General features: G+C 40.1%; 1 protein-coding gene across 5 annotated transcripts; it reads left to right on the plus strand.

Moving 5' to 3' along the window:
• Positions 1-3,171: 3,171 nt before the first annotated feature.
• Positions 3,172-52,335, plus strand: KCNJ16 (potassium inwardly rectifying channel subfamily J member 16). 5 transcript variants are annotated; one of them, XM_081938255.1, is made up of 4 exons: positions 3,186-3,216; positions 33,887-33,952; positions 36,746-36,816; positions 49,655-52,335. In XM_081938255.1, exon 4 carries the CDS (start codon positions 49,736-49,738, stop codon positions 51,020-51,022), a length of 1,287 nt encoding a protein of 428 aa, XP_081794381.1. In that variant the 5' UTR covers positions 3,186-3,216; positions 33,887-33,952; positions 36,746-36,816; positions 49,655-49,735; the 3' UTR covers positions 51,023-52,335. The 5 variants fall into 5 exon arrangements, with proteins under 5 accessions (XP_081794383.1, XP_081794381.1, XP_081794382.1 ...); XM_081938256.1 differs by lacking the exon at positions 36,746-36,816 and having other exon boundaries at positions 3,187-3,216; XM_081938257.1 differs by lacking the exons at positions 33,887-33,952; positions 36,746-36,816 and having other exon boundaries at positions 3,172-3,216.
• Positions 52,336-71,904: the final 19,569 nt, after the last annotated feature.

Here is a 71,904-nt window from a genome sequence, read left to right on the forward strand (position 1 = left end):
AGTTCTATTACTAAATTCAATCAGATTAAACATTACAGTATAAAATCCAAATATAATTCCATTATCACTTTCGGTCAGTTTATAATAATATGATTTTCTTGTTTATTTTTGTGATCTGAGTCTTCTTGCTATTGCCCCATCTCCCTCCACTGGCAGAGCTCAGGCCCCTCCCGTGTCCTGCGTGTCCGTTGTAGTGTCTCGTGTTTTTTCTAGGAGTGTTTTGTTTTTTTCCATAAAGGCCTGCGCCTCTATGGGTGAATTGATTCTGATTCTTGTCTCCTCCCAGAATATCAGCATACCTTCAGGCATCAACCATCTAAACCACACCCCTTTCTGGTATAATTTATTCGCTAATTGCGAATAATTCTTCCTTTTTTCTCTAATCTTCTTAGGGATCTGCTTCAGAATGGTTATCTCCCTATCATGGTATGTCAATGCTTGCCCCCTTTGTACACCCAGAATTTCATCTCTTGTGCTTTTTCTAAGAAATTTAATGTGAACCTCCCTGGGTACATTGTGTGTTCTAGCATAGGCTGAGTTCACTCTATAAACCAGGTCTATATACCACCCCATCTGTTGTTTTTCTTTGTGTGTGTAGTCAGCCAGGATGTTTATCTTGATGTCCCTTATGTTTTCCCCATCTTCTTCTATAACATTTTGAAATCTAAGGTAATAGGACATTCTCTCAAATTCTATTTTCATCTGTTGGGTGTCAAGATCTTTGTTCCCTTTCTGCACAGCTTCTACCCCCCCCCCTCACCTCCTCCACCCCCCCTTCCACAAGATTCAGTCTTTGTGAGTTCTTATATATTTGGGCTTGATTTTCTTTAATTTCATCTTTCATTTCCCTTAGCTGTTTCTTGATTTCCTCCTGGCCCTGTAAAATTTGTTGAAGCATTTGTTGAAAGTCCATCTCTGTAGTCTTGGGTTGCATCAGTTCTGTTATCTTTGACTGTGTGGCTGGACTGGATGTTGCAGATGTTGGAGCAGAAGTTGCAAAGCCAGGTTTTCCAGGAGATGGTCTTTTGGATGCCATCCTTTATAACATTAAAAGTTCAGTCCATATATAAGATAAACAGTTAGAAAAGAAGGGTAGCCAGGTGAGTTCCGGGAGCAGGAGAACCAGGCAGAAGAGAATCTCTCTAATAAGTCTGGCAATAGATAGAAAATTTCCCCTAGAAAGTTTAAAAAATACCAATCCACAAGAGATTCCTCTGGGAGACACGGAGACAAAGACCGGAAGCCTGAATTTTAAAGATGGAGTCAGGTTTCACAGTTCATAAAGACAACGGAAGTGTGCCATCTTGCCCTGCCGTTTTGGGCACAGAGGCATAACAAAGTTTTAAAAAGTTCCAAAAGTCCTCAAATCACAGTAATATGTAGAATTAAATTGAAAAGAAAATCATCTCAGCCTGGGTGAGGCTTCATTCGTTGGCTCTCCCCCCTCCTCCTTCCCCGGGGGCTGAGAGCAAAATTGTTCCTCGCTGCTTGTCCAAGGGGGGGGGAAACCCCCTCCCTCCAGCCGCGCCTCCAAAATGCTCCGAAAGTTATTTTAAAAAGCTGAATAATTCTTCGTGCAGATTAGGGAATGAAGAGAGAAGCAACCTCACCGCACTGCAGCTGCTTCCTTCTATTGTTGCATTCTCCAGTCGGCTTATAGCGAGGCGCGAGGCGCAGAAACGCGAAGCGCCCTCCGAGCTTGCTCCCCGGTGCCTTGGGCGCGCGAGAGACCTCCCGCCGGCCGCCGCCGCTGCAGGAGTCCTCCGCGATGCCGCCCCTCCGGCAGGACCCCTCTGCGGGGTGTCCTGTGCCCCCCAAGGAGTGGGGAAGCCCACCGGGGAGCCGGAGCAGGCAAGGAGCTGCCCGTCGCCGCCGCCGCCAGAACCGGAACCCGAGTTCATCCTTTTTGAAAGCCATTTTAAAGCCATTTTAAAGCCTATAAAGCCTCTGGAGCCTGAGGGGCGGAAACAGCCTCCCCCGCCCCCCTGGACGCCCTCCGGAGGCATCAGGGAAGGCTCCGGATGGTCCCTGAAGCCTTTGGAGTGCTCAAAACAATCCTCCGAGCAAACCGGAAGTGACTTCTGGTTTGCTCGGAGGGTCGTTTTGAGCGCTCCAAAGGCGTCAGGGAAGCCTCTTGAAGGTCTCTAATACCTTGGTTTTTTTCTTTTTTAACCAATTCCCATGGACATCCCTGACTCCACAAGACACTGAAGAGACAAATGATAATTTCTTTCCTCATCACAACCTTTCATTTGTGAAGGAATAATACTTTGTTGTTCCATACATGTTCAGTCGTCTTCGGACCATTTCTACAAAACAGGAAGGACAAAGGCCAAGCAAACCTATTTGCAACCTCACCTAATTTCACACTGGCCCTTCTTATGAAATCGAGTGATGTCTTCATCTGCTGCTGATAGAAAATTAAGTGAAAGGTGATGTTGCTTGAGCTCCCATTACTTGTCCCAGCTTCTGCCAACGTAGCAGTTTGAAAGCATGTAAAAATGCAAGTAGAAAAATAAGGACCACCTTGAGCGGGAAGATAACAGCATTCCATGCACCTTCGGTGTTTAGTCATGCTGGCCATATGACCACGGAAATATTTTCGGACAGCGCTGGCTCTTTGGCTTTGAAACGGAGATGATCACCACCCCCTAGAGTCGGGAACGACTAGCACATATGTTTTTACCTTTTTATTCAAGGCCCAATTCTCCTTAATAGCCCCTTATTGCTCTGGAAATTTCCACTCAAACTTAGGGTAAATAAAGGAACAGAAGACTGACAAAAAAGATAGGGTTTGAGGGTTTTTTCCCTAAATAAATATCTTTGTTTCTTAGCAACCATTCAATAGGTAATACCAAACCAGCCTTGACTGCAAATATTTGTATTCAGAATGGATTTTTAAAAATCTTCCTCCTCCTTGCTGTTGTTGCAATCCTAGCCTGAATGTCTCCTGTGACTTCTATGCAAGTTTCAGCACACCTTTGACGGGGTGGGCATAGCAGCAAGCGAATGGACTGCTTGTCACCTGATTCTTGAGATGCCAGCAACGAACTAAGCAGATTCCTGGAATGAGAATGCTGCTCCAAATTGGGGTAAATGTTTAACTGGGATTCGTGAATGTTGTGACTTTTGAATTGGTTTATTCTTAACTCAGTCTCCACTTCCTTTATGGTCACTTTCGTGATTGCGGGCATGAACGAGTGAAGGAAAAACACAGTAAGTAGCTCTATATTCCACATTGTTGAGACTATTACATTTATGAATTGGATGGGAGACCAGTGGGTTTTTTTTTTTCCTGCTGATATTCTGTATCAAAAACAGACACAACTAGGGGATCAATACAGTGTTAACATTATCCCAGGAGTAAGAAGAAGATAAATGGTTTAGCCAAAAAGGAATACAGAGGGAGAAATCACAGCTGCCTGACGTAAAACCTGAAGTTGTGAATTATTTAGCTTTCTTAGTCTCTGTGTTTTTTTAGCCAATTGGGCCCTATGTACAAAAGCAATTATAGGTTCAAAGTGTGCGGGGAAGAAAGAGAGTATCCCTGAAAAACTCAAGATTGATGGGAAAGAATGTGTTTCCCCCCACTAGAAATCAATATTCTCAGACTACCTCATTTGAGAACTATTGGAATATGAAATCCACATGGGTTTTAAAAGATTCATAATCAGGAGCGCACAGGAAATCTAATCTAATGAAAGAGAAGCAATCATATTGAATTTGATTTGATGCTAAAACAGGAGTTTTGAGAGAAGGGGGGAGGGATCTTAATGGCACCCTAACATTTTCCATATGTGTTCCTCTACACTATAGGTATTTTTCTGAGGACGAAAAATATTCCATTGCTTGTGAACTCTCTCATTCTTTGGGGAGGGGGGGGGGTTTGCTGTGAGTTGACCAATAAATACAGCCCCTTCAGGAAAGACATTCTCCTCAGCATTATGCTTATTTGGAGGATTGAAATCTGAGGAGAAATGGCCCAGAAGATAGGTATTCACAAAAAGGTCAGGGTAAAGGTCAATGATGATTAAGAACTCAAAAGGAAAACTCCACTGATAGCAATGATGGTTAGAAGTACAATAGAATTAATATGGAATTACCGTAGATAAGAATTGCTAGAGGATTTTTCACCTAGTATATGAATGGTGTCTTTGTGTATAGTGTCATTGGGTTGTATTTTTGCTCTGACATGATATTACTACATGCTTTCTGTAGTAGTATTTTTATTTGAGCAATTCTTTGAAGCATATAAGTATCTTATGTTCTACTTTCATTTAGTGAGGCCGACCCACAGGTTCTATTCAATGATATGACTAAGTCATAGGGTGACTTTGCAAGCACAAATGGCAAACAATGATTGAGAACAACATTTTTCACTTTTTAAGTACAGACCTCGCAGTCTTCAAGTGAAGGCTGATCTAAAGCTTTCAGCAGTTTTTCATGCTGGTTGGGCCTGTTGGGAGTCATGGTTCAGCAACAACTAGAAAGCCCATTATTGTTTCTCATTATCGCATTAAAATATATTTTTCAGGGATCTCCTTGATAACATGTTCAGAATAATGACCCTTCCCCAGGCAAAGTTCATTAGAGCAATAACAAAGCAGCGTCTGAGAATTTTCAGACAAAGATTGGCAGAACCCGTCTATCTTGACCCAAAGAAGGGTCAAGCTGAAGACGTTTCTTGGATGAGAAGTGGAACATCTTCAAGGAAAAATGAAGAAAATCCAGTTGCCTTTTGAAAAAAGCACCTTTTGGGCAACCAAGACCTGGATGACTGAGGATCTCCATAGACATTCTACCCTATCTTGACTTTTTTGGTTTCCTACCTTCCATAGAAGGCTTTCTGCAGTTACTTGCTTATCTAGGAATTCCAACTAGTCTGCCTCAAAACATCTGAATATTATTTAATCATCTTGGTTTCCTTTCACTGTGCATGCTCAGTTCTTGTAGCCTTCTTTGTTGGCCTCCTCATTGCCAGAACCCACAGACCATGTTCCTCATGTTGCACATTGCTGAACTGGTCAACTTCAGTGGAGGAGGAGCTAGGCATGGCCTGCTGCCGGTTATATCATCATTTGTGGTAGATGATGATGTAATCCCTTGTGCACCATGCAACACTTGGGTTTTGTGCATCAGAGTCTGCATCCACCCCCACCTTTTTCCACCCTGACAGATGGGATGCAGCTGGTCACGGTCAACGGACATTTCCTTGCCCTTGCTGGTCCTTCTGATCGAAATTTCTGAGAAATTTCCAAGGAAGGCTTTTTCAGGAGACCATTTGAATTAGGGATATTAAGAGGGAAGGATTTCTAGACAGGCTTCCTAGACAGATTACTAAGCAGCTTTCTATTGCGAAATGGCTTTTATCCTTAAATTGCTGTGCATGTCAGAATGAGACAAAGTATAATAAAAGAGTCAGATTTTCCCACTTAAACTCGTGGCTACCATAGTTATGGGAAGTTTGAAAAGCCATTGCTTCATCAAATAAGGGTAAGATTTCATTATTATTCGCTCTTGTTTGTCCTGTCCTAAATATTACTGGGGTGTTCTGACCTCAGCCTCCCAATAGCCTGAAGCAAACTCCTTGTCCTGACAAAAAAAAAAAACCTTTTATTAATTTACTGTGAATTCTGCTCATTCACATCCAGCGAAGCCTTTCTGTGATTTACTGTCACAGGCTTTATCTGGCGTAGAGAGCTGCCAGGCCAATATTTGCAAAACTTGGCAAGGAGTCTCAGAGAGTCACAAACCAATTAAGCGAACTAATTGTCTCCTGCAAACTCCACTCCCCTTTCGCTTCTCTTTTATTTCCTCTGGGAGGGGTCATTCAACGTCCATCTGTGGCCTTACTCCCAAGTCGACCCCTGTTCTTTAGCTGTTCCCTTTGTCTGGCAATTCTGCAAATGCACACACTGGGAACAGGCATCAGCTATTTGTCTGCTGATATCTGACTCTGAAGGTAGCTGATAACTGTCTGATGGCCCTGGCCCCATCTCTGCCTCTGACACAGAGTCCTCGTCAGAGCCTTCCCCAGACTCCAGGACTGGCTCATGTTCCTCCCCAAGCTCCTCTCTGTCCGAATCTGCTGCCAGCTCCGCTGGCCATTGGGAGCCACAACATGGGGAGGCAAGGAGAGAAGATCTTTGTAGGCTACGGCTCATTTTGGTGGTAATTAAAAAGATCCAATAATACTCAGAGACAGGTGGTAGACATGATTTTTGCAAAATAGGGCAGCTCCAGACGTCCATTCCTTTGGGGAGCTAGTCTGAAGCAAAGCATGATGGAGAAGGGATTATTTTCAGTGCTTTCAGTGCTTTTCTCCCTCCCTTTAAGTCTTTTTTTCTTCTCTGCTCAGATTTCTGGTCACAGCTTTCTTCGTGCCTGAGGCAGAAACATTTGGTGCGTTCTCATGAGCATTTCTGAGAGCAGGAATTCAATCTCAGCAAGGCTGAGTAAAACAGGTTTTATAACAGGAACAGAAGGGAGGGTCACTTAGAGGAAATACATTCTATGAATAGGCAAAGCTTACAACTTAGCCAACTGCATCCTACCAGAAGGGTAAAGGAAAACTATGCTCCATGCCCGTGTGTCTAAGAAAAAAAGCAGAATGGAGTGACCTCAGAGTAGCCATCCCTAACTTAGACAGAAAGTAGGCAGAGTGTTGGATAAAGAAAGGTACAGAGTAAATGCTTAACTTATGGTCTCTTATGGTCAGTTATGAGGTGATGAAATATCACCAACACCATTGAAACTGAAATACTAATATCACGATCCAAAAAAATTTATGAGCAGGGGTGTATAGAATTCTTTATTGGCCAAGTGTGATAGGACACATGAGGAATTTGTCTTTGGGGCATATGCTCTCAGTGTACATAAAAAGACAAGATACATTCATCAAGAATCATAAGGTGAAACACTTAATGATAGTCATAGGGTACAAATCAGCAATCAAATCATACTAGGAAACAATCAGTATAAATCGTAAGGATACAAGCAACAAAGTTACAGTCATAAGTGGGAGGAGATGGGTGATTGATGAGAAGATTAATAGTAATAGTAATGCAGACTTAGTAAATAGTTTGATAGTGTTGAAAGGAATTATTTGTTAAGCAGAGTGATGGTGTTTGGGAAAAAATGTTCTTGTGTCTAGTTGTTTTGGTGGGCAGAGCTCTATAGCATTATTTTGAGGGTAGGAGTTGAAACAATTTATGTCCAGGATGCGAGGGGTCTGTAAATATTTTTACAGCCCTCTTTTGACTCCTGCAGTATGCAGGTCCCCAATGGAAGACAGATCGGTAGCAACTGTTTTTTTCTGCAGTTCTGATTATCCTCTGAAGTTGGTGTCTGTCTTGTTGGGTTGCAGAACCAAACCAGACAGTTATAGAGGTGCAGATGACAGACTCAATAATTCCTCTGTAGAACTGTATCAGCAGCTTCTTGGGCAGTTTGAGCTTCCTGAGTTGGCAGAGAAAGAACGTTCTTTGTTGTGCTTTTTTATTTTAAAGAATTTTATTGATTTTTAAAAATTTACGGGAAAGGGTAAGTGGATATACAAAAAAAATTGGCAACTCCATTGTGCTAAAGGTAGAAATCTCTCCAATTCTCACAACTTTTACAGAAACGAAAAAACAAAAGATAAAAGATCAGACCTCATGAGGTCACTGTGCCTCAGATAGGCGGGTGTGAGTCCCTCTTTGTGAAGTGGGGCCTTGGAGTTCACATGGGCCTTTTTGTTACATACCTGTCTCCCTGCTATGTTTCATCGGCCCTGCCGGAGCTGCTGCATGTATTAGCTGGATTGGCGGTTGATTTCCCCAGGCTCATGGTCCTGGGGGATTTCAATCTGCCCTCCATTGGCGAGACATCCGAGTCAGCTCGAGAGTTCATGGCTTCCATGACAGCTATGGACCTAACTCAGTTAATTCAAGACCCCACCCATAATTGGGGACACATGCTCGACCTGATTTTTGTCTTTGGGCAGTGGATGAATGATCTAGATTTAGGGGATATTTCTATTCAACCCTTGTCATGGTCTGATCATTTCCTCATCAGGCTTGACTTCCATACCGCTACCCCTCGCCGCAGGGAGGAGGAACCGACTAGATGGTTCCGCCCCAGGCACCTGATGGACCCCAAAAGGTTCCTGATGGAGCTTGGGACTTTTCCTGAATCCCTTGCTCACAATTCGACCAAAGCCCTAGTGGGAGCCTGGGATAGGGCTGCCGCTGGGGCTTTGGATCGTGTTGTGCCTTTACGGCCTCTGACCCGGTGTCGATCCTGGATGGCTCCCTGGTTTACCGGGGAGCTCCGGGAGATGAAATGCCGGAAAAGATGCCTAGAGAGTGGCTGGAGGGCCAGCCGGTCCTAATCTGATCGAACACTAGTAAGAATTTATATTAAATCCTACTTAGTGGCGATAGAAGCGGCAAAACGGCAATATTTTTCCGCTCTTATCGCGTCTGCAGATAACCGCCAGCTGCCCTGTTTAGGGTGACCCGTTCCTTACTTAACCTTAACCTTAACCGCATCCTACCACATACGTCCCTGCGACCTATCCGCTCACACAGGGAGGGGCTCCTCCTGGTGCCGTCTGCTAGGCAATGCCAGCGGGCGACACCCAGGAGTAGATCCTTCTCTGTGATGGGCCCAACCCTCTGGAATGACCTCCCCCCAGATATTCGAACTACCACCGACCTCCGTTCCTTCCGGCAAAAGTTAAAGACTCACCTATTTCAATCAGCTGGCCTGGCACTTTCTTAGTTTTACCTCCCAGGGATTTATTTTATTTTAGGGTTTGGGGTTTTAATTGTGATGTTTTTAGGTATTTATTTCTTAGTACAGCCTATCTCCCCCTCCAAATGTATTTTAAATGTAGCTTAAATGTATTTAATTATTATGACTGGTTTTATTGTATTGACTGTACACCGCCCCGAGTCCCTTTTTGGGAGAGGGGCGGTCTAAAAATCTAAGAAATAAATAAATAAATAAAAGGAACTGGGGAAGACCCCTTGCAGGGTCGGGCTGAAGAATTTGTTCAGTATCTGCAGGATAAAATCGCTCAGATCCGGACAGGCTTGGACTCTGACTGGGTAGATTCAGGCGAGCCGACGGGGAGGAATCTTGAGGAGACTATCTGGGATGGGTTTGACCCTGTGACCCCCGAAGGCATGGACAGGATTATGGGGAGACTCAGTGCTGCCACTTGTGTGCTGGACCCGTGTCCCTCTTGGTTAGTTTCGGCTTCCCGGGAGGTGACATGAGGTTGGCTCCAGGCGATTACCAACACTTCATTGAGAGAGGGGTTCTTTCCCACCGCCTTGAAGGAGGCGGTGGTGAGGCCCCTTCTCAAGAAGCCTTCCCTGGACCCAGCTTCTTTAGCCAACTATCGTCCGGTCTCCAACCTTTGCTTTGTAGCGAAGGTTGTCGAGAGTGTGGTAGCACGTCAGCTTCCCCAGTACCTGGATGAAGCTGTCTACCTGGATCCGTTTCAGTCGGGTTTCAGGCCCGGGTACAGCACGGAGACGGCATTGGTCGCCTTGGTCAATGATCTCTGGCGGGCCCGGGACAGGGGCTGTTCCTCTGTCCTGGTCCTATTAGACCTCTCGGTGGCTTTCGATACCATCAACCATGGTATCCTACTGCGATGACTCGGGGGGTTGGGAGTGGGGGGCACCGTTTTACAGTGGTTCTGCTCCTACCTGTCGGATCGGTCGCAGTTTGTGTTGACTGGAGGGCGGAGATCGACCACCAGGCGCATCACTTGTGGGGTGCCCCAGGGGTCGGTTCTCTCACCCCTTCTGTTCAACATATACATGAAACCGCTGGGCAAGATCATAACTGTGGTTTGGGGGTACGGTATCATCAATATACTGATGATACCCCCTTTCTCGCCTGGACTACTGCAATGCTCTCTACATGGGGCTGCCCTTGAAGAGCACCCGAAGGCTTCAGCTGGTCCAGAATGCGGCCACGCGGGTTGTCATGGGGGTACCTAGGTGCTCCCATGTCACACCCCTTTTAGATGGCCTGCACTGGTTGCCGGTTGTTTTCCAGGTGCGATTCAAGGTATTAATTATGACCTTTAAAGCGCTCCATGGCTTAGGCCCAGGGTACCTGCGAGACCACCTACTGCCACCAGTAGCCTCCCACCATCCAGTACGATCCCACAGAGTTGGCCTCCTCAGGGTGCCGTCGGCCAAGCAGTGTCGGCTGGTGACCCCCAGGGGCAGAGCCTTCTCTGTGGGAGCGCCTTCCCTCTGGAATGAGCTGCCCCCGGAGCTTCGCATAATCCCTGACCTTCGGTCCTTCCGACGCACCCTAAAAAGTTGGCTTTTCCAGCAAGCCGAAGTGGCCTGTTAATGTTAATTTTAATTTATTTTAAATGTATTGTTTCTTTTAAAAAAAAATCGGTTTGGTCTTTTTGGAAATGGGTTTAATCTTTTTTTAACTTTTGTGATGTGTGTTTTTAATGTTGTACGCCGCCCTGAGTCCTTTTGGAGAAGGGTGGCATATAAATCCAAATAAACCTAAACCTAAAGATAAGCAGAAACAGCATCTTATTATACATTGTATCAACCATGTGTTCAATCATCTCTTTTGCCACTTTCTAATGTATCAACAATTACAATGATATTTCAAATACATTTATTTTTGTAACCTGTGTCTTTCCAATATTGTTCCCTCCACCCTGTCCCCAGGCGGAGCAGCGGTTCCTCCCTCCTTCATGTCTTGTATATTGTCACCTTTATCACTACATCTTATATTTTCGTCCTCTAGGAGGGCACTATGTTTTTTTAATGAAGGCCTCTGCCTCCACAACTGTATTAATTCTAATTCTGTTTCCCTCCCAGATGATCAACATTCCTTCTGGCAATAACTATCTAAACCAAACTCCTTTATTATATATTTTCTTTGATAAAGAAGAATACTTCCTCCTCTTATCTCTTATTTTTTTCAGAATTTGCTTAAGAATGGTAATTTCTTTGTCTTTATATTTTAGTGGTCCCCCCCTTTGGGCCCCTAGCACCTCATCCCTCGTAGGCTTCCTAAGAAATTTAACATGTACTTCCCTTGGAACGTTATGTGTTCTGGCATATGTTGAGTTAATCCTGTAAACCAGATCCATATCCCACCACAACTGTTCTTTATCTCTCTTAATATATTCTGCTAAAATTGTACTCATGATATCCTTAAGATCATCATCTTCTGTCTCCGGTAGGTTCTGGAATCTGAGAAAGAAGGACATTCTTTCAAGTTCTATCTTTACCATAAAATTTTCCAATTCTATATTCCCCTTCTGGACTGCCTTAACCTCCTCCCCCAGCCTGGCCACACTCTCCTCCAGCACACCAATTCTTTGTTTATATTCTATTGTTTGCTGCTGTACAGCTTTGAGCTGTTCTCTAAAATCTGCCACCTCTTTTTTCAACTCATTTTGTCCCTGCATAAGAGCCTGGAACATTTGTATAACAAATAAGTCTTTTGAACTCTCTCCAATCCCTTCTTGTTGTGAGAATGATGAAATTTTTGTCTGTTGAGTTGTAGGGCTGGATGTAGAAGATGTAGGTGCCGAAGCTGCCTTGCCTGAAGATGGTTTTCTGGGCCCCATTTGTCTGAGTTCAGAGATGACTGTAAATCTTTTGCAAAATAAATGGCATCTGTGAAGTGTGCAGCCGAGTGAGTCCGAGAAGACAGGCAAATCCTAAAGTGAAAGTTAATCCTCAGTCAGAATGCCAAGCCAAGAAGTCACAAGAAAAAAAATCAAATAATCGAAATCCAGAAAGACCACAAAACAGGAGAAGCTCCAGGAGTCCTTCAGGAGGGAATAGTAATATAAAGCCAGACTTTCTTCAAAGGTAGTTTCAAAAGGCAGACTTCATTTATAAATGGGAAGAAGACAGAAGCAGGCCATTTCACAGGGAACCAGGGAGCAGAACATCAAAAATTTCCATAAAGTTTTTGAAACAACTCAGCGATCGCCTCTTGCAATTGTAATATAAATCTTTTCACATAGTTAGTACAAGTGACTAATTCAACTTTTTTTCTCTCTCTCTCCATTCCGAGATTGAGAGATAGTCCAAATGCCGCTTTCCCTGAGGAGGGTGAAAAAACCCCCCTCCAATCTTCCAACTTCAAATAGATTGAATCCACAACTTACAAAAGGCTGCTGCTCATCAATTAAAAGGGGTTAGGGAGATTGGAGTGAATTTCTCACCTCCAGCACTTCAGCCGCTACTTCTAATTAGTTACTGCCTCCCGGAATCCATTCAGCGAAGGTGCTGCTATGCGCCCCCCATGCTCCCCGGCTCCTGAGGCGAAGCTGGACCCCCCCCCATGGCTGCCGCTGATCTGGGGGTTCCAGCAAGCTGCCCTATGGCAGGTGGTCCCTCCAAGACCGCCTGTGCTCCTAAAAGTGAAGCGAGCAGCGGATCAATGTCTGACGCCTTCGGAAACCGGAAGTGATCTCCCTTTGTTGTGCTTTTTTGATGACGTTTTTGATGTTAGGTGTCCATTTTAGGTCTTGAGATAGATAGATATGTAGAATGCATTGGGGTAACCCATACAAATGCTTGATCTTGGTACTTCTTTCTTTAAATTTCAATACTGTCTTTTTTCCTGTCAGTGACCTGGTTTAAGGCAACAGTTAAATCATGAATCCGTCTCCTGTAACCTCCAAATCTCATGTTATCCTCTTTGTAACCCCATGTCCCAGCCAATCATTTTTGGTTAGAAATAATAGTATTGAATCCTGATACTTTAAAAAAATAGAAAAAACAAAGAATTTCTTACATAGGTCCTAAGGTAAGCTTCATATACATGTAGTCCTCTACCTATGACCACAATTGAACCTAACTGTTGACAACTGTTAAGTGAGTTTTGCCCCATTTTACGACCTTTCTTGCCCCAGTTGTTAAGGGAATCACTGCAGTTGTCAAACTAGTAACACAGATGATAAGGAAATCTGGCTTCTCCATTGATTTTACTTACGGAAGTTTGCAAAAAGGGGATCACATGGGACCCTGTAACAGGCAAAAATTTGCCAATCATCTGAATTTTGATCACATGACCATGGGGATGCTGCAACCACCATAAGTGTGAAAAATAGTCTTAAGTCACCTTTTTTGTAACTTTGAACAATGACTAAATGAATGGTTGTAAGTTGAGGACTTCGTCTACTTAGTTAAATCACCCAGGAAACCCTAGGTGATACTTCAAGAGAAAAAACCTCCAGAAAATCTTGGCTTAGTTCACTTCACAGCATCTATCTTGAGCGGGTCGTGCTCTCTCCAGATGGGACATGTGATTGCTTCTATAGCTAATAGAATTTATCATTTTCAATAGGGGATGCATCTTGCCACTATAAAGGTGGACTACAGATGAAATGACTATGGGCTTAGCACTGTTTACAGTCAAAGAGTGGTTCAGTGGCTAAAACTCTGAGCTTGTCGATCAGAAGGTCGGCAGTTCGAATCCCCAGCGCCACATAATGGAGTGAGTCCTGTTACTTGTCCCAGCTTCTGCCAACCTAGTAATTTGAAAGCACATAAAAATGCAAGTAGAAAAATAGGAACCACCTTTGGTGGGAAGATAACAATATTCTGTGCGCTTTCGGCATTGAGTCATGATGGCCACATGACCACAGAGATGACTTTGGACAGCACTGGCTCTTCAGCTTTGAAATGGAGATGAGCAGTGCCTCCTAGAGTTGGGAATGATTAGCACATATGTACAAGGGGAACCTGTACCCTTACCTTTTACAGTCAGAGAACCCCAAACTTTGTAGTAAAAAACCAACAACAACACAGGAAGTTCAGTCTTTGGAAGAGCAATAACAGAGGTACCCTATCAGCTTGGAACAGTGCCAACCACTTAATTGCCTAAAGATCCTAGGACTTCACCCAGCTGCATGGTTAGAGGAGGCCTGTGTCAGATTGCAGTTTCTATACGGGGATGCAAACTGAGCTCATATTGTTCTTATGCTCCCTGCAGAGCCTAGCTGCTTTTAAGGCAAGCATAGTAGCAGTCACATCGGGGTTGTGAGGACCGATTGCTGGAGGAGGCCAATGTTGTGTCTAGCCTAGCCTTCCTCAACCTTTTGCCCTGCAGCTGCATTGGATTATTTTGTCCAGATTCTCAGCCACAGCAGCCAAAGTGGCTGGGAATTCTGAGCGCCGAGTCCAAGACATCTGGATGGCGCCAGATTGGAGAGAGCTATTCTAGTACAAAACACTCTCCCCACCACTGGTTATCCAGATGCTTCAGTTACACTAGAATTGAATCTGTTGATTTCACAACACCAGGGAGAGAATCGACTTTGGGGTTGTTGTTTTTCTTGAAAGAAGCAGGAATAACTCAAGTCCTCACTTCAATGCATTCTACTCAAAGAGAAATAATTTTGTCAAATAATAGGAAAACAAGGTAGTGTCTCTTGGTCTCTTTCCTAATTATTCCTTTTAAATAACGTTTTGTCCCAGAACAGTGAATAGTAACTATATTTGTAAATGGATTTTACTAGCATTATTGCAAAACACAGCTTCAAGCTTTGGAAAATTAACACCGCCACCTATTCATTTATTTGAACCCTCAACTATGTAAGCAGATGCAGATTTCCATTGGAACAGGCTAATATGGTGACTTTTGAAATAATATGTATTTTATATCCATTAGATGTCTTTTCCAAACCTTTCAAACATATCCTCCTGTTTGTTGTTGTTGTTGTTGTTAGTTGCGAAGTCATTTCCAACCCATCGCAACTCCATGGACATCAGGCTTCCTGTCTCTACCATCCTCTGGAGTCCATTTAAGCTCACACCGACTGCTTCAGTGACTCCACCAGCTACCTCATTCTCTGTCGTCCCTTTCTTCTTTTTCCCTCAATCTTTCCCAGCATTAGGCTCTTCTCCAGTGAGTCCTTTCTTCTCATTTGGTAGCCAAGTACTCGAGTTTCCTCTTCAGGATCTGGTCTTCTAAAGAGCAGTCTGTTTGTTAAAATCCCTCAAGTCATGCTATCCACAAAAATGAGATTTTGAAAAAAAGAATCCCATCTGTTAGGGATGTATTGGTAAGACCTTAACTTAGAAAGGTTTGCAATGTGTCAAACTAAATCTTCTGGAATTAGAATCAGAAGGTTGCCAAGATTGGGGAAGACTGGTGTGAACAATGAGCTAATCAAGACCCCCAGAAATGGGACTCCCCATTAGCTTCTTTGCCTGGGTATATTTAGCTCTTTGAATGCTGATGATTTGACAAGCAGGTGCAGCCTTATCTAACAAACGGCTTGTCAGATGATCTCACCAGTTATTAAGCCATAAAAGGCCAGGCTCCAAATGTCTTCCTCATATTGAGCAACAGTGAGAAAATGGACAGAAATGCTTTATTTCAGAAACGGAGTTTATAACTCTAAAACGTTGGAGGAAGTCCCCTACATTTCATTTTAAATTTAATGGTAGCCATGTATTATTATTTTTTTCAAACTAATTTGATAAGATGACTATAAGATGAGATGACTGCCCTTTGGATGTTCCCTCTTATGGAAGACCAAAACCTGGCAAAATCTTCAGCCTGAAAGATCTATTTAATGTATTATGTAATACAGAATGCCAAACCTGATGGACCTCTAATGCAGTTTATGGACCTCTAATGCAGTTCAGAAGTGTCCCGGGCTTTAAACAAGCCTGCCTGGAAAGCATACAGACAAGTTAATTTAGCAGAAGCAACCTTGATTGTGATACTCGGGATTTCATGGAGCATCATAATAATCTGAACAAAACAGATTGTTTTGTCCAGCTAAAGAAAAGCTGTCCTATAATTATAACAACCCTTTTCCTACAAAAAAAAAATGTGCACCATGAAAAATATATCCCTCATGCACACGTACATGCAAAATGGGAAGACACCTGAGGCCATCCAAATAACTAAACATGGTTACACACACACACACACACATAGACACACACACACATGTTGTATTTGTGCTGATAAATAAATAAAGGGAGACTAGTATAGATCTATTTCAAGCTATTTAGCTCTCATCAGCTAGCCATACCCTTACTGGGATTCTAGTATGGCTAGCTGATGAGAGCTAAATAGCTTGAAATAGATCTATACTAGTCTCCCTTTATTTATTAATCAGCACAAATACAACACAAATATAAAAAGGCAACATTAAAAATATGGTTTTCTGCCTGGATGGTCTCCTGCAGTGAGCTGATAGACAGAAAGGGGGAGTAGTGAGTTCCCTCCTATATTGGGGCATACCAGGGGTTGTATATATATATATATATATACACACACACATACATACACACACACATACATACACACACACATATACATACATATCCTTCCTGACATCATATGTCACACTGCAAATTTTTCTCCTTAATACCTTTCAGACAAACTTGTCAAACATGTTCCATGTACATCTGGTGACAAGGTTGCCATAAATAGAAGAAGGAAATGAAACACAGATTAGATCTACAGTATCTAACTGCCTTGTGTTGGTCAGTACTGCATTGTCCTCTTCTGTGTTCATCTCCCTAAAAATTATAGCTGAAGACCAAGTCATACTAGCAGAGCATATACTTTTGATCTGGTGATGCTTCATATTGGCCAATAACTCCTTAACTACTCCCACTCTTTTTATCAGCTGCATTTTATTTGATCATGTAAGAAATCCCTATATTTGGACAGATTCTGGGCCTGACGGTAACATAGTAGTGAGAATAATTAATAGTAGTAGAGTGTAGACTGTATCTGAAAGCTACAAAGGCTATTTATGGATTGAGATGTAGCAGATTGACTGGAGCATGATATGTGGAGACATTAGCCACCTTGACAGGCTTTTACTACCTGTGGTAGATACACCATTAGAATCTCTCCATCGGTAGATAAAACTTATTTGGCTGTTGAACAATGCATGCGGGAGTGCTTTTGAACACTGGAAACTTCGCCTACTGCAGAATATGGAATCGATCACAGGAGGGAAATCTTGCTGAATTTGAAGAAGCTAGAACAGTTGCTACTCTTCTCTGAATCTGCCCTTAATATATAAACAACTTGGCAAATGGGATCCTGAAAGAATTCTGCATCTATCTTAACTGGCCCAGAATACTGATTGCCTCAGGAACCTTGTCTGATCTTTCCAATCAACCTTGGGAGCTAGTCAGAATCCTTATCTTCGGAATTCCCTTTCAGAGAAGCTTGCCTGGTACAATGTTAATTTTGTTTTTTAATAGTGGCCATGGGGAAATATTTCTTTTTGCTCCTCTTCCCTTTCTTTGTCTTCTCTGTAATCCTGTATACATGCATCTAAGGTTACATCTTGCAATCCACGGATACCATTGGGCAGACAGGTAGACATCAACATTGTTGGTGTTTTCACTTCCCTCAGCTTTGGTCAGTCCCTTTTATGGTAGCTTGGGATTTAACTGTTAATTCACCTCAGTTTTCTCTTCCTATGACTGGATCAAATTGTCTATGTCATCTCTCTGTGCTTGGTTTGGAAATACCGGTATGTGATGACGGTCTAACTCCACAGACTAAAACCAGATTTGGTTGAAGAATCACCAAACGGGGGTGGGATGAAGTGAGGTGAGGGCATGAATTTGGTATTTAAGATATTCCTTAAAATGGCCAAGAGATTGTTGCTCTGTCTGACTCATGCGAGTTGTAATATACTAGACTATCCCTTGCAGCAGGGGTGTCCAAACTTGAGAACTTTAAGACTTGTGGACTTCAACTCCCAGAATTCCCCAGCTGGCTGGGGAATTCTGGGAATTGAAGTCCACAAGTCTTAAAGTTCTCAAGTTTGGACACCCCTGCCTTACAGGGAAATTTATTCAGTAAATAGCAGTGTCAATTTTTTATGTGACACAAATATCGAATGTAATAGGGGAATTGGAGAATGTGTTCTCCATTTCCATTTATTGTACTTTGTAGTTTCATTGCTCAGCTACCCCACAGTACTTTGCTGACTTTGCTTGATGACAAAAACCGAACAATTTAGTTCTCATATTGCAGACCACTAGGATATACTATATATAAAGGCTAGCTATAGCAAAATTTAAAAAAAAAACATATCTTGAAACAGGGCAATGAGAAAAAAAACTTCTCTGTGGTTGACAAAAAGAAAAAAAATCCTCACAAAAGTGGTGGTTGAACTTAATTTGAAAAAGTCAGTTTGATATTGAATCATATAGAAAAAAGACAGATTTTGGTGCTTTGTTGCCCTTCATGCATGTACAAAACCCCGTAGAAAGGCAGTTTTCTTTGTGTCGGGTGTATGATTATAGCTTTGTTATTGTTGCTGCTGCTTATCAAGATGCATCTGCAGAAGTTTATTTAAAAATTAACATTGCCCAAATTTTTGAGACTCGCTGTGCAGCATTTTACATACTCTGCTTTTCAAAAGATGAAAACCCCACTTTACCAAGTTCTACACAGAGCCTGAGATCTATATTATTATGCATGGATCTGCATTCTGTTTATCTTAATCTGTGATGGGATGTGCTACAGTGGTGCTGAAAGGATAGCGCCTATTCTTAAAAGAGTTGTCAGGGCTTTAAAAAAACCAATCAATGTCCCCCAAACTCTCTGTTGGGCCCAGGAGTAATTCAGTTCTCATTTATTTGTTGAAATAAACTGAATCTGTATTATAAGTCCAGAAGCTGATCTTGAAGAATTAAGTCCTTTTCTTTGCATTGCTTTATTATGTAATGCAGCTGCATTTATAAGAGAGATTAAATTTAATAAGGTCCAAATTCCAATTCCTTCAATAAAAGACATACTTCACCAGCTATGACCTTTTGAGAACATTTGTAAAAATTGTCGGAGGATCTCAATGTCCCTCCATACCAAAAGCCACTTTCCACTGATATATTAGTTTTCAATGGGCAAGGTTTTTGTTTCACCAATTCTTGATTCCAAAAAGGCAATTCGACTGTATATTTCTAATATTACTTGGAGAAAATACCTATAATTTAAATGCAATGTTGAGGACACTTGAAATATAACAGAAATATGTCAGTCAACATGAAAAAGAAGCCCTTCAATTTATAGTGCAAGAATAGTTCTATAAGAAGCTCTGCAAACTCTGTGTTGTTTGTTAACAATGACATACATCCAGTGAGTTCTTCATGCAGTATAATTTAAGTGTGGTTCACATTGTTAAATTTTACTAAACCATTACAGGCAGTCCTCAACTTAGACCACAACCAAGCCCAAAATTGCTGTTACTAAGCAAGACAGTTGCCCCATTTTACGATCTTATTTGCCACAGTTGTTAAGTCAACCATCCTCGACTTAACAACCACAATTGAGCCCAACAATTCTGCTGCTAAGCAAGACAGTAGTTAAGTGAACTTTGCCCCATTTTACCTTTCTTGCCACAATTGATAAGTGAACCAAAGTTGTTAAGTTAGTAACACAGTTGTTAAGGAAATCTGGCCTCCCCGTTGACTTTGCTTCTCAGAAATTTGCAAAAGGTGATGACATGATCTCGGGACACTGCAACTGTCATAGATAAGAGCCAGTGGGCAAGAGTCTGAATTTTGATAACCACGAGGATGCTGCAACAGTTGTAAATATGAAATCCAGTCATAAGTCACAGTTTTTCAGTACTGTGGTAACTTCAAAGAATCACTAAACAAATGGTTGTAAGTTGAAGATTACCTGTACAATCAAAATCAGAGTGCAGACCAACAGATGCTGCAACTTACAAAATAGTCATGTCACCAAGCACAACTGTAAAGTTTAAAAAGAACAAATGTAAAAACCAGTATGGAATATTTGTACAAGACTTTTGCAACCTAATTATTTTTGTTTGCTAAGTGATTTAGAAGCCATATTAGGATAAAGTCTTCCAAGCTGGATTGTTACCTAGTTAAAATCTTCATCAAGCAGAGCACCACCAACCCATGATTTCATAAACTTACTGAGGAAGAGGGAATTTCCATGCCTTCTTCAGCCTGATCTTCTACTCTTAACTTGAAGAGATAATTTTTTCTTCCTATTTCTCAACTGCTTACCTGCCCTTTTGCCTATTACCTGTCACTTCAAGATTTATTGAATCTAGATTACTTACCTCTACACTCCTTGTGAATCTGTTTTACTGGCAATTATAGGGACAACATGTTCATCTGGGTAGTTTTATGATAAAGTTTATGAAAAGCTACACAAACTAGAAACATAATATTTCCTGGAAATGAACATTTTTCCTTAATCTGCTACTTTTGAAAAAAAAATGTAACTTAAGATCTGAAGTACAGGCTAGCCCTTGATTTATTACCACAATTGGGGCCAGAATTTCAGTGGCTGGTCATTTGGTGAATCATCACATGACAGGACCTAATTTTACAATCATTTTTGCCACAGCCCCTAAGTAAATAATGAGTCCAGCTTCGCCAATTGACTTTGCTTGTCAGAAGCCAACTGGGAAATTGCAAATCATAATCATATGGCTACAAGACACTTCAGCCATTATAAATGTCAGCCAGTTGCCAAACACCTGAATTGTGATCATGTGACCGCAAAGGTGGTACAATGGTTGTAACTTCAAGGATGGGCCATAAGTTACCTTTTTTTGAGCCTATTGTAACTTTGGACTATTGTTAAATGAACAGTCATAAGTTGAAGATTATTTGTAAAATTCAAAAAAAAACATTGATAATTTGCCTAGGATTCATATATCTAGTTGATAATTCAACCAATCTTTTTTTCCAATGTACATAAAAGGAGCAATATTTAGCAGTTGCTATTTGAAATTATTTTATTATAAATATCAATATTAAGAACCTGTTTTCCAATTAATAGGAAGAAATTAAATAATTCATTAAAAATGGCAATCATGTCATCACTTGAATGAGTGTAAGACCATTGCAGAACTGTTGTATAAGAAATATGAGACATGTGGATTGCAAAAAACCTGGTAAACCAGGAGACGATGGCAAAAATTTAGCACTTTGTATCTCTTTGATGCCATTTGGCGGTTGCCTGGATTTTGGCAGCCTGGATATTGTATTGCTGATAATTCTGCAATTAGTTCTCATCACATTCATGGGCTTTGCTTGCAGGAAAGTGTTTATAGGATTGAGGTTAAAAAAGAAAGGCAACTAAATGTAAAATTCCAGAAAGGTGTCCAGAGATCATTCAGGTTTTTCAAATCTCCCCATTGAAAACTTCTCTTCTGTTGAAAAGATTTTGCCAAGCACACTTTCTCTGTGGTATGTGAAAAAAGACTTGAGAAATATGGTGAAGAGAGGTTGTCTAATTGGATAAGAAGGGGCCTGGCCCACAATTATATAATGAGTGAAGAAAGAGACTCAAGAGAGACCCTCCCTGACTTCTCAAACTGTAAAACAGACAGTGGAAGAATTGTACTTTCAGATCTGCAAGATTCTGTTAATATTTCCTTAAAATAGAATCGGCTCATCTGGTCATGTTTCCTATTTGGTCTTCCTGGGAAAGCTGACAATAGAAAGATCCAGAACATGGCCTTCTTTGACATTATTCATGGATGTTCCAGTTTTCATGAAGTCCTTTTCTATCATCACTCTGCTTATCAACTAATTCCCACAACACTGTCAATAATTTACTAAGTCTGTATTACTATTATTATTCTCTTCCTTCCTAGTATCTATCTCTCTTACGACTATAACCATGTTGTTTGTATCTTTCAATTTATATTGTTTTTGTTTCCTAGTACAATTTGATAGCTTATTAGTAACCTTGACTATCACTAAGTGTGGTATCTTTTTATTCTTGATGAATGTATTTTATTCTCCTTATGTACACGGAGAGCATATCCACCAAAGACAAATTCCTTGTGTGTCCAATCACACTTGGTCAATAAGGAATAAAGAATAAATCATTGACTATCGTTCAGAAGAAAAAAGACATTTGCCTATTTTGAAATTGTTCTTTTCCAACCTCTAGAACCAAGTGAGGGAAAATTAAATAGGAAATATACTTTATGGTCAAATTTTTGCAGCTGTGAGAAAAATGGGTAAAGACATCAGAAAAGAACTCTTCTTCAAAAAGTTTTAAGAGTGCATAGAGCCTTAAGGAGACATAGATCGGCCACTTGGGCGGCCTCAGTCTTGTACATTAAGGGCAGGTTTTGATGTCATTTATGAAGAAAGGATACCCTCAATATAGAATTAGGATTATTCTTCATCATGAATTTAAACCTAGGTATAAATGAGGACAGCACGTGAAGCATATTCAACTTCCAGTACAGAATAGTAATTTTAGCATGAATTATTGGGGAGTATTTCCAAGCACGGGGCATTTGCTTTTTCTATTTAAAATCAGGAAGACCTAATGTGCGTCATTGCAAAATATAGGAAAACAGACAAGCTCTCTCCTATGAAAGAAACAGTATCATCTTGCTACATTCAGCTTCATTTATCAGAGATCATGCTTTTTCTTCCTATAACTGAAATGGCTACAGCTTCCAATGTTATAACGTGTAGTTACTTCAGTTGGATTGATGTTAAAATAGTTACCTTAGCAAACGAAAACTTCCATTTGGCTGTAATTTTATCATTTCAAAAGAAGATCCTTAGGGCATATCCACACTAACTTTGGGCAGTTCCTATTACAGACTGACGTTAGCTGGACTATCTTTTAAAAAATTCTGCCCAGGTTGGGGTCATCATCTGGAAATCACTGCTTTCATAGTAGAGCAGGAAAACTCATGCAGACATTGCATGCATTCCTGTCCTCCAGAATATGGTGGCCTGTACTTCATAGAACATAGAATCATAGAACTGGAAGGGACCTTGGAATTTTCTAGCCCTGCTCAAGGCAAGAGTCTTTATACCTTATATCTTTCTAGCCCAACCCCCTGCTCAAGGCAAGAGACCTTATACATCCCACTCAGAGAAGGGAGAGCCTTCTCTGTGGGAGCGCCTTCCCTCTGGAATGAGCTGCCCCCGGAGCTTCGCATAATCCCTGACCCCCGGTCCTTCCGACGCGCCCTAAAAAGTTGGCTTTTCCAGCAAGCCGGCCTGGCCTGTTAATTTTAACTTATTTAAAATGTGTTGTCTTTTAAATTCGGTTTGGTTTTTTGGATATGTATTTAATTTTTTTTAAACTTTTGGGATGTGTGTTTTTTTAATGTTGTACGCTGCCCTGAGTCCTTTTGGAGAAGGGTGGCATATAAATCCAAATAAACAAACAAACTCATATAGTTGTCCAGCTTACTTTTGAAAACTTCCAGTGACAGAGTACCCACAACTCCAGGAGGCAAAATATTCCATTGATCAATTATTCTCTCTGTCAGGAAATTTCTCCTTAGTTCTATGTTGGATCTGTCTTCCAGCAGAGCAACCTGACAGTATGAATGGGGGATTTTTTTTATTTTTAAAAAAATATTATTATTATTTTTATTTTTTTATTTTTTATTTTTAAAAAACTCTGTTCTGACTTAACATTCTGTTCTCTGAATATAGAGCTTTGGTTTTTGGATTTGCACTAAATTTAACTATCCAAAATCCCTTGTACATAACTTATTTCTAGCCAGATCTGTTTGTACCCAGTTCTCAGTTTTAGGATTCTCATTGTTCTGTGATGCAATATATATATATTGCATCACTTGTTACACCAGGGGTATAACACAAATACACAAATACACACATACACGCATACACACACACACATACATACATACATACATACATACATACATACAGGGGCTGGCTATTTTGAGGTTTAATTATGCTTTATTTGACTGTGCAGACATTTAGGCTGCAGAAATGGAAAATTAGGGAACTTATTTCTGCAATACCCCCACAATGCTGCCTGCAGCTTTAAATCTGTCAGCTCATGAAAGCTCTAGCATGTATTTCAATATGCTTAATGGCCTGGCAATATGTCATGAATTAACATAATGGATAAGACAAAAATGTGAAGGAGGGACAATTATGAGTCGCCAGTTCTATACATTTCTATTCTATGCATTTTAGCCTGAAGTAAATATATATAGCTATTGCCCTGTGTATAAGTTTGTCCCATATTGAGTTTTGATTTAAGAACAATCCATTCCAGAATCTATAGAAGCTTAGCTAGTTTAAACTAGCTTCCTGATTATATCTTCATTTCAAAAACTCAACAGTTCCTTCAGCAGTTAAAAGAATAATGTGTTCAGTCATCTCATGATTTATGTGATATGTGCAAATACCATATGTAGGCAAAAAGAGGTAAATAATTTTAGTTTTTTTCACTTTTCGGCAATCCTGCAATCTCATTCTGCTGTTTTCCTCTGCAGTGCAAGCCAAGGTTATATTTCTGCTTTAAAATATATATATATAAATTTGTCTAGTTCTCCAGAAAACTAGTGACCTAATTGTCCATTCATTATTTCCTGAGAAGTTGCAAAGTACAATAAGATGGATGAAAACAAATCCAGTCTATTTGTTTTAGAGTTTAGGAATCTTAATATGGCAAGGTACACAATTCCTTCTCTGTTCTGGGGGAGGATATGGGCAATTGTTCTTTCTTCATTTTTATCCATAGTAGCATATTCATAAATGCTGAATGCAGTCTGTCTTTCTGTCTGTCTATCTATCCATGTAGGTGTGGCCTGCTTTGTGGGCTTGCCGGCCATGTGACTGGGTGGGAGTGGCTTGGAGTCATGTGACTGGGTGGGCGTGGCCAACTTGTAAAATGTGGTGAAACTCACTTAACAACACACTTGCTTAGCAACCAAAATGTTGGCTCAGAAACTCTGGCATTTGAAGCACGCAAGTTTTAAGGCTGTCAAGTTACAAGACCTTTGCACCCCTAACCCTTTAGAAAAAAAACCTTCAGGGGTGTTCAAACTTGACAGCTTTAAGACTTGTGGCATTCAGCTCCCAGAATTCCTCCTCCAGTCATGTTGGTTCAGGAACTCTGGCACTGAAGTGTGCAAGTCTTAAAGTTGTCAAGTTACAAGACCCTTGAACCCCTAACCCTTTAGAAAAAAAACCCCAGGGATGTAGAAATTTGACAGCTTTAAGACTTTAAGGTTTAGCTAGGACTCTTAGAGGTGGGCGGGGCAATTGGTGAGCCAGCCAATCAGTGAGCGGTGGGTGGGGCAAGCGTGGTACGGACAGATGGGGGGAGGGAGCTGGAATCAGTTCTAAATGGCACCGTAGATTTGTGGAACCTCTTCTATAGAAGAGGTTAGAACTGGCAGGAACCCACTCCTTGGTGAAATCAAACGGGAGGGAATAAATAATCAATCAATCACTATTCCTATTGACAAATGCTGCAAGAAGACAATTATGAGTCACCAGTTCTATACATTTCTTTTTTTTTAATTTATTGGTTTTTAAACATTTATAGGAAAGGGTAAGTGGATATACAAAAAATTTTGGCAGCTACATCATGCTAAAGGTAGAAATCTCTCCAAATCTCACAACTTTTACAAAAAAAAAAAAAAAAGGATAAAAGATAAGCAGAAACAGCATCTTGTTATACATTGTATCAACCATGTGTTCAATCATCTCTTTTGCCACTTTCTAATATATCAACAATCACAATAATATTTCAAATACATTTATTTTTGTAACCTGTGTCTTTTCAATATTGCTCCCTCCCCCGTCCCCTGGTGGAGCCACAGCCCCTCCCTCCCTCATATCTTGTGTATTGTCACCTTTTTCTCTACCTCTTATAATTTCGTCCTCTAGGAGGGCACTATGTTTTTTCATGAAGGCCTCTGCCTCCACAATTGTATTGATTCTAATTCTGTTTCCCTCCCAGAAGATCAACATTCCTTCTGGCAATAACCATCTAAACCAAACTCCTTTATTATATAATTTCTTTGATAAGGAGGAATACTTCCCCCTCTTATCTCTTATTTTTTTCGGAATTTGTTTAAGAATGGCAATTTCTTTATCTTTATATTTTAGTGGTCCCCCCCCCTTTGGGCCCCTAGCACCTCATCCCTCGTGGTCTTCCTAAGAAATTTAACATGTACTTCCCTTGGAACTTTATGTGTTCTGGCATATTCTGAATTGATCCTGTAAGCCAGGTCCATATCCCACCGCAACTGTTCTTTATCTCTCTTAATATATTCTGCTAAGATTGTACATATAGTATCCTTAAGATCTTCATCTTCTGTCTTCGATAGGTTCTGGAATCTGAGAAAAAGGGACATTCTTTCAAGTTCCATCTTTACCATGAAATTTTCCAATTCTCTATTCCCCTTCTGAATTGCCTTCACCTCCTCCCTCAGCCCAACTGCACCCTCCTCCAGCACACCAATTCTCTGTTTATTTTCTGTTGTTTGCTGCTGTACATCTCTGAGCTGTTCTTTAAAATCTGCCACCTCTTTTTTCAATTCATCTTGTCCCTTCATAAGAGCCTGGAACTTTTGGGTAACAGATAAGTCTTTTGAACTCTCTCCAGTCCCTTCTTGTTGTAAAAATGATGAATTTTTTGTCTGTTGAGTCGTTGGGCTGGATGTAGAGGAAGTGGGTGCCGAGGCTGCCTTGCCAGGAGGTGGTTTTCTGGGCCCCATTTGTTAAGTTCAGAGATGAGTGTAAGTCTTATACAAAAGAAATGGCATCTCTGGAATGCACAGCTGGGTGAGATTGTGGAGGCAGACAAGCCCAGAAGTGAAAGTTAATCCTCAATCACAGTTCCAAGCCAAAAGAAGAAAATCAAATAATCCAAATCCAGAAAGACCCCATAATAGGAGGGGCTCCAGGAGACCTTTGGGGGGTAGTAATAGTATAAAGCCAGAAATTTCTTCAAAGGTAGTTTCAAAAGGCAAGTTTCATTTATAAGAGCGAAGAAGAAGACGGAAGCGGGCCATCTTGGCTCCCCCTTTCACAGGGAACCAGGGAGCAAAGCATCCAAAGTTTCCATAAAGCTTTTAAAACAACTCAGGAATCACCTCTTGCAATTGTGATGTAAATCTTTCTCACATAGTTAGTACAAGTGAGTAATTCAACATTTTACTCTCTCTCTCCATTCTGAGATTGAGAGATAGTCCAAATGCCGCTTTACTCGAGGGGGGTGAATCCCCCCTCCAAACTTGCAACTTCAAATAGATTGAATCCACAACTTGCAAAAAGCTGTTGCTCATCAATTAAATGGTGTTAAAAGAGATTGGAGTAAACTTCTCACCTCCAGCACTTCTGCTGCAACTTCTAATTGATTATTTCCTTCTGGAATCCATTCAGCGAAGGCACACAGCTGTGCTATGCACCCCCCCCCATGCTCCCTGGCTCCTGAGGCGAAACTGGAAACCCCCCCGCAGCTGCCTCCGATTCTGGGGGTTCCAGCAAGCCGCCCTACGGCAGGTAGTCCCTCCAAGACTGCCTGTGCTCCTAAAAGGAGCCCACCGGGGAGACGAGCAGCTGACTGCAACGTCCGTCGTCTTCGAGGACCGGAAGTCATCTCACCAGTTCGATACATTTCTATTCTATGCATTTTAGCCTGAAGTAAATATATATATGGCAGCAAGTCCATGTCTTCCTGTTGCCAGAAGCACCTAACCTGTGGACAGCCATGGAGCTTCAAAGAAGTACATAAACTGGCATCCTTCCTCCACCAAAATAATAAAAACAAGTAAACTTTATAGCCAGGTGAAACCCTTCTTGACAGAATAGTGGAAAATCTGCAATGCACCCAATAAAGGTAGAAGCAGGACATACCTCTCTTTCTTGGTTTAAATGAACCTTGGGTGCACAGGATTTTTAAAAAGCAGGTCTAGCCTTCTTCAAAACAAAAGTCTTGAATCTATTTTCAAAAGGAGACTGTACCATCATTGATGAAGTTTGCAATATCGTATCCAAAGCAAAATTGTATCAGGATAGGAGAAAACACAGTTGCTTACAACTGAAGCAGCTAAATATGACATTAAGCCGCCTCACTTATGGATGAGATTGTGACACAAAGGCAACATCTGGAGGCCACGCAACACAGGAAAGTTTACCAGAATCTGTTTATGGCATTATTACAGACAAATGAGGATGAACTATAAAACAGTTCCTCTCCTTTCCTCCCCTCCCGCTTTCTAGAAAACATTTGCCGCTACCATGAAGTAGTTAGAGAGTCACAACACTGATCAACACTCAAGTGCCATAGAAAATTGCTCTCCTTCAGCAACAGCACAATTTAAGAAACATGACATGGTATGTCAATCAGAAAGCTGAGTGCATCTGTCCATTTCTGATCAGAAATATCACTGATAAATAAAGCCTTGCTTTAAAATGAGGCTATTGTGTTTATCAGAATGTATGTGTCCTCAAAGAATGTATTGCCTTCTTGGACGACAACAAGATGTCCATGCAATAATGTTTCATCCCTGCCCATTATTAAGCAAAAAAACTAAGGTAGACAATGGTCCAGCATGTTCTGTGTTTCTTTGTTTTGTTCTTGAATGGGAAGTGGGCTTTGTGGTTACTGAAGTCTTCATAAACAGTTCAGGGCGTGTGTGGAGAACAATGTCTTCAGAATGGTGTTCGATGGGTAAGAACAAAGAGAAACAACTTTCTGTTTGGAAAAGCATGGAGAAATTCAGTGACTGTAATTGGGTCCAGATTACCAGCAATATCATGGTATCGTTTGATTTCACTTGTTGAAATTTGTGCTTCAAGCTCTCAGATTGGCCTGCAATGAAGGAGAGAGATGGCAGCGTTCTTCAGGAATGTTTGCTAACAATGTGTTGCAAGATAATTTCATCCATTTACCATTTGTCTGGGAGTGAAGATTCCTTGTTTCTGCTTTCCTCAGGATATGGCGTGACGTCACTGCTCCCAGCTTGTTTATCCCTTCTTATAGCATTACTGGCTTCCTTCCAAGTTGTTTTATGTTATCTGTGCTTCCTGCGCTGAGTCAAAGTACAGTAAACATGACAGCTACCCTGTTATGCTAAGAGATGCAAGTGCCACAAACCTTTGTGATATTGTGCTTCATCCTTCCATGTAAGTAAACCACTTGGAGTTTCTGCCGTCCTTCATATTTAAAGTATTCCAGTGATGTTCCATTCAGGTAAATCCATTTGGCACTTCAAACTGTTACAGTATATAATCCACATACCGATTCTTCTATCTCTAAAGTATTGTTAACCTAAATATTAGATACAAAAAGTGTCAATAAGAACAATTTATTTAATTCCTAAATTCATGATTTGATCTTTTCAAAGTGTTCCTTTTTTCGCTGAGATAGAAATTGGTAAGAAGAGAAAGTCATAGCTGATCAATTTCCTTTTTGACTTTTTGACTATCTAGATGGGAAATTGCCCCACATAGGGAGATATCAGAAAATCATTTATTTTTGGCTCACTCTCACCGAGACAGCTACGTTTCTGGTAACCTTTCATTGGAATACCAAAGCAATGTCATAATATGAATATTTATGAGGCCAAAATCTGGAATTCTTTGCTTTAAATCAAGTTACAGGCTGTCTTCCTTGAATGTTATTGCATACCGTGATGGATGAAAAGGAAGGATGAAGGAAGAGTTGGTGGGTTGTTATGAAACACCCTCTTCCATTATCATATACTAAACAAACAAACAAACAAACAAATAATCCTCTTCATTCTCCATATGTACTGCCAAAGGGGTTAAGGCATGCTAGCAACCCCCTTTTAATTATGGGATTTGAAGATCTTCAAAACTGGAGGGTCTCTGATAAATAAATAATAATAAATAAATAAATAATAAACAAACAAACAAATTGTTGCCACTGAACAGGTTGATATTGCTTAGTTCTCTTTCTCTCCCTCAGCACATTCAGTACATATACACATTCCTGTTTATTCAGTGGAGAGTTAAACTTTATTCTGAAATGTTCAAACTGGATGAAACTGCATTTAGTTCAGTGGGATATCTTCCAGCAACTCTTTAAAAAAAACAACCTGCAATAAACGGTGTAGAGATTACTACACATTAGACTGTAATACATTAACTTCTCAAGGGTCAGTTGTATCTTAGCAAGGCTAAGAAAGTTTTGTTTCTCAAAACATTTTTCAGGAGTTATTTGATGGCAATAAACAGATTCTAAGGCTCCTTTAGGCTGATTTTATTGCCCTTCTTGTTATTTCTACTGTTTCATTTGGATATCCCATTTAATGCCTTTATGATAAGATCTACCCACTCATTTCATTATGTTTGCCTTTGGGGAATAAAATGAATCTCTGACTGACCTGAAAACAATATAAAGCAAAGCTGTTTTAAACCGGAATTAATGAGGGGTGGAACAGCTGACTTGGTAGCCTATTAATCTATTTGCTTGCTATAAAACCAATGACTATGTAACACACACAGAATATTGTTTGCATCTACTGTATATATTGTCCTTCTTGCAGAGAACTGAGCATGGTATGTACCAATTTCCCCACCTTTTGTTTGTGATAATTTAGACTAAGAGATTCTGGAAGGTCACTATAGTAGAGAATTAAACCCACTGTTCCCCACTTAAAAGCCAACTCTTACACCAAACTTTCTATGGTATCAAAACAATTATGATGAAGATGTGAAACAATACTTAATGTTGATGAATATTGTACTTTTCCTGGAGAAAATCAATCAATCAATGAGTCAGTCAAACAATATTGTAGCTCAGCAATACCTCTAATAGATGTCATAGTAAATATGACTTCTTTGTCCCTATTGTAGATCATTATTATGTAGAGATCATGTTAAAACATACACATGTTTTCCTGAAAATAAGACAGATCTTATTTTCTTTTGACCCCTGAAATAAGCACTTGGCCTCATTTTCAGGGAGGTCTTATTATTTTTGAGGTGCAGGAGGCAGTGAGCATAGTCACCTCATGGCTGCTGCTATGTTTCAATATGTTGCGGAGGGCTTATTTTAGCGCATGCACACAAAAGCCTGGTTGAGCTTATTATCTGGGGAGGTCTTATTTTCAGGGGAAGAGGGTACAGCATTTTGCAGTACAAGTAAGAGCTTTAAGAATTATTATTTTCTATGGATGGATGGAGGGGAGGGAGGAAGGGAAGAAGGGAAGAAGGGAAGAAGCAAGCAAGCAAGCAATGTTTGAAATATATCCTGCTTTTTTAAAAAAAAAATTACCCACAAAAGTTCAGTATATTACTTGTAATTGTACATCATATTGACTGTAGACATAACACAACTGACATCATCACTCTCTATGGAAAATATTATGAGCACACCATACATGAACAAATATCAAAGAGAACAGAATGCGATATTTCAATATGAAATCTTGAAAGCATTTGGCTTGTGTCTTTGCAAATGAAGAATGACAATGGGTTCAGAATTTGGATACAGCATCAACTTCACGGTGTTTGACGAAAAACATTTAGTGGCATTTTAGACTATGATATAATTGTGTATTTTACAAACTTGAGATTCTAATATATGAATTAATGTACAAGGATTATTTTGCCATTGGAGATTAAAAGTTAGAACTTGGAATGAAATTTGTGTTTCAGTGATCACATGAAACTATTTTATATGTTGTAGAATATAAATATACCTGGCTTGTCAAAATGGTATCATTGAAAAGAAACTTCCCTCCCTCCCTCCTTCCTTGACAATGCCCAAAATTGCCTAAAATTCCGTTTTTTACATGCCATAGAAGGACTGTTAGCTCAAGTCAGTGAAGTATTTTGGTATCTTAAGTTTGAGGAATGTCTTGCAGAGTAAACTTTCATAAATGAATCAGGTGAAATGACCTGAGATCATGATAATATTTCTTGCAAAGAGTTTACAAAATGTTATAAAACCTCCTCGTACTTTCTTGTAAATTTCAACTTCATTTCTGTACACTTCTCCCCAATCCACAGCAGTGAGATGACTAAAATGTTGCCATGTCATTTATTTACAACTTACTTTCAAGGAAACATGCATGATACGGTGAGGCAACTGACTGGTGGGTCACATTGACTTGCCCATGTGCTTCAGACAGCCAGAGGTCAAAAGCCTGATGGAGACTTTATTCTGCATCTGATGCATTTGATTTCTCCTGTACATTTCTTTCTGTACTTTCCTCCTCCTCTCAGTTCTTATGGTAATAAATGCTTAATTCTCAGAGTGTTGGAGAGAAGGCGATAGAACAAATTGCATTATGTTTCATTACTTTGAGATTTGTTGTTATGTGTCACTTGGTAGTGTATAGCTATATTAATAAATAAGCAGCAACGTGATGAGTTTGCCCCAGGTCATTTCTATCCAGGTTTGAGTTTCTTGTGTCAGCACAGAAAAAAAGATGTACTATGGTTTTCTAAACCTTTTGTATTAAACTAAGCTTGAAAAAAAGTTTATTTTATAACTAGATCACTCTTTATTATATATAACACCCAATATTATTATTTAATTAAGTTAATTTGTTAAAGTGATTGTCCTGTTACTAACATGGCAACCCTATGCCTGTTTGCTCAAGAGTAAGTCCGGCAATATTTGACTGGGTTTATTCACCAATTCACTGAGTAGAATCAAAAGATGTGTTAGGACAGGGGTGTCCAAACTTGGAAACTTTAAGACTTGTGGACTTCAACTCCCAGAATTCCCCAGCCAGCATGGCTGGCTGGGGAATTCTGGGAGTTGAAGTCCACAAGTCTTAAAGTTCCCAAGTTTGGACACCCCTGTGTTAGTATTACTGAAGCCCATGGTAAGGGCTCGTGGTATTTTTCTGAAAAAGGAAACATAAGGCTAGTCCTCGACTTACAACAACAATTGAGATCAACATTTCTGTTGTGAAGCAAGACAGTTGTCAAGTGGGTTTTGCCCCATTTTACAACCTTTTTTTGCCACAGTTGTTAAATAATTCTCTGAAGTTTAGTGAATAATGTGGTTCTTAAGTGTATCTGGTATCCCCTCCCCCATTGACTTTGATTGTCAGAAGCCCTCTGGAAAGGTTACAAATGGTGATCACATGATCCCGGAAGAATGCAACTGTCATGAGTACATGTCAGTTGCCAAGCACCCGAATTCTGATCACATGACCATGGGGATGTTGCAAATGGGCTTAAGAGTGAGAACTGGTTATAAGTCATGTTTTCCAGTGCTGTTGTAACTTCAAGAGGTCACTAAACAAATAGTTGTAAGTGGAGGAATACCTGTAATAGAGCTTAGTGAAAGGGTTTTCTCTAAAATTCAGCTGGAAAAACGAAAAGAAACTAAAGTACCGTATTTTTCAGAGTACAATATTTCACCCCCTAAGAGGGTGAAAAATTGGGTGCATCTTATACTCCGAAGGTAGCCCTGCCCGCCAGCCAGCCCCCACCCTTTGACCTTCGCGAGTAGTGTTTTAGACCTGTTCCAGGCTGCATAGACCATGGCCCCCTCCGTGGCTTGTGTTTTTGGCCTCTGCGCCCCGCATTTTCAGCCTCTGAATGCTACGTTTGAGACCTGTTCAAGGGTGTGGGGATCGCAGGAGCACATCGCGCCCACTCACAACCCGCAAACGAATGTGCTGAATCTGACCAGGCTAAGGACGCTAGCCAGATGAATACCTGCTAGGCAAAGGCAGGATTTTTTTTCTTATTTTCCTCCCCAAAAACTAAGGTGCGTCTTATACTCCGGAGCTTCTTATTCCCAAATGTATTGGGAATACATTTAGAAATCTTAAAGCAGCATTTGACAGAGACTCAGATAGGTGACTTCAGTTCAGGGCAAGTTGTTGAAGTTTCCCTCGCTGTGAAAGCCTCTCTTTAAAATGTATCCTTCATCCCTAGCTGTAAAAACAAAACAAAAACAAAACTTAGTTCTGGGTCTTGGGAGAATGTGTTGCGTGCATAGTGTTAAAAGTACCAAAGCAAAACACTGGGTTCATTGTGAAACCTTTGGGTGAACAGTAGCAAGACATCCAGGAAGAGAAGTCAGGAGAACAACACTGGAAAGGATAGAAGGCTGTAAAATCATTAGAATACTGATTGGGCTGTTTTACATTTCTGCCAAGATATTTCAGGAACTGGTATGAAAAAGATGACCCAGCCAGAAGTTTCACAAGAAGAAGGCCAGCCAGGTAAGAGGGATGCTTTCCTCTCACCCACCAGAAAAATAGGATGCAATTCATAACGCTATAAAGCAGAACCGCAAACCCACATTTGCCACTGAATGTGTTTCATGATAATTGAAAAGCAATCTGGAAAGATATAATTGACCTATTTAAAACAAATTGTTCAGTAAATATACCAATTATTTAGCATGAGTGGACTATGTAATAGCAATGTGTACTTCATATGACTACAATTGGCAGCTTTGTTTGCTGAATCGGCTTTACTTTCAGCAAACGCCCCCCACCAGCCCCGAGACAAAATTGTTGAGTCTGAGACCTTGACCTCCTGCCATTTTTTTCCTCTGATTATTTAGCCCAGAGATTCCCTTCTTTCATTTGCCTACAGGCAATCTCTATTAAAAGCGAGATCTTTTCCCTTGAGGCGTCACGCTAAAGTTATTTTTTTATTTCTCACTCTGCCAAGATGGAAGGTGCTTGCAAGTTTCTAGGCTGCTTTAGATGCAGCCAGATAACACAGAGAATGATTTAGCTTTGAAAGAAAGTCTGCATAAACCCCTTATTCAGAAAAATCACACTTTTCTTTCCTCTTAACCTTGCTGTGTGACTTTTGAAATCTAGAGCGGTGATGGCGAATGTTTTTCTGCTCAGGTGCCAAAAGGGCATGCACGCAATAGCGCATGCGTGCATGCCCACACCCATAATGCAATGCCCTTCCCGGCGCATGCATGCACAACTCCCCGCACACACCCCTGTGCATGCGTGCAGGCCTCACTGAAGCCTCTGGACTTCTGGTGAGCCTGTTCGGCCATTTTTCGCCCTCCCCAGGCTTTAGAAAAGCCTTCGGAGCTTGGCGATGGTGAAAAATGGGTCCAGCGGGCCTACTGGAAGTTCAGAAACAAATTTTCTAATGATGGTCTGAGGAGGCTCAAATGTCTATGCAGAGATTGGTAAATTCTGGGGCAGTAGCAAATAGCTCAGGGTCAATTCCACACAGGAACACACAGACTCATCTGCGATGAGGGACTATTATACAAAACATCTCCTCTAGCAAGGCTGAGTGCCAAAGGATTGATGCTTTCAAATTGTGTTGTTGGAAGAAGATTCTTGAGAGTCCCTTGGAATGCAAGGAGATCAAATCAGTGAATTCTGAAATCCTTTGGCTTCCAAATGAGGAGAGGACTTATTGGAAAACCTATTGGAAAAAGGAAAAGGGGATGGCAGATGGTTAGATAGTGTCATTCAACATAAAGAACATGAATTTGAAGAACGTCTGGGAGACAGTGGAGGATGGGGTAAGGGGTTAGTGTGCTTTGGTCCACCGGGTTGGGAAGAACCAGACACGAATTAGTGACTGACTAACAAAAATATTTTATTAGATGATTATACTCTAAACAGGAATTCTTCTTATCTACGTCAAAATGATGCTTCATTTGTTGGATTGTCCAAAGGTAGTCCTTTATTAGAGCATTATAGATAGAAAGTGATGAAGTCTTGCTATGGTGGGGTTGCTTATAGGGAACTTTGTGAAAATAAAGACAAATATATAATCATACCAAGGCTCTTTCAAGACATCAAATGTGCTGCCTGAGACAGTTGTTTCACTCTAGTTAATGAAGGGGCTGGCTCTTTGTGGACCTTATGGAGATAATAAGGCCATTTCTGAACCTGTCGCCCTCTCTTTGTAATGAGCCCTCTTGGGCAGCCCAGTTGTGTCTTAAATGAAAAAAAAAGACTTTGTGGTACTGCCATGCGACAACTCTGCTTGTACTCAGCCCTAGAGGATATCCCTGAGATGGATGTCCTTGGAAAAAATATTTCCAGCTGGAAAAAGGCATGTTAAGATTAGAATGCCATATATATTACCCAAAATGAAGACAATTCTTCCTGTTGTTCATTGACACCTTTATTCTTCTCCAATCTCATCGAAATCAAACATGCTAGGAGGGTCAATTTCTCTTCCCCAAGTCTATTTCCTCTGCTTCAGCTCAGCCCTGAGCCAGTCCCGATCTCTCTCTCTTAGAGTGGAAAAATACATTTTGAACTCAAGGACACTTTTAATTAGAAGCAGGGGAACTGCCGAGACTCTCCATTGAGAGTCACATGAAGAATGGGAACCTCACAGAAAATACACACAGATTATTTTAATTGTCTGCCTCCGAAAAGGCTGGCATGCTGTATATTTTTAGCGTGCCGCATTTCTATATCCTTTTCAAACACTTGCAAGTCACATCCTCTTCCCCAACTGATGCTTGAAGTGTTGCCCAAATACACAATTACAAAGTCAATCAAAACTCAGTCCCTGTTTTGTTAATTTAAAAATAAAAAAGCATACATAGGTTTTAAAAGTAATTCTAAAATACAAGCAAAAATTAAAACAGACCCAATTGACCAGAACATGAGAACCAAATTCAGGGGGAGGGAGGGGGTAGGAAAATAATCCATTTTTTTTAAAAAAAAAGGCCTGTTAAAAGGATTGAGCAAAGCCACAACAATGATTTAGAATTTAGCCAAAGTTCAGCATGCAACTTTCTCCCCCACTCTCCTATTGTGCTTTTTCCCCCTCCCTTCTTGGAAATATCCAGTACTTAATGCGGAAGCACAGACCCGAGTGTCTGCCAGTGGTATTGTGAAGTGCCAGTTTGTCCTAAATGCTCAATGAGCTGTGGGAGCCAAGGTTGCTTAGCACCCCATAGAATTGAGATCGCAAAGAAGAAAGGCTAGCTGTACTGTAGCTTTTGGAGATAGGGTGCATACATAAATAAGAAAATTAAGACGGACACAGGTTTCGTTCCACTTCAGTGAACCTCAGTGGTCGTAGTAGCAAGCAGCTTGTGCTGATGTTACATCTCCCAACTTGGCCAACCTAACCGGTGAGTGAACTAGGGACCTGGGCTTCGTAGAGGTGGAATAAATAAATGTTATATTCTTTTTTCAACTTTGCAAAGAGAGCAGGCAAATAGCTCTTATGGGTGGATGATATAGTACCACTACATAGCAAACTAATGATGAGGATAAAAAAAAAAAATTAGGGTAGGACATTCTATTATAAGACAACTAAGGCCATCCTGTTTAGATTCAAAACTATGGCGAGATCCTAGTTTCATTGAAAGAACTGCAAATAACAGAGAAGAATCCATGGGGTAGAAATTGTGTTTCCTGTCCAAGGAGTGAAGCTTTCCACCTGCACCTGATAAAGAGCAGTTCTTTAGTATACTAAACACCATTTGAGCTTTCTTTGGGGCATGTTGCTCCTCAGTAGTTCAAGAGGTGATACTTGTCGAGAAATCAAATCAAACTTATCTTTATTGGGCTCATTTACCAGAATAAATCCACAATGAAAGAAATAGTTCCAAATAGAATCTTGGTTGTTTACCTTTGTTGTTATATATATTTTTTGACCTTAGGGTTTCTGGAAGAGATAACGGCATTGGTAATAAACACTGAGTAACTTCTATAATCAGAGTCTCATTAGTGATGTTCTCTGAGCTTACTTTAATGAAATTGTATCTTGAGAAGCATAGATCATGGAATACTTGGAACCGAAAAACTGGGAAAGAAAGCAAACAATCAGCCAGCAAAAAAAAAAAAAGATAGCATTAGTTTTAAGAGTTGATGTGGAAGAACAGGGAACTGTAACAGAAAAAGGGATGAGTTTGTTACTGAGAAAGTATAAATGTGCAGTAGCAGTAAGGAGGTCAAATCTTGGATCTACAGAGACTAAAATTTAGAGAAACTGCTCTTCTGTTTTGCGAAACACTGATTATGGATATATTCCCACTTTTTTCTCCTTCTTTCAACATTGCACTATGGATTTCCTATCATTCTGCAAGCCGGCTTATTAATTGCCGACTTCCATTGGTTCCATCTCCTCTTAAGCCTCCAAAACTCTTAGCAGGTACCTTGGTCTCTCTTGTTCAGTTGTCTCTTCCTCCCCCCACCCCCACCCCCAAGATCCTTGATCTGCCTGCCCGAGCTTGTCCTATGATCTGACCCATGATGAAATAATTTTCTTGCTCTAGGTGTTTGCTGAAAGACTTTCTCCCGTGTTCTGCCTTGATATCTCTTTTAGGTGAATCCTTCAGCAGTCAGTTTCAGACTGTCTTGTGTTAATTTTGATATAAAGAGTTTCAATAAAGACCGAGTAGCTTATATGACCAAATCCTCATGAGTACCATTCTCTGAGGCCCCTTAAAGCTATCTTGCTATTTCAGGAAACAGATATTGATTCAGAGCCCAGCAATAGTATTTTCAATTAATGTCTGGGCAAGCGTTCTTATTCTTTCCTTCCTTCTACTATGGTTTTCTGCAGATTCAGATGCCTACAGATAAACAAGCATTTTGCCCCAAGGCCATAACCGCAACCCACTTGAATTCTAGACAACTAGAAGAAAGAAATGTTTATATGGGAGCCCTGAGAGAAAGTAATTGAAGCTGGAGTTTCCAAAACACACAACTGGTGACTATTGACATTTTAGTAATAAGATGTGGAAAATAGGATTCATATTAATTCCAGCTTTAGATTCCACTAGCTTACGCATCTCCGAGAAATTCTGTGAACGTTAACCTGAACCAAATACCTCAATTATATGCTCATGCAAAAGAGGGGAAAAAAGAAAACTTATATGGTTACATAAATCTTAATGAAGAGTTTTCTAGGACCAAGGAAAACCTGGGTGAAATATGTGACACTAATACTTTCCAGGGACCTTTTGGTTTTTTTTTTTCTTGTTAGAGTAGCTATCAACCAGAAACTATATACTAAGTGCATAAGTTAGGGAAGAGTTTTGTTTGAATATATGAGACATTGACACAGGCAGAGTTTAGGCAGATTCTTCTAATTATCACCTGTTCAGGTTTTTCCTCTCTCTTTGATTCAACAGACCAGCAGATTCTTGTGGTATCTTGAAGGTAAAGAGTTCAAAATTTAATTTTGTAAAATTTCTACACAAACATTTGTTCATATTTTATGCCTTTTCCCTAATACCTTTATTTTCAATAATTTTCAATAATGTACAATTTTAATGTAGTCATTCTATTTTTGTCCCATAATCAGAAAGCAGCAACAAAAACTTGGAGAAACATGAAAATAGAAAGACAATTTATGTATCAACAGGTGCTTTAGTATAGGAAATGCACATTAAGCTAGAGTGTTGAAATTATCTGCTCATTGTATTTGGGTTTTAAGTCAACCTTTTAATATTAGTTCACAAAGATGATGGAAAAAAACCTGTTGTTTAGGGAACAGACAAACCTGTCAATTTGGTAAGCCTCCTATATTTGGATTTTTAAAAACCTCATATTATTTTCTTTCCATTTCCAAAGAAATGTTATACTTCCTGTTAATTCCGCTCTAAAACAAGGTGAACATACTTTTCAACTACCTGTACCTTTCTCAAATCAAAAGATACAGTTTTTCCCAACATAAAGTGCTATATTATTGTGTAATGAATCTGAGAAGAAAAAAGTGGCAACTGTAATCAGACCATTAAGAATATTGAGGATGATAAGGATACAACCTGAAAGGGAGAATAGTTTATAGCAGGTATCCTGGAAGAGGGAATTAGCATACATATTTCACACAATGTACAGTTCAGCTATCAATATTGTGATCAATGCATATAGCCAGAGAATTGAATAGCAACGATACATTAATTTCTAAATATGGAAACTGACCCCTTAATTTTTTTTTCTTTGTAAAAAAAAAAAACCCAGGAAGAAACAGTAGGATGGAGTAGGAAAAATATTAAAATATTATGTTTAACAATAATGATTTCTGAGTTCCTGGAAGAAAAGAAGAATCTTAATGATGACATACTGTTCAGACTAAAGGCATCCCATAGTTCTAATAATGCAAATGGTTTTTCAAACTGAACCTGACTTCCAATCATAACCAGGTTGTAAGTTCGCTTACTTCATTAGGCTCTGCTAATAAAATATACTTTGTAGATAGCTTTGTAGGCCTTAAATATCGTATTCCTCCTTTCTTCTCCCTTCCATATTATATAAAATCTATGAAAGAATATAAAAAATAGATGATACAAATGGAAGAATCAGCTTTATCCACACAGCTGAAATATCATAACACATTCCAATGCATCATTAGAAGCTTCTGATATTATAAGATATTTCATATCAATTTTTCTTATCTTTTCTTTTTCTTACCAACAGCCTGTAAGATGACTGGCTGGTTCGATCGAGGTGATGCTTATAATTAATTGATCATAGGCAGTTACAAGTAGATCTCTGAGTCCCACTTCAGAAGAATGACTAATTAAATTATGCCTCCCACAACTTTGCATGCAAAAAATAACATTTAATTTTAAGTGGAAGCCATTCTCAGAATATTATTTATAGAATTGGGTCGCATCCAAAACTGAATTTTAGAGTTCATCTTTTAGTTTAAAGTATATGCATATTATTAATTTACCATACTTTTTTTTAACTATTTACAATCTTTCTAGCAATTTGAATGGGTTAACCAAGCACTTTGGGCACTTATTCTCATTTCCTCCTATCCTCATTTTTATCCATCGTATACTGGAATTCCCCACTAAGGTGCTTTCATGGATGGAAAGGAAACCTTGTAAAGTAAACATTTGCGAGCACAAGATGAGAGCCAGGAAAAAATTGTCAGTGTGACAGTACACATTTATATGTGCTCCCATATCTTTAATGTATACCATGGTGATATTCAGCTTGAGAGTACTTGGATTTATACATGTTAAAATGTCACAAGATGCAAAAGGCTGTTTTAGGTTTTCCTAAAATTTGTCAAATATTGTAAATTGATGGGATTCAGATGCCTGCCCAGATTTCCCAGGAAAAAGGATCAAAGCAGAAAACTCAAGGAAAATAGCTACTCGTGTTCTAATTGCAGTGGAAAGGTCACTGTTATAATTATTAGAAAAGAGCCTGTATAATGTTACCCATGGAATTCCATGATATAACCGCATATGGTATATTACCCTGTTTCCCTGAAAATAAGACCTCCACGGATAATAAGCCCAATTGGGCTTTTGAGCATATGCTAAGCCCTCCTCCAAAAATAAACCCTCCCTGAAAATATTGCAACACAGCAGCAGCCATGAGGTGACTATGCTTGCCTCCTCCTGCACCTCAAAAATAATAAGACCTCCCCGAAAATAAGGCCAAGCGCTTATTTCGGGGGTCAAAAGAAAATAAGTCCCTGTCTTATTTTCGGGGAAACACGATATAGGCACTGGAAACAAAATAACATGAAGCTGAGAAAGATGATATGCTGAAAAAGTTGGATCTCTTTCCCTAATTGAAAATTATGCCAAACTAGGAATATTTTCATTGATAAAAAAGAATAACTATAGGGTAAACCAGAAGCTTTTATAAGATGGCATAGTATATCCTTAATAAGCAGACAGATCCACCCCCCTCGCAGTGTTAGAAGTTTGGATTTTCCATGAATACACAAAATCAAATTTGTATGCAGTCTACAAAGATGTTTGGAGCAAGGTTTGTTCCAAAAAAAGAAACAGGAGGGAAACAAAGGGGGGTGGGTGGAGAGAAAGGGAGAAGGGTGTTGAAATATTTGGAACCACCATGTTTTTAAGTGGTGACAATGCTGTAACTAGAAGATTGTTTCCATTCATAGCCAGATGAAAGTCAGATGGTTCAAATGGTTATGATTTGATTGGTTTATTCATGGCTTCTTTGGTTGCAGCTTTCCAACTGTATGAGCATCAGTGTCCGTAGGAAAAATTTCCAAAACTGAATGTAATGCTATATTCCAAGACAATTAACAGCAGAAGGAAACACTGGACTTCCAGGAAGGAAAATTAAGATTAAGCATGAAGAGAAACTTTGTTGATAAAAAGCTTAGCCAGAGCAACATTAACAGGGGAAGTTGTGAAGATGGAACACATCTGCAAAAGAATCTTTAGATAAGGGTGGAGACTGCATTCCTTTAAGAGTAATATTTCAAGGACATTTGCTAGTGACGAACCTCACAAATTCTTTTTCCTTTCTTTAACATCATCATACCCTCTTTTCCATTTCCTTTCTTCAGTTAGCTTTTATGAAAGATGGTTAAGAATTATCTAAAATTGAGATAGTTAATTTGCAGTGCATTTTCCTAACTCTATTATCTATGGCTGACTAAGGCGCAGTTCTGCCATTATCTTCATAAACCTATGAAGTTATCTATTTGATGAATACAACTGTGTGAAGAATCAATCTCCTATCTACATTGTATGGGGAAATATACAATGCATATAGTATGTACATAATGAGTGGCTTTATAGAGCAAATATCATGAGCTCTTTTTTAAACTATAGTCATTAAACGGGGAATTAACTGAAAAACTTCATAGCATATTTCATTGTTCTATTAAGCAAGCATCAAATTAAAGATAATTTGCTAAACAATACCAGGAGGAGAGAAAAAATCACAAGGAAACCCTTTAGTTCTTACCGTCCCCCCCTCCACTAATCTTTTCCAAATAAATGTTACTAAATATTATCCCAATGAACTAAAGAACTAAAAATTAAAAAATTGACATCCACTATTTTAAGGCTTTCTTTGCACTAATCAAATGGTGTTTTCTGACAACAGCTAAGAACATAAATGGGATGAGCTGGATCAAAAGTTTCAAAATTCTAAATTTATTAGAAGAGGAAAGGATGGCAGAGTATCTACTCTTAAAATAATTAAACTAGTCATACTGGTATCTAAATAAGCCATCGGGAAAAAATAATTCCCCGTTAATGAAGGATCCCATGTAAAAATTCTACACCAGTTTCAAAGTACTCCTGGGGATGTAGGGAATGGAAATGATAGTGGAGTATTCAGACTGCAAAACCTCTTTTAATCGGTGCATTTAGTTTCACGGATTATATTAATCTAAAAATTGCATGCAAGTAGTTATTTAGGGTTTTGGCAGTGGAAACTTTTTTTCCTGTAAAAATAGCAATACCACTTAGATGTATATACTGCTTCACAATGCTTTTATAGTCCTCTCTAAGCAGTTTTACAGAGTCAGCCTTTGGGTCCTCATTTTACCGACTTTGGAAGGATGGAAAGCTGAGTCAACCTTGAGCCGGTGAGACTTGAACTACCAAACAGCTGGCAATCAGCAGTCAGCAGGAGTAGCCTGCAGTACTGTACTCTAACCATTGCACCACCATGGCTCAAAAATAGAGGAACACTCTTCTTACTCAGAAAATTATTGGGAAGAAGTGCTTCAGAACTTGTGCAAGCACAGCATTTCTGTTATTCATTAAAGCAACCTGTCTTTTTATGATCTTACATGTGAGCCTGAAAAATAGTTGTGTCTGTTTTAAGAGTCATATTAACTTCAGTGAGTCTACTCCTAAAAGCAAGCAATGGCTTTTTAAAGGTTTTTCAGAGCCTGTATGAAGCTCTTCAAAGATTATAAGGCTCATCTTGAAGCTGACTGGACATGAGGTAGCAGTACACTGCATGCTACTTGCAATCTATTATGCATTCAACAAAACAAAATAAAACAGAGACAAGGCTTTATAATCTTTTTCAGAAGGTGTTTTGAAGATTAAAAATCACTTGTTTTGCATGCCAACAGTCATGCATTTTGAGAAGGATCACACTGAAATGTCTCTTCTGGTGCAATTACCTAAGTACAATTACCTAATTTGTGAGGTCTGAGACAGTAGGATAGATGGTTGTGAATGCCTAGCTTATTGTATGTTGCCTTGATCTCAGCCTGTCTTAACTTATGTTAGCTGAGTAGATTCAGACAACATTGACTATATTGTTACATCATTCATTGATATTCCCAGCCTTAAATAAAACTATGGAATGTCTACAACTAGATTTAGACAGAGTCAATTCTTACACTTAGTTGAAAGGTCAAGAAGCCACCCAGACATAGTCAACTATTGTCTAAATAGAAATACCCCTAGTTTGGGAGGTCAAACCTGTATCAGATGCACATGTTTTTGGAGGAGACTTATTAGCTCAGTCTAGGTTGTAGTCTCATTTTTGTGCACGGCCAGTCATTTTCACCCTGATAGCTAACCACTTATTGAAGAGAAACAAAGAGGATATGGCTCTATTGATCCTTATTTTTAAATTTCTTGGCAACTTTTGATTCTATTGCCCATATATTCCTGGGCCACCTTCGTGAGTTTGAATTGGGGACATGGTTTTGCAGTGATTCTGCTTCCTGAGGCGGCCTTAGAGATTAGCCCTGAATGATTGTGGTCTGGACCTTAGTGCTATCTTGTATGGCAGTGGTGTCAAACTCTTGGCCTGTGGGCCGGATGTGTCATGCACTGGCCATGCCCACACCTGGTTTAACGAAGGGGAAAAAAGTTGGTATACATCACATGACAGTTTGAGACCCCTGTTGTATGGAGATGCTAATATTGTTTCATATATTGTATAATATTGCATATATTGCATAAAAACAGGACATTACATGTATTACTTTGACAGCAGAGTTGGGCCAGAAGATAAAGTGCCATTACAGAGAGTTAGGAAATATTTATTTTATTTATTTTTGTTTCCATCCAAAATACTGCTTAGTAGGTAGCTGTTCCTTGATCTAACTTTTGACTGACCAGAACCATCTATGCCTAATATGCTTGAAGTTCAATTCATCAGCAATCTTGAGAACCCTAGGTCTCAATTCATCTGACCCTTGAGTTTTTAAACTCATTTAGAGTAAATAGTTATTTCATAAACTTGACCATATTGGTTAATATCAAGCTTCTTCTGCCTTCCTCAAGCCCTTGAAGAAGAAAGTTGTCAGTAAGACAAGTCAGGAATTTCCCATTTAACAGAGTTTATCTCTCACAGATGGCAGAGTAATTAAAGTTTCCCATCATTGATACATCATGTTCTTTGAAAGATCTTCAGTTTACTTTTGGAAAATATTATTCACATTTATTCCATGGTTGAACAAACAATAGTTTGCATTCCATCCTTTACTAGTTTTTGTTATTGTGAACCACCCAGTGCTATAAGATGGGCAGCCATACAAAACTGAAACTAACTTGGATACTATCTACAGTATCACTAAATTTGTTCCTTTGGCTTTTTGAGCTGATGTGGAGAGTTTTGGTGAAGAGCATACCTTCTTTTCCCCTACTATTACTTCTGCTCCTTTTGAACAAAATGAATTCTTCAATTAATATTCTTTGCTCACAGGAGTTACTCCAAGAAGTTTCTCCCATCTTATGGAAGAATATTTGCAGTGGTGGGATTCAAATAATTTAACAATCAGTTTTCTGCCGTAATGAGAGGCGTGGCTTGGTGGTCCTGTGACTGGGTGGGTGTGGCCAACTCAACATCACTCATGTGGATGGGCACTTTGCCTTAGCTGTTACAATGTAATAAATGTTAACTGGAGAGGCAGTTTCTGTTAGCAGGGCAACAAAGATTAGACTAGAAACAAAACCAGAATGTTTCCTTCCTGCCTTCCTTACAGGATTAGCCCTATAAAGTGGGGAAAAACAGAATGAGATTTCTTCCAACTGGTTCTCCAAACTGCTTAGAAAGTTAACAACCGGTTTTCCTGAATAGGTGCGAACTGGCTGAATCCCACCACTGATATTTGCCTTTCTCTACTAAGAGTCCAAACTCAACTTGTATTTGTCTCATAATCTGAGAATTATAGGATGGACAACAAAAGCCACAACTTTATAAGGCACATTTTTTTATTTTTTTACTGAGTAGCTAATAGGCCCCATTACTGCAATACCTTTCTTCTTACAGTATAGAAAACCAGACCACTTAATATGACCGACAGGCAATTGCTTGTACTAATAACAGCTGTGTAGAAAACAGCCTTTTTCCATTGAAGGCCAGTCTTTCTACTGGGAATATCTTAAAAATCTTTAAAAGGCGTAAGATATTTATTGCTATGGATTTTCAAAAACTGCTTTATGTATTCTTCTTACTTATAATTGTTAATCATTCTTTTAGATATCATGGGCTATTCTGGTTACCAAGGTATTGTACTTTAGCAGTGTTCTTAAATTGAGTTATATTATTCATGTTTATATGATTAATACTGTATGATCTTGTATCCTACCAAGCTATAGGCATATGACAAATAAAACTACTATTTTAATTGCCTACCATTGGTTGGCAGAGGTGAATCAGAGCAGGTATCTATGGGATCCAGCAATCTATTTTTAGGAGTCCATATTAAAAACTTCTCAACCAGATGAGGTAATTCTGCTACATGGTTATTTAATGTGGCAGTATTAACAGCAAAATATGCAGTTGCCTTTTTTCTCCTGAGCTAACAGCACATGGTAATGTGCTCTTATCCATGCTAAAATATCCAACTTATCTCTCTAGCTGTCACCTGGTGAACTTCATTATCTGTATCACTTCTGAAAACCAAACTTTTCCTAACTGAAAAGTAATAGTGACAAACTATTAACCAACTGAATCAATAGTACATCCATAGACTATTTCATAGGAGAAATACTCAACTGATATCTTGCTTGGGATCCAGCCATACCCAGAGTATTCTGCCATCCTTTAGATTCCATCAGTTTCTGGAAGCAGATGATAAGGGACTTCTGATCCTTTAGATAAGATGTTCCACGACAATACTGTTTGGCTGCTCACATCTCAAATTATTTTTCCTGTCTCTCATTAGGGTACATGTTAAAGATACAGAAAGATGTTCTACCATCTTTCACATGCTGAGTTTATTGAGGGGATGTGAGGGGCTACTATAGTACTCAAGTAGTACAAATGTCATGGAGCCTACCCATCATGGTCATAGCTCACAATGGTCATAAATGCTACCCAGTTACAGACTGCCCAAAATGTGGTGACAAGACCAACCAGCAGAACTTTGAATCTGGGTTGTAAGTGCCCTTCAGGTAGGTCTACTGGAACTCTGAACAGTCACTAGAAGACTAGTCATAAAACAAGGACTACCTGTACATATATCAGCTCATCACAAAGTCCTGGAAGCCATGCTGAAGTCTGCAATTTGGGTGGCTGAAATGATGAGCAGTTTCCAAGTCAAAGAACTTTATTCTTGGCATTATATTTCATTTTTAACAACTTTGTGAGTGCTACAGGTAAGAGTATTTCTATCCAGAAGATAGGTGGCAGCCCTCTTTGTAAGAGATGGAATGGAACTCTTGCCAGATGCCAGAGTTGGCTATCTCCTGAGAATACATTTCCTAGTTGTTTTCCTCTGAATCTATACCTGGGAGAAATGTTGTTCTAGCCACTGAGAAGATTTTCAGTTATACAATATGAATCACATTCTTATTTATATGAGATAGCTCTTGAAAACGCAATGAATGAAAGTGGGAAGGGGTGCTTAAAGCCACAGCTACATCAAGTCTATGAATATTTCCAATAACTGCATTCCAGAAGTACTTTTGGAACCACGAATGTTATGTTGTTGTTGTTTTAATGAAGGCCACATTCTGAGGATATGTCACCATATGTCACATTCGTTTTTGTCCTGGAAAAGAAAAGGAAAGTATGCTTGATTTTTAAGTGTTTTGGAAAAGTGTATTCGCACAGCTGACATTATTGTTCAAATGGCTAAGGAATTCTTGATCTTTAACACATCCTGAATGAGACGGACTACACTCCGTGGGGCAGATATTTCACAATGAAAAGCTGGAGTGTGAGGGAGCATTCATTGTTTTACAAACCTTTTTGGTAACTCTAAATTTGTAATCTCTGCTTGTAAAAGTTATGTTTCAAGAAGCATAATACAGAGGGTGGTTGGAGTGGGGTGAGAAGGGGAAAAAATGAATGTATCACTGAAGTAGGAAACTTTATGTCTAACAACTGTTTTGAGTTTACGTTTCCATCATTCTCACCACATGAATTCTTAGGACAGATAGATAACTTTCTCTTGCTATTAAAAAATAAAGTAAAGTAAAGGTAAAGTAGCACAGCAAATAGATGATGCTAAAAAGGTACAGGGCTGAAGTAACAGAACTGATTATACTACTTCAGACTACAAATTATATAACCAAGTAGCAAGCAATAAAATTGTCTACAAATATATACTTCAAGTCTAAGGGGAAAAACATGTAAATGATGCACCAACATCTTCTCAACATGTTTTATCATATTTGTGAACAGAGAAATTGGAGAAGCTATATTAACTTAATTTGTTTTTGCTATACATTATAGCAATCAGATTGCACTTAGTATATTGGGGTAAAACACAATCTTTTTAAGTATCAAGGATACCTTTTATCATAATCTAGATGTTAAGACTTAAAATAAACCCATGTGAGTCTTCTATTACCAAAGCCAAGTGAAACCATAAATTAATTTTGCACGAACAGCCACATAAGAAAAGCAGTCACACTATTGTCTGAAATATGCCTTGGTTTTAAAATTTAAACAATCAGTATTTTTGCTTTGGAGATATTTGGGGGAAATCCAATACTTTTATGGGAGATTTAGACATAGTTTTTCATTGGAGGTGCCAAAAACATGAAACGCTGATAGAGGTAAAATATATCTCAGTAGGTGGCAGCATCTGTATGAACTTTTCTAGGTTCAGAAGGGAAGCTAGGTTGGACCTGTTTTATATCTATTTATTTTACGATATTTGCAAACCTCCCAGTCAATTAAGAATCTGGGAGATGAACAACAAAACATGGATAAAACTCCATCAAATAGTAAAAATTGTGACATCCATACATATAAATGGTGGATACCTACAAATAATTTGGTCTAAAGGTACATTGAAAAAAATGTTTTTTTTTTCAATACTTTGCAAAAGTATTGGAGATAGGGAAATCCAGTTCTATCACCTAGAGCAGTGATGGCGAACCTATGGCACACGTGCCACAGGTGGCATGCGGAGCCATTTGTCAGGGCACGCAAAAAGAGCCTCCCCCCCCCCCGAGGCCCTCCGGAGGCTTCAGGAACCGTCCGGAGGCTTCCCTGAAGCCTTCGGAACGCTTAAAACAACCCTCCAATCAAACTGGAAGTGACTTCCGGTTTGCTCGGAGGGTCATTTTAATTGTTCTGAAGGCTTCAGGGAAGCCTCCGGACAGTCCCTGAAGCCTCCGGAGGGCCTCCGGGGGGGGCGGGGGAGGTTCTTTTCACCCTCCCCAGGCTCCTATAAAGCCTCTGGAGCCTGGGGAGGGCGAAAAAAGCATGTAAAAATGGGAGGTGCGGCATGCCCGCACACGCCCCCCCCCTGCGCTCCCCCCCTTGTGGCACACGAGCCAAAAAAGGTTCACCATCGCTGACCTAGAGGCTACAATGGAAAATGTTTGCTGTCGAGGCCACTCTCCATCTACTTCGCATTGGGAGGGATCTTTGGACATTAACACCTGAAATCTCTAGGAAATAGTAGAACTGACAAATAGACTGGGGAGTTGGACACACATCCCAGAAAAGTCCATAGAGTTGCCAGGGGAATGACCTGACTGTATCCACAGAATTGTTGTCAAGCACAGGTTGAAGGATACTTTGACCATGAGCACTGACTCAGCATCTCAGTCAGTTAACATATCAGGTTAAAGATAAGATAAAATAAGTCAGAAGTTGAATAAATCACTATCACTGGAAAAGGCCGTATTATTGAAAACTGTATATTGAGTTAAGGGTGCAACATAAAAACAATCTATTCATTGTTTCAATCTCCCATTTAAGTTAATAAGGATTCCACATATGGCTTCAAAATGTAACTGGGGCCCAACTGAAAATCTCAAGCCTTTGCTCTTTGTTTTTCTTTCCCCTCAGGTTATAAATGAAAAGAGAGGGACAGATCAACAGATGACTGAACGTGTCTCCTAAACTAATTTCACAATACCAACCCGAAGCATGGCGGAGCACACCGATAAACTTATCAGCATGGAAGCAAATAAACTCAAACATTCACAGAGTTACCAGGAAACGACATCAGTGGGGATTAAAAGAATGCAAAAGCGTTTCCTTCAGAAAGATGGCACTTGCAATGTTTACTTCAAACATATCTTTGGGGAGTGGGAGAGCTATGTGACTGATATTTTCACCACACTGGTAGATATCAAGTGGCGCCATATGTTTGTGATCTTTTCCTTATCTTATATCCTATCCTGGTTATTGTTCGGCTTAGTGTTTTGGCTCATTGCATTCCAGCATGGAGACTTATTGCCCGAAGAAGAAGTCACTCTCTGTGTGGAGAATGTCAATAGTTTCACGGGGGCCTTCTTATTTTCCCTGGAAACCCAAACCACCATAGGCTATGGATCGCGCTATGTAACCGATGAGTGTTCTGCTGCAATCCTGACTGTTGTCTTACAATCTGTCTTAGGCTGCATCATTGACACGTTCATTATTGGAGCTGCCTTAGCAAAAATGGCCACTGCCCGAAAGCGAGCTCAGACCATTCGCTTTAGCTACTATGCAACAGTAGGCTTACGGGATGGTAAACTTTGTCTGATGTGGCGGATAGGTGATTTTCGACCTAATCATATGGTAGAAGGAACCGTAAGAGCTCAGCTCTTGAGGTATGTGGAAGACAGGGTGGGCAGGATGATATTGGAGTACAAAGACTTAAAACTGCTAAATGATCAGATCATTCTTGCCACTCCAGTGACCATTGTTCATGAAATTAACCAGGATAGTCCACTGTACGATTTTGACAGGAAAACTCTGGCTAAGGACAATTTTGAGATCCTGGTTACATTTGTTTACACTGGAGATTCAACAGGAACATCACATCAGTCAAGGAGTTCCTATGTGCCAAGAGAAATCCTCTGGGGACACAGATTCAATGATGTTCTGCAACTGAAGAAAAAATACTACAAAGTCAACTGCCTGCAATTTGAAGAAACCACTGAGGTTTACGCTCCTTATTGTAGCGCCAAGTATTTGGATAAAATGGAACTAGAATACACAAGTTGTGATAAGACAACAAATGGAGAACCAGAAATCTCCTCCTTTTCCTCTTCCTCCTCCTCTTCTTCCTGCTCCTCAGGAATCAGAATCAGATCATTTAGTGCTGACGCTTTAATTATTCATTCTGAGGTTTCTGGAGAATCAGTCAAAATTTCCAGTCCAATGGAGCTGCCATACGACAGAGCTCTGGCGACATTAAGCAGAATTTCTATGGAATCCCAGATTTAGCAATCAATGACTTTTGCAGAACTGTACAACTAACTATAACAGCTATCAAGCGCACAAAGTTCATTTAAATTCTAGTGGTCGGATCCTCGAATGAAATAAGAGATTTACTGACAAAATGTTAAGATTGCACTCTGCCATTAATATATAACTAGCTGTTAACAGTTATCTTTTTTACAAATTATTAAATTCTGCATAGTGACACTGAAAGTTATTTATTGAAAATTCAAACTTGTTATCCCTGAATTTGCAGAGGTAATTATTTGAAATATTAATCACATTAGTCTACAATTTAGACATATTTTGGAATTGATCCAGGTTTATATAATTTTTGGAGATTGACCAGATGGTTTTGAAACAACTAATCTTTGTTTCTTTGTAAATTTTTAGACTTTTCTTCAATGTGTGCATTTTTTTCTTGTTTAAAATTACAAATTTAAAAAATGACTTTTTGGGAAATGAAAATACTAAGATCACATATAAACTATGAGGAGAAAATACTGATTTCACAGAAAAATGAAAACAAGTAACTAATTTTGCCAAAAGCACCTTATTTATTGCACTTTACATTAATAATTGTTACTGATCTGATGTGGTGATATAAGGTCAAATATATTCAAGTCTATATTTGTAGTATATTCAAACAGCAGCTTTTAAATCATTTAATATTTATGTGCAAAAATGTTAAAAGTTATTTTGGCCTATTTGAAGAAAACAGAATTTTATAATGTACAGTAATGCTAGGCCTGGTTTTTAAAATTAATATATAAACATTTTCTCCTCAATAGTTGAGACCATCTATTATTTTATTTTTCATTTTTAAGTACTTAACTAGATCAGGGCATTTTGCTTTCTTTTTCTATTTCGCAACCTCAACAACTGATCTGTAAACCAGACAAACCAGTTCTTTTAAGTGTAGGTTGATGGCTCTTAATTCCCATTACAAGCATCCTTAAACTTGCTCTTGAAAACCTGACTTCTGACAAGTCCTCATTGGTTAACTAGTCTGCTGGAGAACTAAAACTTACTTACTTAACTACAACTGTGTATTTTCCAACCAGTAGCTCACTGATTTTTCTGGGCAAACATCAGATGCGGTTTTGGAGGCACGTGAGAAGAACTGTTTATGAGTATCCTTCCCTTAAAAGTGTTAAACTGAAAACTGAAAATGTGGACCACTGATACCCTTTGCAGGAGTTATGGATTTTATGTTCTTTTAATTGAAAATAATAGCTACTGTAAAATGAGAAAAAAAATCAGCACTAATGAACATATTGACAGAATAGAGCTTTTGAATAAAATAGACATATTAATGGGTTGGTTGTACTTATTTTATTATTTCTTAGTTACAAAGGGGAAAAAAACCCTGAAACATTATAAATCTATTATAAGTCAGCATGATCTCAGGGGTTTATATAAAAATGAGACTTGTAATTGGTTCATGGTTTGCCTTTATCTGATATAAACAGAAGGAAAATGCAGTGTGTACACAATGCCTAAAAATTATTTGGGAAGAGCATAACTATAGTTAATAGAAAAATTTAAATTAAGCGGTGTCTTTAGTGTCTTTATATAAAGAACTTCAAGCTTCTTTAATGCAGGAAAATACGCAAACCAACATCACGTTTCAAGGAGTTGGGAAAGATAAAGGTAAAAGAGTCATTTAGGTGAGATGAATGATGTAGAAATGGAATGAATGAATGAATGAATGAATGAATGAATGAATGAATGAATGACTGCTATGCCTAGCTATGCAAGTGATTTCCAAAATTCTGCAAGATATCAAGATTCTTACAATACTTGATTTTAAAGTATAACTTTTTATAACTCTATCATTCTTTAAGGGGGGGGGGAGAAGGCATAAGACCATTTGTTTTCACTACAGTAGGTTGACACTGCCAATCCTGTGGAAACCGTTAAGTGTTCAGTAATCCAAATGGAAAACTAACCAGTTTGGTAAATGCCAGACCACATAAAGAATTGGTAAATGTAAAAGTGCTCCTGGGAAGAATGCTCTCTGAAATGAAGTTGAATCCATATGGAGGTTTCAAAATCCTACAATGTGTCTCCTAAACCATAGCTCAGGTTCCACTTCCAGAGATGGAATATCATATAGTATCAGATGAACAGCTCCTTAGCAAAGTTCTGGAAAGGATATGAGAGCAGGGGAAAACAGACTCTAATGCCAGCAGGATCTCACATATTGTCCTCAATCTTATAATGCTGATGTAAAATTAAATCTGTGCTCAGTATTTTGTGAGGCAGCTTTCCTTTCAGCTTCAAGTAGTTTATTATAACTAGAAGTGTCAGGTATTTGACCAGGAATCTTTGCATAAGGGAAACAGCTCTGCTTCCATTCTTGCCTGGGGAGTTGAGTTGGACACAAGCCAATTTAAGTGGGCCGTCTGACTCAGTTCTGTTTACATCCTTTTTCTGTCTGTACGTAATAGTGGTGGTAGTTAGAAGGACATCAATAACTGGAAGTATATAAACAGGTAGCAATACTGCTCTTTAGTTCTAATGGTTCCCAGATTAAACAAAAAAAGTGGGTACTTAAGTGTGCTGGTAAAGTAATTCTCATTTTTGAAAGATGTGCCAGATAAGAGGAAAAAGTCCAGTGTGCATAATCACAAGTTGCTATTATCTCATTCTGAGTCCAAGTTTATTATCTTTCATAGAGAAGAAAGCACACGATATGGTAACTGGATACCAAAACAGTCAGGCCTGTCCACACTTTTCCCAAATGTTTGAAATTCATCAAAGTTCCTGGGAATTTTTTTAGAAAATGTAATTCCCCAAGAAATGCTAGCAAGGGGATACTTATAATTCCTAAATACAGCCCGTATTATTTAAATATATCTGAATATTTGGAGTAAAACCTTTATCTCCAAAAGCTGATACCAGTTGAGCATTTCAGATATCCACAGGCTGCACTGAAAATTGAGCTTCCACCAACCTCTTTTGGATTCTTTCTGCAATGGAACTCGGGCTCCTTGAAGACCTAAATAAACTTTCTTCTTCTAAATAGAAAATGAAATTAAGTGCAAGCCAACCTGGCTGTCACTTCTTGACAAAAATGAGCTCCGGGGAGAAAGCTTCATTCGCATCCCGTTTATCCCTGTAGTTTTAAATATATTGCAAGAGGTCCAGAGCTGTGCATCATTAATGTAGCTGTGTTTTTATTAATTATAGTTCATTTGCCATCTTATCTGAAACTTGGTTTTCATCCTGGAAGTTTTCCAAAGGGATGTAATGCAAACAAATAGCCAAATGCCCTCACTGAACCCCATTGCAGTCTCCTGTGGTGGAATATTTGGGGTCATCAGGCTGCCACCTTGTGGTTCAAACAAATACAGGTTTTAATGGGTGAGGAACTGTAGCATGTCATGCGTAAGGAAGCATTGCTGGGAAGCGCTTGCAAATGGAAAAAGTGTCTCAATGTATTTCTCGCTTCTTATTTTGCAGAATATTACACATACTGAAAATGCCATTTAAACAACAACAACAGAAGCTTTGGTCACACGATATAAAAAAGATGTTGAGATGCTGAAAGAGTGCAGAGAGAAAGCAACAAAGATCATTAAGGGGCTGGAGGCTAAAACATATGATGAACAGTTGCAAACTGGGTATGTCTAGTCTTAACAAAGAGAAAGACTACAGTTTTCCAGTATTTGAGGGGCTGTCATAGAGAAGAGGGAGTCAACCTATACTCCAAAGCAACTTATGAAGGAGAGGTCCAATTTAGAACTAAGGAGACATTTCCTGGTGGTGAGAACAATTGATCAGTGGAATGGCTTGCCTCCAGAAGTTGTGGATGCTCCCATCACTGGAGGCTTTTAGGAAGAGACTGGACAACCATTTGCCCAGAATAGTCAACACTAGACTAGAAAATCTCCAAGGTTCTTTTCAACTCTTCTAATCTATTAAAATTGTCCTAATACAAATTCCCTTTGAAAGGCTCACACCCAGAATTATGCAATGCAGTAATTATTATAATTGATAATAACCTACTGGTTTTTATGTTAAGCAGAGAAAAGTATATCTCTCAGTAGTGGGGTTCAATTTTTTTTACTACCAGTTCTGTGGATGTGGCATGGCTTGGTGGGCGTGGCAGGGGAAGGATACTGTAAAATATCCGTTCCCACCACCCCCGGGGGCAGGATACTGTAAAATCCCCATTTCCTCTCCACTCCAGGGGAAGGTTACTGCAAAATCCCCATTCTTTCCCGACCAGCTGGGACATAGGAGGCAGAGAATAGATGGGGGTGGGGCCAGTCAGAGGTGGTATTTACCGGTTCTCCGGACTACTCAAAATTTCTGCTACCGGTTATCTAGAACTGGTCACAACCTGCTGAATACCACCACTGGTCTCTTTGCTCGACATATATTTTCTTCTTCAGCCACTCCATATTTCTTGTGTACTTAACTGCCTGTTCAACTATTTTCAGTCCCTTTCTCCATTTCTTTCATGGAATGTTTAATTTAAATGTGTGAATCAATGTCAGAGCAGATAGTTCTTCACCTTAATCTTACTTGTATCCTTTAGACTTTGATCTGATCTGATCTGATACCTCATCATATGTCCCCTAAAGGAAACACTTAACTCGCAAAAGCAGGAAGTACCAAATAGGTGGCAAAAGGCTTACATTGTAGATGCAAGAGATCTCATGAAGTATCTCCTGCTGATAACCTAGCACAGGATCAAACAATCTGTTGTTTTCCAGTTGTGTTGTACTGTAACTTCCACAATCTCTTGCCGTTGCCTACCATGCCTGGGACAGATGAAAGGGGAAATCCAAAAAATATGGAAAAATATGAATTTGCTTAGCTTCGAATATATGAGAACTGTTGTCAGGGGTGGAAACATGCTACTGCAGATTATTTGGTTGTAAACCATTGTGCATTTATATCCAATTCCCAGAAAGCATAGCCAATGGCCCCAACCGCATTGTAAAAATTGTTGGCACCATCCTTTTCAGCCAGAGTTCACAAGAGAGGGTATTAATGCTGAAAAGGGTTGAAATAATGGGAATGTTTTTGAGTGAGGTCCTTCCAGTTTGTCTTAACTCTCTGCTGTTTACTAAGTCATTAATACAGTGAATGTTTTCCTCTTACGGTATGGATCAGCAAGAGGAAGAGGGACTTGGGCAGTGGAAGGAAGGAAGAGAACAGCAGTGAGACCAATGTTCAGGGTAAAGCAGGGGTGAAATCCAGCAGGTTCTGGAGAACCGGTAGCAGAAATTTTGAATAGTTCAGAGAACCGGCAAATGCCACCTCTGGCTGGCCCCAGAGTGGGGTGGGAATGGAGATCTTGCAGTATCCTTCCCCTGCCACGCCCACCAAGCCACCCTCAGAACCGGTAGTAAAAAAATTTGAATTTCACCACTGGGGTAAAGCCTAAATCTCTCACTGGGTTCAATGGAAAGAGCCCACCTCAATCTCTCTTAAGTTGCTGAATTTCACACAGTTATTTGTATGAATGTTGAAACCAGTCCAACAGGCAGTAAACACCTCAACAGTCTCACTTGTGTAAATCATAAGCCCAGAATGGTATACAGCTCAACAGATTCTGCTCTGAACAAGATTCCAATTATCTGTTTATGTCTTTTTTTCTGTTCTACTAAACAACTTATAAAATCCCATTTATTCCCATCTCTATCTCCAGGTGTTGCTGTAAGTGTATTTTTCCTTGATTAAGAGGCAGACGGCAGCTGGATTCATCGATTCATCCAAACTATGAATCAATTTGTTCAGTTTTGTTTTAGGGTGAAGCATAAACCTAGCTACTGGAAATAATATGCTTAATTGTCCTACATTGTCAAATAACTGCTTTTTGAGACAAATCACCATCACCATCAATAGCCTTAAATTCTGGCAGTGTATAGACGTGATAAATGAACAAAAAAGTACTAGGCTTTACTAAATAGTGATGAAGATATCAAACCTTGAATTCTAATTGTGTATCTGTACCACTGCTTTTATATTGTATATATACACACGTACAGAAGCATGCATGATGACGGTATTGTTTATTTGGCTAAGGCTAAATGCATAACAAAATTAATACCCTCTACAAGGAACATTCCAAAGGCAGCAGCTGTCTATGCCGTGGCACAACATAACTCCACCAAGGAGATATCCATTTCAAGAAACTTAATGCTGCCAGGCCACATATGTTTGCACACGCTGGGTATGTAGTTGAAGAAATGTTTTAGCATTTGAGGGGAAACCCAATTATCACATGATTTTTCATGAAGTGATACACATAACAAACTCAGAGGTGAACTCTTCCTTTATTAATACATAGCAGTATTTTTCAATCTTGGCAACTTCCATATTGGCAATTCCCCAATCAGCATGCCATACACTGTGGGATTCTGGGAGTTGAAGTCCACACATCTTAAAATTTCTGAATTTGAAAAACACCAATATATCAGCACAGGAAAAATAATAATTACATTGAGCTTGAAATATAAAGCACTGATACTGATACTCATTATAGAACCTGGCCCCATATAATCAAAGATAACAGAGCAGAGAAACATTCATCTTCTATTTGGCTACCTACTTTTCACAGATATAGTCTTCTTATTGTGGCCTCCGGATGAATTGCAGCTTTAAGAATTCTCTTTTGGCATGCCAACAATATACTTTTACTCCTGGAAAATAGTTCCCTAATGATCAGGTTACATGGATCCAACTCTACTTTAAAACTCTGACCATGAAAAACAAATGGCAGATAAAGAATTAAAACAACTGGATATCAAGTAAACATTTATTATATTTCACCAGCACTATACAAATAATATTCGTGGAGAGAAAATAGAGTTTAATGAACTGCTATTGTCACTATAAAGAAAAAACTCAAAGGACAATAGGTTTATAGAAGTAAACACAAAATAAAGATTGGATTAGACCAAAAACAGAACAGTAGCTACCATCAGTACAAAAAGAGGATAGAGGTACTGGTGTCAATCTCACGGCCTGCAGGCCAGATGCGTCACGTGCTGGCCCCACCTCCGCCTGTATTTAAGTAGGTAAATAGGAAAATATCAGCATTTACCACAACTTTCAGCAAGAAAGATCCCCAACAACTGAAAACTCACCCGCACAAAAATTGGAAATATATTTTCAATGAACATGATTATTTTAACATCTAAGGGGGTTTATCAACTCCCTATTGTGGTTAACCACAGTTTCTTAATCCACTATCTCAGATAATGATCTACCTAGAATGAGGAAACATAGCAACAGAACATTAATCTTTTTTTAATCACTTTTAACGCTAGAAGAGCCTGCAGACTCAAAATAATTATGTGCATCTTTTCAATGAGTCATATACTTTCAGTGACTGGCATTTTTATGCAGATTCTTGACCATTTCCCTGGACGCTTGGTAAAATGGAGCTTTGTCTTTCCAAATCTTTGCAATGTTTGTTGTTCATAGAATAAGAACACTAGCATAGAAGATATCCAACAATCAGTGGTGACCTATAAACAGTTGATTCCAAACATTACATATATTTATGGCTGCAGAAGAAGACAGATCAGTAGCATGGGAAAGTTTAATCCTTCACAAGAATTCCAAGGTAGGTTAGACTGTTACTGAATCAGTTGAATAAATACAACTTTCTACCAACAAAGTACACAACCACGGGAGTTTCATTTTGTACACTCTGAAATGTGACTGCTCATACAACTGATAAGAGGACATCCAGTCTATTATAGGCCGCAAAAATTGCTAAGAGGCCATCTGACTTTCCATTGTGGCTTTCCCCAGTGATCCATGGTCCTTTTGTGTTAAATCAATTATACAATGGATATTTGAGAATAACAACAACATTGGAGCTCGTCATACACCTTCAAGGAGAAAACACGTGATTTCTGAAAGATTTGCTAATTCCTTCAAGGCCATGTATGGGAACTGTAAAAAGACACACTAATGGCCGGAGCAAGAAAAAAAGAAGAAGAGATAATTTAAAGCAAGGGAGCTCTGAGAAACCCCTCAGAGAGCTGCTTTTAAAAACTGTTGCATTGATAGTTACATTTCTTGTTGACTGGATTTTCAGTAGTTTCACTAAATGTAAGCCTACAGGCAGACGTGTACCGCAGAAGTAGCTCAAATATGAGGCCACATTTCACCCAACACATGTTGTTCTTTTTTAAATAAAGTAATGGACACATAATTTAACAAAAAAAAAAAAAACCCCACACCCCACAACAACCCAAACACCCATTTCATCTTGTGTTTTGATTTCCCTCACAGGCATAGGACTTAGTGTCATTGTTGCTTAAATGCAGAGCTATCATTCATGGGTAAATATGGTTTGCTTGATTGTACATAGAGAGATGCGGACTCTAGAAAATGCAATGCCATTAACATGACATCAGGTGTCGCAAAATTTGGTGCAGAGTGTACTGTACACACAAAAAGCCAATGGCTAATCTTCTCTTAATTGAAGCGCATCAGTTTTTTTAAAAAGAAAATAGAGAGGAAAAGATGGGATATATACTACCTTTGCATGTGCTGGGAATGAATGCAGCCTGTTTTTACAAAAGACCCTTTACAGAATATTTGAGTTCAGAATGTCAAGAAAATAAGCCTCCTTCCTTAATAAGCTTTTCGGAAGACATTATCTACTCCTACTATTTATAAAAAGTCCAAATCTTTCTAGCAAACAGGCAAAGTTTCTTCCCTATGAGCAGAACAGAAATCTGATCAACACCTGTTGTTTTTCTCCCACAAGATACTTCACAAAATAGGCTATTTCACTTTAAGCAGCTTTTATTTTAATAATTGGGATGATGTTTCACCTTAGATCACTCTCCCAATATTAATTTCACCAAAATGTACCAAACATCTGGCTATTCTCCACACCCCTTTTATGAACCCTCTTAGAACAGCAAAATCAACATCTGTGGTTTATAAGGAAGAGGATGAAAGCATTTTCACACGTGGTTGCATTTGTAAATTGCTGGCTCTTAACCCTTTTCCTTCCAGGAATTGTCAGTTCGCTTCTGTCAACTCGGGGAAGGTAAAGGGTATGTTTCCAGTATCCAGACATTTGTTTAATCAACTTTTTTTTTGGGGGGGGGGGGGGGTTGGCAGTTGGTATATATTTCCTTTCCTAAAAGTCTTATCTATAACATCTAGTAGTTCTGAATCAATAAGTTGCCATTGTCTTCGGAACGTGCTTGGCATCCCCCTTTACCCATCAAACCATGTCAGCAAACAGCCATCTTTCAATTTGCATAGTCTTGCTCCTGTGCTGTTAACTATAACTAGGTGCAAAAAAAAAAAAAATGAAGGTGATTTTTTTTACTTTACCTGTCTCTATGCTCTGTGTTGCTTTTATGGGCCAGGTATATTAGTATAGCATTCATAAAAAAATAACTTGTCACCTGGTCACTTTTTTAAAAACTAAGCTGCATTTAAAGACCAAGCAAGGATTCATACCTGAATTAAATTGCAGTATTATATAGAAACAATACTAAAGTGTTAAGGGGAAAAATGTATTTAGAAAAAATATGCATACTGGAAAAAGTAGCCACGAAAATGTGTGCTTTCTTTCAATGGAAATTGATGAGTGAACCTGGAACTGAGGATTGGAAAATTGATGTGGTTATCCATCCCTTATTCAAACAACTGAATTTAATTCCCAAGAGACTCAGAATTGCAATTACAACCAGTCCAGTTGTACTGTTCTTATATGAAAATTCACCCATGTTGATTTTTAAGTGCAATTAACTCTACCGTCAAGACTATGCATACCAGAGGTGGTATTCAGAAAGTTCTGACCAGTTCTGGAGAACCGGTAGTGGAAATTTTGAGTAGTTTGGAGAACGGGTAAATACCACCTCTGACCGGCCCTGCCCCCATCTATTCTCTGCCTCCCGAGTCAAAGCTGATTGGGAGGAAATGGAGATTTTGCAGTAACCTTCCCCTGCAGTGAGGAGAGAATGGGGATTTTGCAATATCCTTCCCCTGCAGTGAGGAGAGAATGGGGATTTTGCAGTAACCTTCCCCTGCAGTGAGGAGAGAATGGGGATTTTGCAGTATCCTTCTCCTGCAGTGAGGAGGGAATGGGGATTTTGCAGTAACCTTCCCCTGCAGTGAGGAGAGAATGGGGATTTTGCAGTATCCTTCTCCTGCAGTGAGGAGGGGAATGGGGATTTTGCAATAACCTTCCCCTGCAGTGAGGAGGGAATGGGGATTTTGCAGTAACCTTCCCCTGCAGTGAGGAGAGAATGGGGATTTTGCAATATCCTTCCCCTGCAGTGAGGAGGGAATGGGGATTTTGCAGTAATCTTCCCCTGCAGTGAGGAGAGAATGGGGATTTTGCAGTATCCTTCCCCTGCAGTGAGGAGAGAATGGGGATTTTGCAATATCCTTCCCCTGCAGTGAGGAGGGAATGGGGATTTTGCAGTAATCTTCCCCTGCAGTGAGGAGAGAATGGGGATTTTGCAGTATCCTTCCCCTGCAGTGAGGAGGGAATGGGGATTTTGCAATAACCTTCCCCTGCAGTGAGGAGGGAATGGGGATTTTGCAGTAACCTTCCCCTGCAGTGAGGAGAGAATGGGGATTTTGCAGTATCCTTCCCCTGCAGTGAGGAGGGAATGGGGATTTTGCAATAACCTTCCCCTGCAGTGAGGAGGGAATGGGGATTTTGCAGTAACCTTCCCCTGCAGTGAGGAGGGAATGGGGATTTTGCAGTAATCTTCCCCTGCAGTGAGGAGAGAATGGGGATTTTGCAGTATCCTTCTCCTGCAGTGAGGAGAGAATGGGGATTTTGCAGTAACCGTCCCCTGCAGTGAGGGGAGAATGGGGATTTTGCAGTATCCTTCCCCTGCCATGCCCACCACACCCACCAAGCCACACACACAGAACTGGTAGTAAAAAAAATTGAATCCCACCACTGGTGCATACTGCTGGGTCTCTGCCCTGATACCTGTTCAAGGCAAATATGTATATGAGAACATCTCTCAGCAAGCTGAGTGATGCATGGGCAGATGTCAAGTAGATAGATGGTATACACAGCAGCTGGGCTAAGTATCTGGACAATAGCTGCAAAGAACTAGAGTATCCACATCTATCCCAAAGGAATAATACATAATTTCTTTCTCTAGACACATTAATCATGATTTCTATTGTTGTCGTTAAGATAGGAAGAGAGAAAGGTAAGACACCTTCTGTTCAACCAGGTCTCACTCCAACCTTAAATTGCTTAACTTCTGTGTATAATGCTAAGGCAGATTAAGAAATTCCTTTCAAAATTTTATCTCTTTTTCTGTTTTGGCCACAGGGTGACGGGCTATCATTCTGTTCACACTATGCTTACTATTATATGTGGTGGTGGGGATTGAGAACATGTGGCTTCATTGATAATATTTGTACTTCTGGGGTGTCCACTAGAGACCAATGTGTTGGATTCCAATGAAGCTTCAGGTAAGGTAAAGTGTCCCCCGCACTTGCATGCTAGTCGTTTCCGGCTCTAGGGGGTGGTGCTCATCTCTATTTCAAAGCCGAAGAGCCAGCACTGTCCAAAGACGTCTCTGTGGTGATGTGGCTGGCATGACTAAACGCCAAAGGCGCATGGAATGCTGTTACCTTCCCACCAAAGTGGTCCCTAATTTTCTACTTGCATTTTTACGTGCTTTCGAACTGCTAGGTTGGCAGAAGCTGGGACAAGTAATGGGAGCTCACTCTGTTACGTGGCACTAGGGATTTGAACCGCTTAACTGCTGACCTTCTGATTGACAAGCTCAGCGTCTTAGCCATTGAGCCACCACGTCCCCAATGAAGCTTCAACATGGGCCCAAATGCTGAATTTCTTGGGGAGGGAGAGATCATGGACTATCTTGGAAGAAGACATGGCTGCTTCTAATCTTGAATGCAACTGTTCCACTATGTATTAGTATTCCTAGTTTGTCAACTATTACAATAAGTTTTTCTGAAAAGCCAGCTAAGTTTTCTTTCCAAATAGTTTATCTTTAAATTTGGAAACATCTCTTATTGTCGTTAGCAGTAAGTAACAGCTACAGATTGGATAGGGAAAAAAAGCTTTGGGGTTTTGGAATTGTTTATTAAATACACAGTCTTCTTTCAGAAAAATACAGTAATTTGTATGACTGTTCAAATTAAGTCTTAATAGCATTGCTGCTATATATGCCATCAACACAGAAGCTATTTGTGACTGAATAGAAATTGAACAAGTTGTAAAGCAAAACGAATGGGAAAATAGAACATATTTTAAAAATGGTATGGGTGAATGTATCATATATTCTACACTGCAAACAGATAATAAGTTATTGAGCCAATAACTAGAAGAAAACAAACCTTCACCTTTAATAAGGGTTAACATTTCAACTGTATCTCACCCCTTCTTTCTTAGGGTAGTAATGTAACAGGAAAAGGTCGTTTTTTAAAACAAACTTTTCATGTAACATCAACTTCCTTGTGTGCTAGTCATTAAGGAAACATTTGTCTTTAAACAGATGGGTTTACTAAGCATTTAACAACAGCAAGCATCTGAAGCTGTGGTCCTGAGTTCTTTCTGGGCTTGTAAATCTGTGTGGAAAACAAGGCACACACCACTAACTTTTATGCAATGAGGAATTTGGGCTATATGGAAGATTGACAAGAGTCAATTACAATTCTATCCTCATGTATCTTTAACAAGATCTGGATAAATGAGGCTGCAAAACTGTGATTTGTCTGAAGCCCATTGGGAAATTTCACTGTGCTAAACAAGTTGGTTGTGCCACATCTACATCTATCACTATAGCCAGACTATTAAGCAACAGGCTACACCAGCAATGGCAAACCTTTTTTGGATCGTGTGCCGTAAGTGGGGGGAGCGCAGGGGGGTCATGTGCGGGCGTGCCGCACCCATAAATGCAATGCGCGACACCCCCCCCAGTGCACATGTGTGCACTACAGGTGCGACCACCCCCCATTTTTGCATGCTTTTTTCACCCTCCCCAGGCTCCAGAGGCTTTATAGGAGCCTGGGGAGGGTGAAAACAGCCTCCCCCGCCCCCACGGAAGCCCTCCGGAGGCTTCAGGGACCTTCAGGAGGCTTCCCTGAAGCCTCCGGAGCAGTCAAAACGAACCTCCAAGCAAACCGGAAGTCCATTCGCGAACTTGCGGTTTGCCCGTAGGGCTGGTTTTTTGTGCTCCGGAAGCTCCAGGGAAGCTCATGAAGCCTCCGGAGGGCCTCCGGGGGGCGGGGGAGGCTCTTTCCACCCACCTCAGGCTCCTATAAAGCCTCTGGAGCCTGGGGAGGGCGAAAAATGGCTTTAAAAGGGGGTGAACTCAGCTGGCCAGCGTGCGCATGCCCCCTGGCCAGCTGACAGGGCAGTGCCTCACGTGCCCTGACAAATGGCTCCGTGTGCCACCTGTGTCACGCGTGCCATAGGTTCGCCATCACTGGGCTACACTTTGCTTGGACTCCTATCGAATTCTGGTGCTAGCAAAGTGTAAAAAACCCAATGAAAAATAAATGTATTTGCTTCTTTGCTCCAAATTATTTGAGTCTATTGCAGGAGACCCTACATCATTTCTGACAGATAGCAATACAGTCTCTTCTTGAATTATACTTAATGGTATAAAAGAAGATAGAGAAGAAATTGATTGCCAAGTATTTTCTGATAGTTTTCAAATGTTAATCGGGTCTTTTCTTCCCATCTTTTCTTCCCCTTAGGTAACAATGACTAATGTAGGAAACCTGGATGTTACCGGTAATCATATGATCTATGATATTTTTGATGTGGGTGTTGTTACTTAACAACCCTTAATCCTAAAATCAATCCAGGAAGTCTACAAATAGGCATTACCATTGCCAGGACCTCCACAACATTGGATTTTATGCAGCTAAGTGGTAGGCTGTGTTTTTTAACAGCCCTCCAAAATATACTGCATTAATATAAGGGAACCTACTTCTGATCCTTCAAAACTTTTTCAAGAACAGTAGCTCATTATTATCTTTATCTGATATTTAGCCCCAGCAATTTAAAATATAAAAAAGAGGACATTTAGTCCACATTTATGTTTGTGCATTTTCAAAACATAATAGCACTTCAGTCAGGTTTCTGCAAAATATAAATCAAATATAGGAAAGTGCATGCACAGACAATTGACTTTTCAAATTCTATGTACTATATTATTTATGTCATTAATATGAGATAACAAAAAATATGTAGATGTTAGATTGTCATAGATTAGCTCTAGATAAGCATACCAAGGGCCTATCTAAAGCAGAGGTTGGCGGTTCATTTTCTCAAGAGGCCACATGAGACTGTTGTAGAGGACTGTCACGAAGGCCCTTTCTTCTGCTTGGAAATCTCTTAATAAAATTGATTACAATTGCTGCATTCTAGTCACATCTGCTTTCTAGCGACATGATTATTTTTACTCCGGCTCTCTTTGGGTGTTCATGGTCTTCCTCTAAAATCGCATTAGAAGCTAAAGCAGTGATGACAAACCTTTTGGGCTTGGCATGTCAAAAATCCAGAAAATGTCTGATTTGACTCTGCTGGCATGTGTCTCTCTGTCGCTCTTTCTCTCTCACACACACAGGCACACACACTGAAGAAAAAGAGAAACAATTCTCTAGATCTCCCTGGTATTTAGGCCACCCTGAACAATGGCACTTGGTGGCAGCGCAGAGGCAGGGCCTGAAATAGAAGCCTGGCCCTTGACTTCAGCCCTGGTACTACCATTGCCACTCAAAAAGGCTGCATTGCACTATTCCCCAGGCCCTGCCGTGAACCTCTTTCCTTCAGGTGGGCTTTCTGTTTACCTGAGGCTGCTCCGGGTCACACAAGGCCTTTGTTCTTGAGATGATTTCGGAGAATGCTCTTCTACAGTCTCTGCAACCTTTGAGAAGCATGCAAAAGCACGTCCCGTTCTCACATGATATTTTGGAGGGTCATGTGACAGAATGCCCCATTCTCATGTAGACTCTGAAAGTCATGTGAGAACAGTGTTGCTGAGTTCTTGCGTGTCATCCCAAATGTCACGGCAGGTCACCTGTGACACACGTATTATAGATTCGCCCTCACTAGTCTGAAGGAAGGCAACGATTGCTTTTCTGTCTCTTGGGAAGCTATGGCACGAAGGCAGAGCGCATGCCACCATATTACAGCAGTCCTCGAGTTGCAAGAGTTCATTTAGTGTCCAAAGTTACAACAGCACTAAAAAAAAGTGACTTACAACCATTTTCCACACTTATAATCATTGCAGCATCCCTGTGGCCACACGACCAAAATTAAGACACTTGGCAACTGACATATATTTGTGACAGGTAGTGTCCTGGGGTCTGTGATCTCCTTTTGCGACCTTCTGACATGTAAAGTCAATGCAGAAACCAAATTCACTTAACAACAGTGTTATTAATTTCACCACTGCAGGGATTTACTTAACAATGCTGGTAAAATGGCTCACTTAATGTCTTCCTTAGCAACAAAAATTCAATTGTGATTGTAAGTCGAGGGCTACATGGACCCTCCATACATGATTTCTGAAAACACCGGAAGGCAGCTCCAAAGCAAGATCGAATAAAGCAATTGGCCAATGCTACGTTCATTCAATTAGTAATTCACAGAACAGTATTTGTGAAAGATACACTTCATAAGTGAAAAAGAAACTAATTATAAAGACTTCCCCCTACAACTAAGTGGGGTTTAAGCCATTAAAACACATTATCCACTGAAATAACTTGTTGATATAGGAATGTGCATTTTTGACCATGTGCCATATTTTTCTTGTCGCTTCTTTTTCTAATAAAATTATGTTAGCCAATAAGATTATTTCATCTATAATCTAAAGTTGCTTCCAGACAAGGCTTTTATTATGCAATTGCCTTGCCTTATTCAATTTTTGGAAACTCTGGATGATGTCTTATTTTTCTAACTTCCTCTCCCCCCCCCCCCAATAATTCCATGGTTTTCTTACTATAAAAATGTCTGATAAAGAGGGGAATAACTGCAGAGTCATCTTTTGATCGATGGTTCCTGAGGCATTCTGACAGGAATGTGCTCCAAATGTTGACAAAAAATTAAAACCAAATGACAAAGCCCGGCAAATGAAGTCTCCTATTGTCAGAGTTTTAAACTAGAACGTATACAGCAGTATACAGGTAGGCCACAACTTATAACAATTGAGCCCAACAGTTCCATTGCTAAGCAAGACCAAGCAAGACAGTAATTAGAGTATTAGACAAAATGGAGTAATCTTGCAGAATGAAAACTTATCCCTGTAAAAGTAATATCTTTCATATTAATGTCAAAGATGAAGAAAAATAAACAGGTAGTCCTCAACTTACAACCATTTGTTTAAAGACCCTTCGAAGTTACAGCGGCACTTACGGCTGTTGCAGCATCCCCATGATCATGTGATCAACTTGGCAACTGGCCTGTATTTATGACAGGTGCACCATTCTGGGGTCATGTGATCATCATTTGTAGCCTTCCCAGTTGGCTTCTAACAAGCAAAGTCAATGAGGGAAGCCAGATTTGCTTATCACGTGATTCACTTAACAACTAGTGATTCGCTTGACGACTGTAGCAAAAAGATCGTAAAATGGAGCATAACCCACTTAACAATTGCCCTGTTTAGCAACGGGAATTGGGAACTCAGTTGTGATTGTTAAGTCAAGGACTGCCTGTACTTATTGCTGCTGTTTTAAGTTTAAAGGAAGAACGGCCCATTAGTGCGCGCTGAGGCAATGAAACTGTGATTCACAATCTCTGTGAATCTATGTCAGGGGTGTCCAAACTTGGGAACTTTAAGACTTGTGGACTTCAACTCCCAGAATTCTGGGAGTTGAAGTCCACAAGTCTTAAAGTTCCCAAGTTTGGACACCCCTGATCTATGTGGACCATAGTTTGGAGAAGGGACATCCTATTAGACCCTCCCTGTCCCAACGCACACACACACACACACACACCTTCTAAATTTTGTCCCTTCTGGAGGACAACAGGTCAATAAATGCTTGTCCAAACTGAAAATCTAACTCTAAAATGCTTTTAAAAGGAAGATCTCTACCTATTGCCCAGGTGCTGACTCAGATGTACTTGCTGATGACTATCAATTCATCCAACTGCTTTCTCTCCATTTCTCTAGCTGTTAGGCGTTATCCTTTGGGTCAGAGGAGCCTATCCATCTCTCTTGCTCATCCAATCTAGCAGGGGAAGATTAGGCTCCAATCCCCAGGTTCTTGCTTTGCATTTTTCTCTAGGCATAAGTTTGAACTTATTATACATTAGAGGAAGTAGTCTTCCTGGTATTTGGAGTCCTCCCCTTCGGGACTACTCTATTAATGGAAGACTCATTGCCACTTTTCTTTTCTTTTTTAAATGGTCCTGATGAATGATTTTCTTCCTCAGTTTAATACTCAACACTTCCCAGAGGCTGTGACCACTTAATATGCTATCCAAAGCTTACTGAATGAACTCAATCCCTTAGGCTGAGCCACAAATTAATTATTTTAGCCCAGCATGTTGTACACACAACACACCCAATTTTGAGGTGGGGGGGGGCTGAGTGGGAAGACAGAATGATGTGATCAGTCAAGCACTTGGCTGCTATTCCTCTAAGTTTGGGAAACTTTTACTCACTTCCACTTCCTCCTGCCTGGAAAAAAAACATACAAAGGGAAGACGCAATAGGCAAGGCCAAGGCAAGTGAGCCAATGGAGATAATTGGTACCATCATTTACTCAGCCTTCCTTGCCCAGAGAAAACAAAGCAGGAGGATTGAACGGATAGTAAGCAAAAAGCCAGTGCTAATTGTATTGTTGTGAACTGACTAGCTCTTTTTGCAGACAGGCTGAAATGCATTCAGTCAAGAGGTAGTAACAAGTTCCTTGGGCAGACTGGTCTGCTTAGAGAGCCTCAACACCTACTTCTGCTCGGTCACTTACTGTTACTGAGCTATGCTGCCTACTGGACTCCTTGTGGTAAAAACACAGCCATCTACCTGGATTTTCTTTTGGGTAGTACAATAATGGAGCTTCTACCCAACGCTATAAATGCTGGCCTTTTGGTGAGCTGCAATGACATGAGCATCTTCCTTGAAACAAGACATGACCTCTTTCTCCTGCCTTCTCCCACCGGATAGTGTGGAGAACTGGACACCAACCTCACCAAACCACATACAGACAGAAGAAGGGAACCTAGAGGTGGAGCTCTTGCCTCAACAATCAGGAGGCTGTGGATTTGACCATAGGTAGAGGCAGATGTAGGGTCTCCTGCTTGGGCAGGGGCTTGGACTAGATGACCTGCAAGGTCCCTTCCAACTCTGTTAATCTGTAGTTATTCTTGTTGTCTGCGATGGGGAGCAGGTACACTGCTCAGGTTGTGCCTTGAAGCAGCATCATACTGTAGAAGTAATTCGCTGTTGGGCTGCCAATATTCTATATCCACTCTCTTCTTTCTTGCTATTTTCTCCAGAGAAACATAATTCAAGGCTTTTTTTTTTTTTGAGGAAAGATGGAGTTGCTTTCCCTTAATTTTTTCTCCTCAACTGAAAGGAGAAATAGCTATTTATCCTTTCTTCTTTTCATCAATGGTTTTGTTTCCCTTTCAAGTTAAAAGGGGCAGCTTTAAATCCCCTCCCCCAGCCCTAGATATTTAAAATCACAGGTAATTTTGCCCTCAGTTTTATTACCCCTTATTATATGCAATCAAAGGGTGTATGGGTGTTCTACAAAAACACACTTTTTTTGGTACAAGGAGCACACATAGGAAATTTGAGTTCTTTTCAATGCCACCTTTCACTGGCCTGCTTATCCATGGATGATTTTTAGGAGCTCTAATTAAAAAACAGCAGTTTGAACTACTCATAAATAAATGCCTTCTTTTTTTCCTGCTCCCTTCTCTTAAGGTCAACAGGCCCAACCTCAGCAGCTGGATCACTCAAAACCATCGTTTATTTTATTTATTTTTTCATTTCCTAAGCAATGCCCTCTTTGCTTCAACCATCTCTCCTTCTACCTACATTATTGTCCTTCAGCCCCGACTTCCCCCATAGACTAGGACAGGGGTCTCCAATCTTGGCAACTTTTAAGACTTGTGGATTTCAACTCCCAGAATTCCTCAGCCAGTTCTACAAGTCTTAAAGTCGCCAAGGTTGGAGACCCCATAGACTAGGAAAGCTCCAGCTACGCTCCGTCCTCTACGAATCAAAAACGACCCCAACAGTCTCGGGATTTCAGCAGATCTTTCAGAGCGACCGGCACCGAATTCCACAGGAAGAAAAGGAGGCGGATAAAGTTGCTCCCCTGCTGCCTTCTGATTGGTCCTTGAAGCAGAGAGGAGGAATGAATAGACCAATAGGCACCATGAGCAGAGATGCGAGCCGGGAGGCAGTAGGAGGCGCTGTCTCAGAGTTGGATGATTTGTGAACTTTTGGGGGGCAGTCCCCCCCCCCGCTCGAGATATTATTTTAGACACTCACTGATTTAGCTGGCAGGGAGGTGTGTTTTTTTAAATAGCAGCCACTGGTTTGACGGCAGACGCGTGTGACTTGTGTGATACTGTACACAAACACTGATTTAAGCGGCGGAGAGTTGTGATTTCATACAGCAAACGCTGATTTATGTGGCAGAGAGACTTAATGGGCGAACGGCTGCTTCAGGGCCAGATAACAATTTAACAGTAGCAGAGTTGGAAGGGACCTTGGAGGTCGTCTAGTCCAACCTCCTGCTCACGCAGGAGACCTATACTAGGGATTCGAACTGCCGACTTTTCTGATCGACAAGCTCTGGGTCTTTGATGAGAACGGCGATTATTTCTACTCTTAACTCAGTCACGGAGAATAGGCGATCGCTAAAAGACTACACCTACTTGACAGCTCGCAATCAAATTAAAGACCCCCATTCATAATTGCACGCCGGTAAAAAGAGCGTAGACAATTTTCGTGCCCCCAGGCTGCCGAAAGCAAACCCCTTTCGAGTTTTTGGAAAGTCGAAATCTGCTAAATCTCCCACAATACTTCTTCCAATTTTTTCTGCTCCCTTTTCAACGTCTCCCGATTTTTACTGCTTCCCATGATTCCCCTCCTTTTTTGGCCAATCAGCTTTTCACACCTTCTCAATCTCCCCTTCCTTTAGAAGGCTTAACCCCCCCCCCCGCAAGCTCTCTTCCTAATTGGATCCATTCCTTTCTTCCGGCTCACCACCCCATGCTTAATACAGGTCCTAACCCCCCCCCCTTTTTATTAACAAATTCAATTTCAACAGGATGCTCTCTTTCCCCCTAACGTTGCATTTACTCGACGGTAATCTGCACTTGCTACCTTGCAGTAGAAGCATCTTCTTTTACAGGTCTAGGCACAAAACTCCCTGCGGGGTCAACCTGCGGGATCCCCGGCAGGTCTCTTTTCAAGACCGGACCTCAGCACAACTCTTCTCCCCCCACCGCGTCTGCTTCATCGCAACCCCTCGTTAATTCCTCTCACCCATTCTTCTTTGGTTGAACAATTGGCGAGCCCTCCGTCCAGTTTGGCTGCGTGCCTGAATAACCGACCCTAGATTTGTTTTGGTTTTTTTCCCCTACCTCTGCCTCCCCCCCCCTCTTTAATTCCCTTTCTTATCTTGATGCTGGTCCTCAGCCCCATCAGAGCCACATTTCCAAATCTCCGCGGCTAAGCAATACCCGCCCAGCCTTCCTTCCCCTCTCCTCGCGTTCCCCGCCATCTGCTTCGCAAAATCCGTCCCCAAGGTGTAGCAACCGCAGGATTTCCAGCCTCAGAAATATTGGGGACAAGGCGGATCCTGTTCCCGGGCGGGGGCGCAAGGTACCCGGTTTCCCCCCCCCTCCTCCCTTTGCGCACCGCCTAGATAAATCTTGCCTCGTTCAATATACTTTTGCGGTCTGCAGAGTT

The sequence above is a fragment of the Natrix helvetica genome (assembly GCF_964273705.1).
Source record: "Natrix helvetica genome assembly, chromosome: 1".
In the NCBI taxonomy this organism is placed as follows: Eukaryota; Metazoa; Chordata; class Lepidosauria; order Squamata; family Natricidae; genus Natrix; species Natrix helvetica.

What these genes read in the sequence shown, in the direction of transcription:
- KCNJ16 (XM_081938257.1), top strand. Translation starts at nt 49,736, where the DNA reads ATGGCGGAGCACACCGATAAACTTATCAGCATGGAAGCAAATAAACTC.